The 60,948-nt window shown below is 43.2% G+C and overlaps 1 protein-coding gene across 1 annotated transcript; it reads left to right on the forward strand.

Annotated features, from left to right (window-relative positions):
• The first annotated feature begins 24,965 nt into the window (after positions 1-24,965).
• grp (gastrin-releasing peptide) lies at positions 24,966-42,768 on the forward strand. Its single transcript, XM_078224928.1, has 3 exons — positions 24,966-25,224; positions 32,971-33,212; positions 42,461-42,768. Exons 1-3 carry the CDS (start codon positions 25,068-25,070, stop codon positions 42,512-42,514), a joined length of 453 nt encoding a protein of 150 aa, XP_078081054.1. The 5' UTR covers positions 24,966-25,067; the 3' UTR covers positions 42,515-42,768.
• The last annotated feature ends 18,180 nt before the right edge of the window (positions 42,769-60,948 follow it).

Consider the following 60,948-nt stretch of genomic DNA (forward strand, 5'->3'; position numbering starts at 1 on the left):
TAACATGATACAGAATGTATTAAAATTGAAAATAATTACCCTCCCCCTCCAGGTGAATAATACTGTTTTAATAATCAACATTTAAGTTTGTAAAATAAAAATCTGTTTATTGTTAAATGGCATAATTAATGTAGCTGAGCACTCAATAACCCCAGGAAATGTAAGCATTGTGGATTGAATTATTTACAGGGACGAAATAATAATATAATTATTAAAAATTCTTAAGCCATGTTTTGCCCCTTTATGCTAGAATTCTGCTTCTGTGCAGTAATGTAACAATGATGGGGAGAAAAAAAATCACTGAGTAATCGTGTGCACACACCTGTCTACTCATCCATCCACTCACCCACCCACCCATCCTTTTACCTTGGTTAGTAATATGTCACATCCACACTGCAGTTAACATGCAGGCCCTTCAGGCTCACTTAATTTTCTTCTGTGTGGTAGAGGTCATGGATGGAAAGTTGCTATTGAAGCTATATTGCTTCACTCTGAAGCCAACACTAAATGATTTGATTTGGTTTATTATTGTCATATGTATTGGGATACATGATGTGTGGGTTAGGTTGAATGACCAGGCTAAAGTTTCATGGTTGTTTGCGAAAATTGCTTTGTTAGGGATACTTTAAAATGCACTACTCTCCTTTATTTCATTTGTTAAATCACCAGATGCCATATCCCACATCCTAACCAAGAGGTGGATAGCCTCAGTCAATATGGCTGCTCGACCAGCTGCTGAAAAGTGTATGAGGCCCATCTTGGCAAATCTTTTCTTCTGGTGGAGACAGTGAGTGTCCAGTGTGCTGGCCACCTGGAGGAGGACTACGTTGGGTCCAAGACAGATGCTGAGCCTCTAGGGTCATCAATCAGGCGGTAAATGCTGAGTGTCCAGCGGGATGCACTGAGAAATCTGGTGGAGATTCCTGAGGGCCTATTTGCCTTGGTCTCTGTCATGGAGGAATCCTTGTGGAGCATGAACACTGCATTGACCCTGAGCAATGCGCACACAGCTTTATCCATTGACAGAGTGGTGATTCTCATGAAGAGGCAGCTCCAGGGACAGAATGAAGGGTTTCTGAAGCTGTGATTGGACCTGCAAGACGTCACTCAGGCAATGATCTCAGGAAGTCACTGCCACTGTGGGCAGAGGATGCGGCACCAGTTCTCCCAGATGAGTGCCCATCCTTCAGTGGTCCAGATACACCTCACAACGGTGGTTGAGCTGCCAGTCCGATCTGTGGGTCCTCTCATGGTGCTCCAGATGAGGGCAGCAGCTTCTCCCCTTCTCTGCCAGTCACTGTGCCATCCTCAGAGTCTGTGATGACTGAGAAGTGTCTAGCTATGTTGCTGAGTGTATCCTCTCAGGCACACCCTACTCAGGCTCCGCCAGTCAGAGAACGACCACCAAGATCATCTCGGCCAACAGGGCACCACAGCCTCTAATGCTGCTGTCAGCGATGGGGGCAGGCACCAAGATGTGGCAACTTCAAACACAAATGTAAGACACAGTGAGACCAGTAATGGATTTGCACTGGTGGCTTCTGTGTTTTTGTAAAAATCACGTGTGTTTAAATCAGTTCTTTTTGGAAGTTCTTTATTATTTTCACTTCAATGTCATCAAGAGAATTGAGTTCATTGCTGACCAGCCCAGAGTGTCCTGTCTATTTGATGGGTGTTTGTCTCATCAGTGCCTGGTGAAAGACATTTGGAACAGCAGTCTGAGGCAGTGATGCAACATTGGGTTCATGGCCTGGCTATGTGTGAGATGTTTGGGAAGGAGGTGGTGCCCTCAGATGGAAGACAAGCCTTGACAGCATAGCAGAAGGAACGCTGAATCAAGGCATCCCTGGTATCCCTGCCCCCTTGAAGGTGCCTCACTTCAGCTTCTTTGTCCTCACTACCTGCCACCTGCATCTGAGCCTTCATTAGATTCTTCCTCCGAGGAGGAGGTACCTCCCTGCTGAATAGACTATACCCATCTGCAGAGATGCAAATGGGGTTGACCCATGTACTGAGGGGGCCAAAGGATCACAATTAAATGTCCTGTTAGCTTCAGACTGGATGCTCACACCTCCAAAGAAAGCAGTGAAAATGCTCACGATGCTCCAAACAAAACCCTCACCAAACTCCCAATAGCTCCCACCAGCTCAGCCTGCCTTTTCTCCAGCCCCCCGTTTATCCTACCCTTGGATGACAAAATGGCAAAAACAGAATTATACCAGGATGGTAAAAGACAGAAATGTGCCTTTTAATGTTTTCATTACAACAGGTTTGTTTTTCTCCCATTTTCTTTTCTTTTTCCATCCCATTCCCAAAAATGCTGATTCTTAATTGAGCCAGAATTTTGAGGGCAGAATTTTACTGGACCGCCCAGCCCCATTGATGGGTGGAGCAAGCAGGTAAAATCACGTGAGAGCTGAGAAAACAGGATCATGGAAGGGGAGGGGGGGGGGGAGTGGTGGCTGCGGGGGGCCGGTGCCTGTGGGGAGAGTGTCAGGGGTGGGGCCAATGGAGAGGGGCCAAGGGGGCTAGGGCCTGTGGAGTGGGGGGTCCAACTGCCACTCTACGTGCGATCGCTGGGGGAGGGAGGGGGTCCGCGATCAGTGGGGGAGGGAGGGGGTCTGCGATTGGTCTGAGCATTTGAGGGGGGGAGCAGGTGCTGCATCTTGGGCCACAGGCCCCCACGATTGCGGGGGAGGGAACTGGTTGAGGCTGCCTGCAGTAGCAGGGGCCTGACAGCTCTCTCTTTGTCAGACCCCTGCTACTGTTAATGCACATGTGCAACATCAGAGGGCTAAAAGAGGTATGAAAAGTCACTGTCCAGCAGGATTAAGGAAAATCCCAAGGCTTTTTATATATATATATGAAGAGCAAGAGGGTAGCCAGGGAGCAGGTTGGCCCACTCAAGGACAAGGGAGAGGATCTATGCGTGGAGCCAGAGATAAATGGGTGAGGTATTAAATAGTACTTTGTATCAGTATTCACCAAAGAGAAGGGCTTGGTGGATGATGAGTCTGAAAAAGGGTGTGTAGATAGTTTGAGTTATGTTGAGATCAAAAAGGAGGCTGTATTGGGATTCTTGAGAAACATTAAGGTAGACAAGTCCCCAGGGCCTGATGGGATCATTTCCAGAATACTGAGAGAGGCAAGGGAGGAGATTGCTGGGGCCTTGAGAGAAATCTTTGTATCCTCACTGGCTACAGGGAGGTCCCAGAGGATTGGAGAATAGCCAATGTTGTCCCTTTGTTTGAAAAGGGTAGCAAGAATAATCCAGGTAATTACAGGCCGGTGAGCCTTATGTCAGCGGTAGGGAAATTATTGGAGAGGATTCTTCGAGACAGGATTTACTCCCACTTGGAGTTTAATTCAGGATTTACTCCCATATTAATGAGAGGCAACATGGTTTTGTGAAGGGGAGGTCGTGACTCACTAACTTGATTGAGTTTTTCGAGGAAGTGACAAAGCTGATTGATGAGGATAAGGCAGTGAATGTTCTCTACATGGACTTCAGAAAGGCCTTTGACAAGACCCCTCATGGCATACTGGTGCAGAAGGTGGAGTCACATGGGATCAGAGGTGAGCTGGCAGGGTGGATACAGAACTGGCTCAATCATAGAAAGAAGTTTAACAACACCAGGTTAAAGTCCAACAGGTTTATTTGGTAGCAAAAGCCACACAAGCTTTCGGAGCTGCAAGCCCCTTCTTCAGGTGAGTGGGAATTCTGTTCACAAACAGAGCATATAAAGACACAAACTCAATTTACATGAATAATGGTTGGAATGCGAATACTTACAACTAATCAAGTCTTTAAGAAACAAAACAGCATGTTGTTTTGTTTCTTAAAGACTTGATTAGTTGTAAGTATTCGCATTCCAACCATTATTCATGTAAATTGAGTTTGTGTCTTTATATGCTCTGTTTGTGAACAGAATTCCCACTCACCTGAAGAAGGGGCTTGCAGCTCCGAAAGCTTGTGTGGCTTTTGCTACCAAATAAACCTGTTGGACTTTAACCTGGTGTTGTTAAACTTCTTACTGTGTTTACCCCAGTCCAACGCCGGCATCTCCACATCATGTCAATCATAGAAGACAGAGGGTAGCGATGGAAGGGTTTGTTTCTGAATGGAGGGCTGATACTCAGGGATCAGTGCTGGAACCTTTGCTGTTTGTAATATATATAAATAATTTGGAGGAAAATGTAACTGGTTTGATTAGTAAGTTTGCGGATGACACAAACGTTGGTGGATTTGTGGATAGCGATGAGGACCATCAGAGGATGCAGCAGGATATAGATTGGTTGGAGACTTGGGCGGAGAGATGGCAGATGGAGTTTAATCTGGACAAATGTGAGGTAATGCATTTTGGAAGGTCTAATACAGATAGGAAATATGCAGTAAATGGCAGAACCCTTAAGAGTATTGACAGGCAGAGAGACCTGGGTGTACAGGTACACAGGTCACTGAAAAGGTAGTCAAGAAGGCATACGGCATGCTAGCCTTCATCAGCCGGGGCATTTAGTTTAAAAATTGGCAAATCATGTTGCAGCTTTATGGAATCTTAGTTCGGCCGCACTTGAAATATAGTGTTCAATTCTGATCGCCACACTACCAGAAGGATGTGGAGGCTTTGGAGGGGGTACAGAAAAGATTCATGAGTATGTTGCCTGGTATGGAGGGCATTAGCTATGAGGAGAGGTTGGAGAAACTTGGTTTGTTCTCACTGGAATGATGGAGGTTGAGGGGCAACCTGACAGAAGTCTACAGGATTATGAGGGACATGGACAGAGTGGATAATCAGAAACTTTTTCCCAGGGTGGAAGAGTCAATTACTAGGGGGCATAGGTTTAAGCTGTGAGGGGCAAGGTTTAAAGGAGATGTACGAGGCAAATGTTTTACAGAGAGGGTGGTGGGTACCTGGAACTCGCTGCCGGGGGAGGTAGTGGAAACAGATAATATAAGGGCGTCTTGACAAATACATGAATAGGATGGGAATGGAGGGATACGGTCCCCGGAAGGGTAGGGGGTTTTAGTTCAGTCGGGCAGCATGGTCGGTGCAGGGCCTGTTCCTGTGCTGTATTTTCTTTGTTCTTTGTACATGCGCAATGCAGCACGATGGCACAGTGGTTAGCACTGCTGCCCCACAATGCCAGGAATCCGGGATCAATTCCCGGCTTGGGTTGCTGTCTATGTGGAGTTTGCACATTCTCCTTGTGTATGTGTAGATTTCCTCCAGGTGCTCCGGTTTCCTCTCACAGTCTAAAGATGTGCAGGTTAGGTGGATTGGCCATGCTAAAATTGTCCCTTAGTGTCAGGGGGACTAGCTAGGGTAAATGCATGGTGTTATGGGGATAGGGCCTGGGTGAAATTGTGGTCGGTGCAGACTCGATGGGCCAAACGGCCTCCTCCTGTAGGGATTCTATGATTTTATGACGTCTGTCCACAGGCTGTCAGGCACATTAAGCCATGCTAAATTCTCCCTCAGTGTACCCAAACAGGTGCCGGAGTCTGGCGATTTGGGGATTTTCACAGTAACTTCATTGCAGTGTTAATATAAGCCTACTTCTGACACCAATAAATTAAACCTTACTGGACAATAATCAGGAGTTAGCACAGGGATATTGAAGTCTATTTTCATGACTGGACATGCAATTTTTATTACACATTTTACTTATTAATATAGTGTGCTGGAGCGGTCTAAAAAAAAAAGGAATTCTTCTTAACAGAGAGTTCCACAGTCCCATTGGTACAACCCATCATGTTTTGCATAGATGGATTTTAAGTCACTTAAATTTAAAAGCACTGAAGAGAACAATTCAATAGTTATTGGACAGATACAAGATTGAAGATCATTTAGAATGATCACTGGGGACACCGGAGGTGAAAATAAAACTGTAGTGAAGGTAGAACAAATTGTTCTTTGCAGCAATTTAATGCCTTCACAATAAAAGGAACGAGTTCACTCTTCTTTTTTGCTGAATTTCAGTGTCAGTTTAGGGGGCCATTGTAGGCAAAATGGAGATGCCGTCTATTGAAAAGATGAAAAATTGTAATTCCTATGAAAATAGTATTTCAGGAGAAACTTTTTATCATGCAGTTGTTTCCCCCCCAGTATTAGTCTCTTCCCCCAAATGTTCTATTTAAGGTTCCTTGGATGGCGTCAATCCTCTGGTAGCTTACCCAAGTGTTATGTCAGTGACAGCAACCTATTTCATCTGTCTCTATTCACGCTCAGGCTCAATCCTTTTCCACCCAATGCCCACACATATACCTCTGGCTGGACACACTGATTGAAAGTGGGAAACATGATTTAGTTCCCTCCCTAGCTTGTGAACACCAATACCAGCACTGCAGTTTGAAAACTGGGTATATTTTGACATTTGCTTTGCTGGTGGAATGTATCTGAATTTCTTCTAGCAATAATTTAGAAATATGCATTTGGTTTTCTTACTTGCGTGAAATAGCGGTCAAAAGAATCTCCGAAAGCAGATGCTAGGAGCTCACAGGCATCATTGCCCTAAAGACTGGAAACATCTGATCAGCCGGCTCTGCCATTTCCTTCTATTACATTAATTCACCTTGCCAAACTTCTAAAGTTCCCCTGCCCCAGTCCTGAACTTCCATCTTTAGTTTCTCTACCTCCCGTCATGCTCTCTGTGAGCTCTTCCCATCCATGACACATTTTTCCTGCTCCCTCAACCCTATTCTTGTTAAATTGTTAATCATAGAATCCCTACAGTGCAGAAAGAGGCCATTCGGCCCAATTAGTCTGCATCAACAACAATTCCACCCAGGCCCTATCCTCAAATCCCCACGTATTTACTCTGCTAATTCCCCTGACACTAAGGGGCAATTTAGCGTGGCCAGTCAACCTAACCCGCATATCTTTGGACTGTGGGAAGAAACCAGGGCACCCGAAGGAAACCCATGCAGACACGGGGAGAATGTGCAAACTCCACACAGACAGCGACCCAAGCCCGGAATTGAACCCGAGTCACTGGTGCTCTGAGGCAGCAGTATTAACCACTGTGCCACCGTGCCGCCTCATAATCATCCAAACCCCTTCCTGGCCTACATGTTAGTTAATACGATTAATGCTTCTCACTCTGCAGGTACTGTCCCTTCCGCCTTCAAATCTGCTCCCTTGCCCCCTTTAAAAGAAAGTCCTTGATCCCTCCATTCTTGTGAACTGCCACCCCATCCTTAGTTTCCCTTTCCTCTCCCAAATTCTGTAATGTGCTGTCTGCTCCCAAATCTGTCTCTCTGACAAGTATCTGTGGCTGAGAAAGATTGTTCACAACTTTGGTATCATATTTGGTCCTGGGTTGAGTTTGTGGCCACTTATCAGCACCATGCCCATGACTGCCTATTTCCACTGCCACAGCATGGTGTGATTCAGCCACTGCCTCAGCTCATCTGCTGCTGAAACCCTCATCCATGCCTATAGTGCCTCTAGGCGTAACTCTTCCAACACACCCCTGGCTGGCCTCCCAGCTTCTACTCTTTGTAAATCTGAGTTTATCCAAAGTTCCACGACCTGTAGTCTAATTCACACCAGGTTCTGTTCACCAGTCACCCCTGTGACTGACATTGGCTCCTATTCCTGCAACCTCTCTACTTTAAAATTCTCACTCTTGTTTTCAAACCACCCTACACCTTACCCCGCACCCTACCCCGACCATGGTTCTGCGCCTGCCAACCTCTATACTTCTCTCCAGAACCTACAACCATCTGAAATACCTACTTTCCTCTAATTCACTTGAGCATCCCAGAATTTAAAAGCTTCATTCCTTCTATGTCTTCATCTCCAGTTCCTGGAGTTCTTCCTATAAACTTCTCCATCTCATCACTACCTCTCTTGCTTCTTTTAAGTTGCTCCTTAACAGCGACCTCTCTGAACATATATTTTGGCCTGATGTGGCTTTGTGCCAAATATTGTTTGATAACATAGGAACGTAGAAACATAGAAGGTAGGAGCAGGAGGAGGCCATTTGGCCCTTTGAGCCTGCTCCGCTCTTTATTACGGTCATGGCTGATCATCCAACTCAATAGCCTAACCCTGCTTTCTCCCCATAACCTTTGATCCCATTTGCCCCAAGTGCTATATCTAGCCACCTCTTGAATTCATTCATTATTTTGGCATCAACTACTCCCATCAACTACTGTGAATTCCACAGTCCCGCCACCCTTTGGGTGAAGAAATATCTCCTCATCTCTGTCCTAAATGGTCTACCCTGAATCCTCAGACTGTGACTCCTGGTTCTGGACACACCCACAATTGGAAACATCCTCCCTGCATCTACCCTGTCTAGTACTGTTTAGAATTTATAAGTCTGTATGAGATCCCCCCCTTCTGTGAAACACTTTGGGAAATTTGACTGCCTTAAAGGTGCTGTTTAAATACAAGTTGTTGTTGGTGTTGCAATGTAATTCCTTACATTGTCACCAGCTTAAGATGGAATTGTGAAGAAGTGACAAAAAGATGAATATTCCGGAGTTGGGCTTGGTGTTTGGTTTTCTTTGAAGAAATGCAGTGAATTTGATCTTAGGTTTCAGTCATAATCTATTTTAGAAGTAGTCTTGATCAGTCAAAAGGCAATCTCCTTGCATGGATAGGAAATTGGATGGCAGATAGGAGATGGATAGCTGGGATAGAAATATGTTTTCATTGTAGTAGGTAGCAACAAGTCATGACTTTCAGAAATAGATTCTGGCACCTCAATTTATTGCTTCACAGAGGTCATTTTATGATTTTGGTTTTCTGAAGGAGAGCCTTGTCACCCAGCTGTTTATATGACTATGCATATGATTTTTTAAGAGCTTTAGTTTTACAGTTGCAATGTCTTTAATATGTTAGCAGTGGCGAATGTCCCTGCTTGAAGTGCAAAACAATACCATTACCTCTTATATATAAATAACCTGAATTTGGGAATGATGGTAGGTATATGCAAGTTTTCAAGTGATGCTAAGAAAGAGGTCTGGTTGTAAAAATTCATGGGGTGCAATCTTAGCATCAGGCTTGAAAGTGACTACCTTGGACCATGATCGCTGACCCCACACAATTGTGAGATCAACGAGAGTGTCAGTGTGGGGTTTTATCTGCAGGAAAGAAGAGGAAGAGGGAACTGAATGTATTATTTCCAAATTTGCAGATGATACAATTTGGGTGGGAGGGTGAGCTGTGAGGAGGATGCAGAGATGCTTCAGTGTGATTGGGACAGGCTGAGTGTGTGGGCATATGCATGACAGATGCAGTATAATGTGGATAAATGTGAGGTTATCCACTTTGGTAGCAATAATAGGAAGGCAGATTATTACTTGAATGGGTGTAAATTGAGAGAGGTGGATACTCAGAAAGACCTTGGTGTCCTCGTGCATCAGTCACTGAAAGTAAGCGCGCAGGTACAGCAGGCAGTAAAGAAGGCAAATGGTCTGTTGGCCTTCTTTGCGGGAGGATTTTAGTATAGGGATAGGAATGTTTGCTGCAATTGTATAAGGTGTTGGTGAGGCCACACCTGCAGTATTTGGTGCAGTTTTGGTGTCCTTATCTGAGGAAGGATGTCCTTGCTATAGAGGGTTATACAGTGAAGGTTTACCAGGCTGATTCTTGGGATGACAGGACTGTCATATGAGGAGAGACAAAGTCAGTTTGGGTTATATTCACTGGTGTTTAGAAGAGTAAGACGGGATGTCATAGAAAGTTATAAAATTCTAACAGGGTTAGACAGGGTAGATTCAGAAAGAATGTTCCCAAATGGTGAGGGAGTCCAGAATTAGAGGATAAGAGTAACTGAACTGAGGAGAACTGAAGTGAGGAGAAATTTCTTCACCCAGAGGGGGTGAATGTGTGGAATTCACTACCACAGAATGTAGTTGAGACCAAACCGTTGTCTGATTTTAAGAAGAAATTAGATATAGCTCTAGAGGCTAAAGGGATCAAGGGAAATGGGGGAAGGGAGATCAGAATATTGAATTCGATGGTCAGCCATGATCAAAATGAATGGTGGAGCAGGCGCAAAGGGCCGAATGGCCTACTCCTGCTTCTAGTTTCTATGTTTCTAAGCCCATCTACTTAAAGCACAAGAAATGCAGGCTTAAGATATTGAGCGTGAGGGAAGGGATACTGAAGCATCCTATTCTCAGATGAGAAAGTCAGTTGTCCTGAGTTGTTCTGAGCAAGGGGGCTGCTTCAGAAATGTATTTACAATTTACTCCATTATCTTTAGGAGTGCAGGTCTCAAATTTGATCTGGGTACTCAATCCCCATGGCGTGAAAACACTTTAAAGGCCTACCTTTGGTCCCATCCCCTCTCCACCAGTAGTCTTCTTAAAAGGTTAGATTATAATGGGTGGGAAAACCTGGCTATGTGTTAATGCACTGCTGATTTACTATCACTTGACTTCTACTATTATTGCAACTCAGTTTGTGTCCTCCATGAGTTCAAACTACAGCAGGAAAAATGTATTCCAATAAAACTGGTTACCTGCGGATTGCTGTCAGAATAAAATGACCAGAAAGGCTGCCAAACTATCATAAAAACTGGCTCATGACCTTCTGGAAAGGGAACCAGCCACCCTTCTCAGGTCAGACCTGCACTATGTGGTTGAATTTTAGCTCCTTCAGGACTGCCAATAATGTGCAATAAATTTACCTTGCCCATATCTTGACAACAATGGAAAGGAAAGTAATGTCGGGATTCACGGGAACAGCAAGGCTGTTGTGAATTGTGAAGAACAAACAATTTTAACATCTGCAGATGAAGCAAATAGGTGGAATGTCATATCTTCATGTGACAAAGTGTGACGAAGAGCGCTTTGCATGACAAGTTCAATTCAACCTAAACGGAGAAGCACGGGGAGGTGTAGGCAGATAGAAGGATTTAGCAGTTGCTGTACATAAGTTATTAAAAATTAGTGCACAGATGCAAAAGAATGATCAAAAAGCCTAATTAGATGCTGGGCCTTGATGCAGAAGATACAGAATCTCAACAGTAAAGCACCATCGCAATTACACTGAATACTGGTCCAAACCCATTTCTGAAAGGTTATGTCCATCTCTAGACACCCCACTTTAAGGAAGGATACACTCACCGTGGAGAACACCTTACAATAAATCATTAGACAAATACCTATAAAGAACAGGTATAGATCTCCTAAAAGGCTGTAGAAACTAGGGTTGCATTATATAAAAATTAGGCTATTAAGGGGTAATAATGTGCAAAATACATAAACAGATTAACAAGAAAAAAAAATTATCTGTATGACAATAACCTCTTAAATAAGAATCCAGGAAAGAAAGAGCTTGAAGACAAGCCCACAGCAGCCAGTTGAAAGCTGTGGAAATTTAGAATAAATTTGGGGAATTTGTTAGTTATTAGCTGAACAGTAAAAGCAACAAATGTATTGTTGAAGGAAGTGTGCTAGATTGGGGTAAGTGAGATGTCACAGAGATTGACATTGTGATCACCACTGTTTCTGACATCAGAAACCTAATGCAAATGTTAACTTTGAAAATGACGACAAACTAGAAGGCTTAATGAATTTCAGAAGAGGCAATTCAGATATTCTGGAAGGAGTTGGACAAAATATACGAAATGGCAGAACAATGGCAGATTAAATTTCATGCAGTCAAGTGTGACTCACCGCATATAAGGAAAATGGGCAATACATACACTAAATGTCTTTTAACTGGAATAGCTAAGAACGAAGCTGAAAGAGATCAAGAAGTCTTAATCAGCTCAATGGGTTTGATTTTATGGTGCAACCCCCACCCCCAGTTTCCCACATGCCTCCCTAGCGAAAAAGGCCGGGGGCGAGACCATCTCCACTCTGGTAGTTCAAACCGCAGGCATTTAACAATTGGAGGGGCATTAATTGCTTGAAGATGAGGTGTCCGCCCCCATTTGGGTAGGAAATCCCACAGTGAGGGCTTTTAACCAATCAAGTAGTAGGCAGCTCTTCAGACCCAGCAGAACAACCAGGAGCAGTGGCCACTTCAACTGGCTGCTAAAAGGGCTTCAATTGGCCCACAATTGGACAGGCCATCTGACATCCCCTTCTGCTGGTAAATTGTGACAGGGGGTAAGGGAGGTAACGTAGTTGGTAGGCGCAATACCCATAGCATAATATGGGCTCCCTTGCAAACCCATCTCTGTGGGGTCAATATAATCCAACCCAACATACCTAACCAATTCAGTGCAGCAAATAGCACACAGCATTGTGACACAGTGAAAGCAGAAGATCACAAACCTAAGGAGGTTATACTTAAGCTTAGTGTTCTGATTAGGCCATTACTGTTCTGGTCACCAAGGCACCGGGGAGACATTCAAGTGCTAGATGTTGTATGGGAAGGAGACAAATGGCTAAGCTCTTGTGCTGGTGTCCGATTTATGAGGAAAGATTTGAGAATCTTGGCTTTTCCACCTTTGAAGGAGAGATAATCTCATCCAACCACATCAGATACAAATTGATACCAAAAAGGTAAATTTGGAAAATTACTTCAAACTAAAACTGTGAGAGCAACACAGGAGGTCAAAGTTCAAACTAATAAACTGCAGAATTTAAGACTGATATTTGGAAGTTTTTTTTCCTGTTTGGAATACACTCCTGGATGGAATAATGGAGGAAAATATCCTGTAATTGTTGAAGAAACAATTCAATTTAAATTGAGGGACCAGGGCTTTCTGGTGGCTGAAATGACTAATGATGGAATTTATCGCCTCGCTCAGCCGAAGCTTGTAAGATTCCACCCGAGGCCAATGGAGAATGCCGTTCTGTGAGCGTTGCCACCCTGATTTTGGGGTGGGCGAGACAGTAAAATTCCAGCCGAAATATATTTTCCTATCCATAGTTATGCTGTGATCTGATTGGTGAGCAAAATAATTAAGTAAATTAAATGGGCAAGTCAGGGACAATTCTTACCCATCAATAACTGTGGAAGATAGTGGCGTAATGGCATTGTCACTGAATGAGTAATCCAGGGGTTCAGGGCACAAGGCTCCAATCTCACACCAGCAGCTGGTAGAATTTAAATTCAATTAAGAATCTAGAATTGAAAAGTTAGTCTCAGTAATGATGACCATGAAACCATTGTCGATTGTCACAAAAACTCATCTGGTTCACTAACGTCCTTTACGGAAGGAAATCTGATATCCTTACTTGGTTTGGCCTACAAGCGACTCCAGATCCACAGCAATGTAGCTGCCCTCTGAGATGGTATGGCTAGCCACTCGATTCAAGGGCAACTAGGGATGGGCATTTGTTCATGTTTTTAATTATCTCTTGCATTATGCTCCAACCCGGATAAATGCGTAGTGGTCCATTTTGGCAGGTCGAATGGGATGAAGGAGTACAATATAAAGGGAAAGACTCTTAGTACGGTAGAGGATCTGAAGGACCTTGGGGTCCGGGTCCACAGGACTCTAAAATCGGCTCCGCAGGTGGAGGAGGTGGTTAAGAAGGCGTATGGTGTGCTGGCCTTTATCAATCGAGGGATTGAGTTTAGGAGTCCGGGGATAATGATGCAGCTATATAAGACCCTCGTCAGACCCCACTTGGAGTACTGTGCTCAGTTCTGGTCGCCTCATTACAGGAAGGATGTGGAAAAGATTGAAAGGGTGCAGAGGAGATTTACAAGGATGTTGCCTGGATTGAGTGGCATGCCTTATGAGGATAGGCTGAGGGAGCTCGGTCTTTTCTCCTTAGAGAGACGTAGGATGAGAGGAGACCTAATAGAGGTATACAAGATGTTTAGAGGCATAGATCGGGTGGATTTTCAGAGGCTTTTTCCCAGGGTGGAAATGGCTGCTACAAGAGGACACGGGTTTAAGGTGCTGGGGGGGTAGGTACAGGGGAAATGTTAGGGGGAAGTTTTTCACACAGAGGGTGGTGGGCGAGTGGAATCGGCTGCCGTTAGTGGTGGTGGAGGCAAACTCAGTAGGGTCTTTTAAGAAACTCCTGGATGAGTACATGGGGCTTAATAGGATGGAGGGTTATAGGTAGGCCTAAAAGGTAGGGATATGTTCGGCACAACTTGTGGGGCCGAAGGGCCTGTTTTGTGCTGTAGTTTTCTATGTTTCTATGTTTCTATTTGTCAGCATTTCTGGATGGACTTTCCTTATCAATCATTTTTTTAAAATTATTTTTAGTTGCTGATGACATTTGAAATACCATAAATGGAAGTGAGGATATACATTATTTGGAGATTCTTAACACATTGCAAAATTCACATGAGGAAGGGCAGTTCATGTGGGGCAGGAAACGTAAATGCAATGAACCCTAAAATGCTGGCCTTGCCACTGACACCCACATTCCAATAAAGAATAAATTAATTCGGAAAATGTAAAACTGCTTTTAAATTTCTGTTCAGAAAGAATTATAAAATGAGTTACATTTAAGTGGCTAGTGTAAGTGGACTGTGCAACAGTTTTAAATGTTTCATCTCACAAAAGCAGCAATGGCAACCTGGGAAAAGACACAGCGGAGGATTAAGTTCTGGAATGCGCAATGCCTAAGAATGTGTTGGAAGCAGCTTCAACCGAGGCATGCAGGGGGGAATTGGATTGTTATCTGAAAAGGAAGAATATGCAGGGCTATGGGGAGAAAGCAGCAGAATGACACCAGATAAATTGCTCTGACAGAGAGGCAGTGCAGACACGATGATCTGAATGGCCACCTTCTGCACTGTAACAATTCTATGATCCTGTGCTATGCTGAAACAAAAAGGAGCCTCTGCATTAATGAGCTAGACACTGATGATGTGTTCCAGAACAACCAAGAAAAGTACATAATTCTTCGAAATTCTAATTTCAGACTTCTTTCAAACACCCACACATTATATTATAAGGTATCTATCAGTTTTGCGTTTTTAATTTTCTCTTGTTGCATTTTGCTCCAAGCATTAGTTGGCTTTTCTGGATGGACATTCATTTTGAATGTTTTTCTTATCAACGGTTTTTTTATTATTTTAAGTTGCAATGACATTTGGAATATCATATTTGGAAGTGAGGATGTACATTGATTTGGAGATTCTCAACGCATTGCAAAGTTCACATGAGGAAGAGCAATTCATGTGAGCCAAGAAATGCAAATGCAGTGAGCCCTAAAACATTCTGGTCATCTTCACGCTATCATAGAGCATAGAAGCGTAGAATCCCTACAGTGCAGAAGTAGGCCATTTGACTCATTGAGTCGGCACCGACTCTCCAAAGAGCATCTTACCCAGGCCCATCCACCTGCCCCATTCCTGTAACCCTGCGCATTTACCATGGCTAATCCACCTAACCTACACATCTTTGGACACTAAGGGGCAATCTAGCACGGCCAATCCACCTAACCTGAAAATCTTTGAACTGTGGGAGGAAACCTGAGCATGCGGAGGAAATCCACGGCGACACGGGAAGAACCCCACAGACTCCACTCAAGGCCAGAATCAAATCCATCGGCTACACAATGATTTCAGACATTTAAATCAGGGATTTCTCTACTGTTGAAATGAAGGTTACCATATAACAAAACCTTAATTTCTATCAAATCTTTTCATGCCATCCGAAAATTGATCACACTTATAATCCAAATGACATATGGAATGATTACAATGAACAACACCTTTTCTATAGCAATGAGGTATCAATTGGATACAGGAAATATCTTTCATAGAGGAAGAAGGTTTCTTCAAGTGCAGAGCAATATATATGGTTCCCATGTGACCATCAGGGCTCTCCACAATAAACTCATTAGTCAGTGTTCAGGTAGTGTTTGACCACAGAAGTATCATCCTGCATGTCAATACCTGTTATTCAGGAACCGTAGAGTCATAGAATCATAGAAACCCTACAGTGTGAAGCAAGCTAGTGTTCATGTTATTCAAAAGAGAATCTGGATGAATAGTCCCGAGAGGAAAAGGCTGTCCTCTGCATCCTTGAGTACTAACCACAGTGAGAAACATCCCACTATCAGAAGACACCTTGAAGCCGGTACACCTCAGCATCTATTTTGCTCTTTCTCAGTTGCCACCTCCATATTCAAAAAATGTGTGCTCGAGACATTAGGCACATTGTAAATGTGTATGCAAAACAGAACTAGTTGTGCATAATGGGCCTTTGAAGAACATAAATTCCATGAATAACAGTTGGAGGGTAAGATGCACACTGCCACCAGAATTACATTGGACCACACTATCATGATGGTAAACCAAATGCTCAAAGGTTCAAATTCTTCAATAGATCAGCGAGCAAAGTTGCTGTAAGTTTATTAAGTTATCCAAATCATGGCACAGTCTTACTTTTTGTGCAATTTGGCAATCTGAAGAGATATTGTTATGCTGCACATGAAATGAGTGCCAATGACAACCACTGGCATAGGAGGCCACTGCCCCAGAACCTGAAGACATAAACTTAGAATCTAACTTTCAGAAAAAAAGAGTTTTAAGGCAGACTCCCATTAATTACATCTTAACTTAAATGTTTGTATCAAATAATAACCCAACAATGCAGAGCACTGTGTTATTTCCCCAATGTACTCAGCCTTATGTTCAGTTCGATGGAAAGCGAGCCTTTCCTTACTGATTATTTTTATCCCAGTTGAACAGTTAGATAACATTTCAATTACATCTGGCCAGTGTTTCTTGCCCTAATGCTTTCCATTTGTAAAAATATAAGGTGTAAATCTACTGCTAAATAACAGTGTGTTCCTTGTAGTAGCAAGGGAAAATATGTCAGTCTGTTGGGTATTGAATCATTTGTTAAAACCAATTTGACATTGTGAAAGTGCATCATCATATTTAAGTCTATAAGTCCAATGACTAATAATAATAATTTCAATCCACCTGCAGAGTTTCATTTTGCCCATTATGGCAGTATTGAATGAGCTTAAATTTCCTCCAATTAAACATTGGGAAGGCTAACGCAATTATTCACAACCTCGATTCAAACTCCATTCCCTAGCTATCATGGAAATATACAAACATAGGAACTAGAAGCAGGAGTAGGCCATTCGGCCCTTCGAGCCTGCTTTGCCATTCATTTTGATCATGCCTGATCATCAAATCAATACCCTGATCCCCCCCCCTTCTTGCCCCATATCCCTTGATCCCTTTAGCCCCAGGAGCTACATCTAATTTCTTCTTGAAATCAGACAATGTTTTGGCCTCAACTACATTCTGTGGTAGTGAATTCCACACATTCACCACTCTCTAGGTGAAAAAAATTCTCCTCACCTCATTTCTAAAAGGTTTACCCCTTATCCTTAAATTATGACCCCTATTTCTGGATTCCCCCACCATTGGGAGCATTCTTTCTGAATCTACCCTGTCTAACCATGTTAGAATTTTATAAGTTCCTATGAGATCTCCTCTCACTCTTCTAAACTCCAGTGAATGTAATCCTAACTGACTCAACTTTCCTCATATGACAGACATGCTGTTCCAGGAATCAACTTGATAAACCTTCACTGTACTCCCTCTATAGCAAGGACATCCTTCCTCAGATAAGGACACCAAAACTGCACACAATACCCCAGGTGTGGCCTTATCAACACCCTATAGAATTGCAGTAAAACATCCCTATTCCTATACTCAAATCCTGTCACTATGAAGTACAACATACCATTTGCCTTCTTTGCTGCCTGCTGTACCTGCGCATGTACTTTCAGCGACTGATGCACAATGACTCTAAGGGCTCGTTGAGTATCCACCTCTCTCAATTTACACTCCTTCAAGTAATAATCTGTCTTCCTGTTATTGCTACCAAAGTGGATAACCTCACATTTATTCACATTATACTGCCTCTGTCATGCAGATACCCACACACTCAGCCTGTCCAAATCCCGCTGAAGAATCTCTGCATCCTCCTCACAGCTCACCCTCCCACCCAACTTTGTATCATCTGCAAATTTGGAGATAATGCATTCAGTTCACTCTTCCAAATCAATAATATATAATGTGAACAGTTGGGGTCCTAGCACAGATCCCTGCGGAACCCCACTAGTCACTGACTGCCAATCAGAAAAAGACCCATTTATGCCAACTCTTTGCTCCCTATCTGCTAACTAGCTTTCCATCCATCTCAAGACATTACCTGCTCTCAGTTCCATCCCAATCCAAACTCCATTTCCTACCTAACAATTCCATCACAATCCAAACTCTATTTCCTACCTATCAACTTTATCCTGATCCAAACTCCATTCACTAGCTATCAACTCCATCCCAATCTAAACTCCATTCTTTAGCTATCAACTCCATCCTTCTCTGTGGCAACTATCTGAGATCAAGCTAGTGTGTTTGTAATCTGGGTGTTACACTATATTGGAGATGATCTTCTGATCTCATATTTGTGCCATCAGGACATCCTGATGATGTGCCAAAAGGACTGCCTATGTCCATCTCCCTAGCATCGCCCAACTCCACCCCTGTCTCAGTTCAGCTGCTGCTGAGTCTCTCATTCATGTCTTTCTTCATGTCTTACTTACAGTCTTGACTATTTCCAATGCACTTTTGACTGGTCTCCCACATTTTACTCTCCACAAACTTGAGGTCATCCAAAACTCTGTTGTTCATGTCTTTTAGGATAGACAGCATGGTTAAGACTGCAGGACAGGCATGTGCCTGTAAAGAGGAAGGATAGGAAAGGTAGGATTCAGGAACTGTGGATAACCAGTGAAATTGTGGGTCTAATCAAAAAGAAAAAAGAGGCATACATGAGGTCCAGGCAGCTAAAAACAGATGGAGCACTGGAGGAATACAGAGAAAGTAGAAAAGAACTCAAACAGGGAGTTAGAAGGGCAAAAAGGGGTCACGAAATGTCCTTGGCAGACAGGATCAAGGAGAATCCTAAGGCATTTTATACATACGTTAGGAACAAGAGGGTTTTAGCGATAGACTTTTAGCGATAAACAGCATGGTTTTGTATGAGGGAGGTCATACCTCACAAATTTGGTTGAGTTTTTTGAGGAGGTGACAAAAACGATTGATGAGGGAAGGGCCGTGGGTGTCATCTATATGGATTTTAGTAAAGCGTTTGATAAGGTCCCTCATGGCAGGCTGGTGCAAAAGGTTAAATCTCACGGGACAAAAGGTGAGCTAGCTAGATGGGTGGAGAACTGGCTTAGCCATAGAGGCTTAGAGCTCCGAAAGCTTGTGTGGCTTTTGCTACCAAATAAACCTGTTGGACTTTAACCTGGTGTTGTTAAACTTCTTACTGTGTTTAGCCATAGAAGACAGAGGGTAACAGTGGAGGTCTGTGACTGGTGTTCTGCAGGGCTCTGTACTGGGACCTCTGCTGTTTGTGACATATATAAATGATTTGGAGGAAGGTGTAGCTGGTGTGATCAGTAAGCTTGCGGACGACACAAAGATTGCTGGAGTTGCGGACGGTGATGAACATTGTCAGAGAATACAGCAGGATATAGATAGGCTGGAACATTGGGCGGAGAAATGGCAGATGGAATTTAATCCAGATAAATATGAAGTGATGCATTTCAGTAGATCTAATGTAAGGGGGAGCTATACAATAAATGGCAGAACCATCAGGAGTATAGACACACAGAGGGACCTGGGTGTACAAGTCCACAGATCCTTAAAGGTAGCAGCACAGGTGGAGAGGGTGGTCAAGAAGGCATATGGCATGCTTGCCTTTATTGGACGGGGCATAGAATATAAAAGTTGGCATATGATGTTGTGGCTGTATAGAACGTTGGTTAGGCCACATTTGGAATACTGCATCCAGTTCTGGTCGCCACACTACCAGAAGGATGTGGAGGCTTTGGAGAGAGTACAGAAAAGGTTTACCAGGATGTTGCCTGGTATGGAGGGTCTCAGCTATGAGGAGAGATTGGGTAAACTGGGGATGTTCTCCCTGGAAAGACGGAGGATGAGGGGCGACCTAATAGAGGTGTATAAAATTATGAAAGGCATAGATAGGGTGAACAGTGGGAAGCTTATTCCCAGGTCGGAGGTGACGAACACAAGGGGTCACGGGTTCAAGGTGAGGGGGGCAAGGTTCAACACAGATGTCAGGGGGACGTATTTTACACAGAGGGTGATGGGGGCCTGGAATGCACTCCCAAGCAAGGTGATTGAGGCGGACACGCTGGGATCGTTTAAGACTTATCTAGATAGCCACATGAACAGACTGGGAATAGAGGGATTCAAACGAATGGTCTAGTTGGGCACATGAGCGGTGCAGGCTTGGAGGGCCGAAGGGCCTGTTCCTGTGCTGTATTGTTCTTTGTTCTTTGTCTTAACTCTTACCAAGTGTTATTCAACTATCAACCCTGTGCTCGCTGACTCAGATTGGCTTCCCGTCAAGCAACATTTTGATTATAAAATGATCATCCTTATTTTTAAATCTTTCCATGGCATTGCCCCGTGTTAATACTGTAATCTCTTCCAGACCCACAGCCCTCCGATACTCCTACCACTTCAGGTGTGGCAGTAGCTGTGTTGCTGCAGCACATCTTTGGAGTTTCCCATGTGGTGATGCCCCCTCCCCCCCTTCCCTTGATGCGGGGTCTCATTTCAAGCCCAACATAGGAAAATGGCTTTATGGTGGGATGAAAATGATGGACAAAATTCCTTGCCCCCCATTACTCTATAATAAAATGAAAAACCAGTCCATGGTCTCCTTTATTTTGTGATCTTCTTGTTATAGCTCAACAAACATTATATTCATATGTTGTAATTGATTCTTTCCCTTTGCACAAGAACTTGTGATATTGGAGCTTGTACATTCTCCCCGTGACTGCGTGAGTTTCCTTTGGGTGCTCCGGTTTCCTCCCACAGTCCAAAAGACATGGTGATTATGTGCACTGGCCATGCCAAATTCTTCCTCAGTGTACCCAAACAGGTAGCAGAGTGTGGTGACTAGAGGATTTTCACAATAACTGCATTTGCAGTGTTAATGTAAGCCTACTTGTGACATTAATAAATCAATTTTAAAACTTTAAACAGTTGTGACATAGCTTACAAGTTTAGATGAACATTTCAACTTTGTTAAATGTCAGAATTTTCAACTTTAACCTTTCTCCACTTTGAAATTGCCAAAATGACACTATGTAGGCTGATTTTTTTATTCTTCTTCATTCATGGAATGTGGGCATCGCTGGTAAAGCCAATGTTTATTGCCTATCCATAACTACCCTTCAAAAGGTGCTGGGGAATCAACTGTGAGATTTCAGTCCATCCAAAGTGATGTCCAATAGTTCCAGGGTTTGGGCATTCCAGAATTTTAGATCATAAGAGACCATAAGACATAGGAGCGGAAGTAAGGCCATTCGGCCCATCGAGTCCACTCCACCATTCAATCATGGTTGATTTCAACTCCATTTACCCGCTCTCTCCCCATAGCCCTTAATTCCTCGAGAAATCAAGAATTTATCAATTTCTGTCTTGAAGACGCTCAACGTCTTGGCCTCCACAGCCCTCTGTGGCAATGAATTCCACAGACCTACCACTCTCTGGCTGAAGAAATTTCTCCTCATCTCTGTTCTAAAGTGACTCCCTTTTATTCTAAGGCTGTGCCCCCGCGTCCTAGTCTCCCCTGCTAATGGAAACAACTTCCCTACGTCCATCCTATCTAAGCCGTTCATTATCTTGTAAGTCTCTATCAGATCTCCCCTCAACCTCCTAAACTCCAATGAATATAATCCCACGATCCTCAGACGTTCATCGTATGTCAGGCCTACCATTCCTGGGATCATCCGTGTGAATCTCCGCTGGACCCGCTCCAGTGCCAGTATGTCCTTCCTGAGGTGTGGGGCCCAAAATTGCTCACACTACTCCAAATGGGGCCTAACCAGTGCTTTATAAAGCCTCAGAAGTACATCCCTGCTTTTGTATTCCAAGCCTCTTGAGATAAATGACATTACATTTGCTTTCTTAATTACGGACTCAACCTGCAAGTTTACCTTTAGAGAATCCTGGACTAGGACTCCCAAGTCCCTTTGCACTTTAGCATTATGAATTTTGTCACAGTTTAGAAAATAGTCCATGCCTCTATTCTTTTTTCCAAAGTGCACGACCTCGCATTTGCCCACGTTGAATTTCATCAGCCACTTCTTGGACCACTCTCCTAAACTGTCTAATTCTTTCTGCAGCCTCCCCACCTCCTCAATACTTACCAATGATGATGGAACAACCATATAGTTTCAGGCCGGTCCACAACATGGAGGGAAAGGTGGTGGTGTTCCCATGTCCCTGCTGCCTTGTTCTTCTAGGTGATTTGGAAGGTCCTAATGGTTCTTGTAGATGCTGCCACTGTGCCCCATTGGTGAAGGGAGTGGGTGCTAATCGAGTGGTGCTGTGCTTTGTCCTGAATGGATTTGGGCTTTTGGAGTGTTTTTGGAATTGCATCCACGCAGGCAAGTGGAGACTATCCCACTCCCCCAGTGGGAATTTCATCTCCCCCAGTATCCAACACCATCCCACCCATCCTGTCCCCTTACTTCTCCGGGTTCTTCTACCGAAACTACACCAGAGATCAAAGAAATTCTACCTCCAGCTTTTTCCGGAGAGGGGACGGTGCAACGTTTTGGAGGTTTACAAATATGAGGAGGGAAACTTTGCAACCAACAGAACAAGCGTCACTGTGTAGGCAGGTAATGAGTAATTGAGTTAATGGATAGACGCCACAAAATTGAACCGGATACTCAGAGTGAGCGGTATGTTTGCAAAATCCAGAACGTTTCTTCCGACTTTGAGCCCCCCTCCCAACGGATCACTGCATCATTGAGGTGTATGCTCTCACATCTCCGACAGCTTCTCTCTTTTGAAAGATGTTGCATGCCTCCGGGCTCTCACTATTCAGAACTGCAATTCAACAACACCCATACCCAGCGCAGGCACAATGGGCCGAATGGCTTTCCGTACTGTACCATTCTATGTCCGTCTTTTGAGGGCTGGCTGAATTTCATTGACTGATGCCAGCTTGATTTTAATGAAACGAATAATCCCGAATCTGAATTTGCGACCTTTTTTGTTTAGTGCAAACGGTTGCTGGAGTGAAAGAGCTACAAAAAAGGCTTTGGGCTTTGACAAAGGGTCATCTGGACTCGAAACATTAGCTGTTTTCTCTCCTTAACAGATGCTGCCAGACCTGCTGAGATTTTCCAGCATTTTCTCTTTTGGAGCTACAAAAAAAAAGCTGATTTGCTAACTTCACGAAGTTAAGCTGCTATTTTTGGCTCTCAGGTAGGTAAGAGAGATGGACAGAATGTTCCACTGAAGGGACGATTAGAATGAATTGAAGTGCTATCGAAGAAAGTTCCCCCTCTTGGTTGAGTCTTGTGTTGAGAGATTGACCAGAACCTGTCAATCACTCTCTGTCACTGCTCTTGTAACCGCATGAAGAACATGTGAGAACGTAAGGAATGTGTCAAAAAGAACTCAATAAATTGATCTTTAATTTCAAACTAATTGTTCACCGATCACTATATTAATAAACTCGAAGCCATCCCAAAGGGCACCTACCAATGGTGCTAGTTCGGCTTGCCAATATAAAACGGCTCAGTCGAGCTCTGCAGGGTTGTCCATTGAGTTGGGGGCCAGCTCTGCTGAACGGGTCCACCTTAAAACATTGACCCCGGCCCTTTTCTCCCCCCTCCCCGGGCTGCTGGCTGCGTTGTTGTGTGTTTTCTGTTTTAGCTGCAGAAAATCATTTAGTGTGATAGTTGATTCAGGCGTAAATGTATAACATCTGAATTGCCCAAGACAAGTAAATCTGGCAACCTGTTAAATCGGAATCTCCACCGAAAAACAAGTTGGGGAGGGGGGGGGGGGGGGGATGATAAAACACTAGAAAATGTTGAAATACAAATCAAGCCTGGGCATCTGAGAATGACCGGGGCTCAACTCAAACGATTAAAGTTCGTTCTTGAAATGATCTTGGACGGGAGGCAAAGGTCCTTCAGATTCATCCTGACTTATAAGCGCTCATTTCATTTGAAGTATGACTTCCGCAAATTATTACTATATTAAATAAGTATCCAGAATACCATTGTGCGATAAAAGTCACCACCAATTTAGGATTTCATACGATTATGTGTGCAAAAGGAACTTCCACCTTCTTATCTGCTCTGATTAAATGGGTCCTAATTTAAACATCAGCGCCAGGCGGCTGCGAGAATGCTGAGGATGGGGGGAACAGTGAACGAAACAAAGCGAAGTGAGTTAATGAGGAGGCAATCCAAAACACACAGTAGAGTGGGAGGGGAGGGGGGGGGGGCTTTAAGAAAGGGAGCAAGGCACGAGGGTGAAATGTGAGAAAACTGCTCTATTTATTAAAAAAAACAAAAGTTAAGGAAGGAATGAAGGGCTATTCATGGCCCAAGATATAGTCCAGGGAAATGAAATGAGGGAAGGGGATCAGGTGGAATGACCTTTCTCTGAACTCCCGCAGGGTTTGATTTATATTGGAATGGACGGGCTCCCAGCTTTGTTTGGGTTTCTCTGCGGGTGTTGGTAAATTATAAATTGCTGGCCAAAAGTTACTGGGGTAAATAAACCTCGAGTGAGCCAGAGGATGCCCTGTCAGCACTGTCTCTGGGATGTAGGTAGAGGGACTTGGCTTATCGTATCCCCAGCAGTGTTTAATAGACATGGGTTGATTTTTATTTGAACGTTATATGCAAGGCTCTTAGCGAAAGGAATGGGTATTTGCTGTAGACTTAGTAAAGGACATTAGATCAAAAATGTACAAAGCACTTGTGTTCCCCCACGCCCCCCATAAATTTACGAATTTCCTCCTCCCTGGAAGTTTGATGCCAACATATCCGGTGCTGGGAGATACAACTCAGAATGATTCACTCCAAAATAGAGATGGATGATAACGTGACCCTTGATTTATATATACTATTCAAAAATATTCACGTAAGCGATCGTCAGCTAAGTTAATTTTGTCAGCTACCCGCGATTTCGTCATAGTTTTATATAAATTGCACCCACACTTGAAGGGGAAGCAGAGACCAGCTATTCTAACTGAAGAGTGAGAGGGGGGGAAAAACAGCTTCTGAATCATTCCGGATAGTTTCAGTGCAGGAGGGTGAGAGGGAGGGAGGGAGATTCGTGTGCTACTAGTGTGAGATGGGGTCTGAATTTATTTTATGGAAACACCGTTTGCTGTTTTCTCTGATAGTTTTAAGTGTTGCAAGTTCCAAGGTCCACTATGGACTCGCGGCTCCTGTTGACAATCAAGGCAGTTTTCCCAAGATGTTCCCCAGAGGTAGTCACTGGGCGGTGGGTGAGTATTCACTTTTAATGGTGCGACTCTCTCTCTCTCTCTGCTGGTCATGAATGTGTGAACGTGTATTCGATTGTAGAAATGAACTGTTCAGTTAAGAGGCGGACTGGACATTGAATTCCGTGATTGTCTGGGCTGCAAGCCGCGCTGTTTTCCAGCTCAGCAGTCGTTAGCACTTAACAAGTCCGTTTCGCCCTTGAATGTGGGACTGGGTAAATGATTACAGGAGTGTCCCCCCACCCACCCCTTCTCCCCAGCTCCCACCGTCGCTGGATTGGGCTCGTCAACTGAATTTTATTTAAATATACAAAGAGGTACTTTATGAAAAGAAATATTTTTATTTAAATTTCTCTGCAGACGATTGGAACTTTATCCATTCGTGTGTTCATTTGTCTCTAATCTGGGACAACTTTGGTCCCTTTTTGTGCCCTTGTGAGCAATTTTGCCTACCCGGTGATGATTGGGGTGTCCGAATCGTACAGAACATTGCACGTACAGATAAAGGCAAAATACGGGTCTGTTTAACCCGTATGAAATACTTGTTAATATAGAACAGTCTTCTGCAACCCCCTGCCAAAAAAAAACAAATGCAGTGCAATGGATTCGGGTGAATGATGAAACTTGGAGATGTCTTTAGTAGAAGGCTTAATGGGGCCACAGGAAAGGTAACCCGCAAAAACGTCGCCTGAGGGATATGGAGATCCAAAAGGTTGATCAATGCTGCGATCCAACCTGTTACTCAGCGGACAATGCTATATGTCACCTATTCCCTTCTCTCGCGGCTGAGTCTAATTTGCTTGTCCTTCCTCCAGAGCAAGACAAAAAACAGTAATATATTCTAGAGTGAAATGGAAGCTATTGCTCTCGTGATACAGTCTTTGTTAATGGATGCAACCTTGCCAACAAACCCAGCTTTCTAATTATCCGTGTAAAATTAATTTGGAAGGCATTGCTTTATTCACCCCCTCCCCGCCTCAATTTCCTAATTAATGCCAAATTTCCGAACCCGCAAAGGTTGCCAGCAGAAGAGTTCACACTCTTAAACGTGCCATTCTGCTTTATCGGTTACAAGCGAAAGGCATATTTTACCTATTATCACATTTGATTTTGACCTGATCCTAAAGGACTTCATAATTACATCCCACTATGATAAATTTATTTTGTTGGTGATCGTCTTGCGCCATCTTTTGTTGATGTTTGTTATAACAGATCGATCTATTTCATTGCAGTGAGAGGTTTACAGGCTCGATCAGCCTGTTAGGCGCAATTTAGACGTCAGAAGAATAACTTCTTATTCCCCCATTTCTCAATCTAGCTAGTCCGGAGATTCTCTGGATGAAATTGTGCCTCATTAACAGCATTTCTATGTTGTCCATGTCCAATACGGACTGGATTAAAGCTACACAAATTTACTCTGCTTAAAATGTGGTTTTCCTACGTTCATTGCTGCATTTCTTAATATTGTTTTTTTGAAAAAATATACTTTATTCATAAAATATCTGAAAGAACATTACGATCTATTGTAGATCGTAGTGGCCATTACATAAAGTGCAATAATATTTAAGTTCTCTACATACATCATGCTGCACTCCCCAGGTGCCTCAATACAGTCACAGAGACATTACAGACATTTCAAAATGGTCATTGCAAATGGTGCAAAGGTATCTAAGTTGTCTACATAAATAGAACAAATTGCACTCTGAGGTGCTTCCATACAATTGTGATACATGCAATATTCGCATGCACTCAGTATGAGTCATAGGGCCTGAGGGGGTTCTATACAATTCCCCTCCCCTCTGTTCACTCTGGCTGAAAGGTCTTAGACAGCAATCTTCCCCCACTGCACCTCTGCGACAGCTGGCCCAACCTTTAGAGCGTCCCTCAACATATAGTCCTGAACTTTGGAATGTGCCAACCTGCAACACTCAGTTGGGGACAGTTCTCCACGCTGGGAGACTAACAACTTTTGGGCAGACCAAAGAGACCAATTTTAAAAAAAAATTTACTCCGTTCTTAAAGTTACTAAGCCAATGCTCAGAGTGGACCGGGCAAACCCAAATCCATTCCTTCCTTGCTCCAAAAAAACAAATTCAAAATCCAATTGAATCCAATTCAAGGTCCCCACAAGGGAGACAAACAAGATCCAAGCTGACAAGGTGAAGCATTACACCCCATCTTGGGCTTGATCTGACAGTTGATCTTAGTCAAAAGGCACCAAGGAGACCAAATATTGTATCATTTATACCCACAATCAATACCAGCAACATAGATTGGCTGGTTATTTATCTTGCTACTGTACTCAGCATGTCTGCCATCCAGTGATGGCATTTCACAAGTAATTGATCATCTGTGGAGCACTTTGGGACCTCCTGAAGGTCTGAGAAGGTGCTTTGCAAATGCAAATCCTTCCTTAAAACCAATTGAGGAACCTATACTAGCCTGCTACAGACACTCAGTGCAGATAAACACACCACTCCATTGTCATCTCTCCTCAATAGTGTGATATCTTGGTTAAATGATGGAAAATTTACAATTTCAGAAGTCCTTTTATTTGGATTGTATTTGCTTAACTCCAGCACTGAATTAGAATGCTAGGCCAAATAAATGCCATTCTAGAGCCAAATAGATGCAGCCCTGTGAAACTGCTGGTCTGTCTTGTGTTTTGGAAAATAGATGTTATTCCTTTCTCAGAGTCTGCCAATGTGCAGAGTGGATGGGGCAAGTCCTTAATCCATGTCCTTACTTGATCCAAAAACATTCAAATTCAAATTGAATCCAATTCATGCTCCCCAAAACAGGGACAAACTAGAGCAGCAGCTTGCAACCATTTCTTTTAAGCAGACCACTAGATCATCGTCAAAAGCTTTTGCAGACCACAATGTACACAAGCCATTTTAAACATTGTTTTTTTACATAGCCTTTGGCTAACGGAGGTCAAGCTTATAAATTACTGAGTATGAAAAATGTAGCTATTTCTAATAGTTTATGATGAACACTCACAAATACATTGCACTCATCTCAGTACAAGTGGAAACAGGTAACGCTTACCTAATAAGAAGTCTGATTTTCTTTTGCGACATCAAATGCTGGATGTCAGGCTCCGGGGATGACAGTCTCAATCAGAGATCTGGTTCAACATTAAGTTTATTCTGAGATTTGGTCTTCAATGTGACAAGCCCTGAAAACCCAGTTTCACGAAAGTATGCTGCAGGAAAAGGCATCAGAAACCTTACTGTCTTGTCAGACAGTTCTGGGTATTCTGAAGAAACTTTAAATCAAAGCTCAGTCAGGTAGTTCTTAGACAAAATTTAGCTTTAAAGCCCTGTCACAAGACAGTTGCTGAGATCAGGCTTGCAAAGATATCATCATCAAGGGATTTTGTCTCCAGTTGAACTTTGTGTCAGAAACAGGGAAGTATTCAGGTAGCCATGTTTTCAAACTTTGCGGGTCCTCTCTGACATCATATTTCACCCTGTTTGGAAGCTGCATATCTGCTGTGACCAAAAAATCTGACAGATTCGCAAACAAGTCGTAATTTGATTGCTCAAGTCATTTGGCTAACATCTTTATTTTCTTGATCATTGCTTCCATTTTGTCCTGCACATGAGAAACTGTCACTGATTTTCCCTGAAGACTCAGGTTGAGACCATTAAAGTGATCGAAAATATCTGCCGTGTGTGCCAATTTGGCAAGCCACTGAAAATCACTGTAGCATTCTGAGAGTTCAAACTTTGAGTCAAGTAAAAAATTCTCACTTCACCATGCAACTTGAGTACATGTGCGTGTACTATTCCTTGGGAGAGCTGGCGGACCTGGGTGTGCAGAAGTAGTTGATGGTGATCATTGCCCATCTCATCACATAGAGCTACAAATATTTGTGAATTCAGTGGTTGGACCTTGATAAAATTAACTGTTTTGACTACTTCCTTCAAAACGGTCTTGGGATCAGCAGGCATTTTCTTTGCAGCTAACACCCCCCTATGAATGCTGCAGTGAGTGGATGTTGCTAGCAGATCCATTGCTCTTACACACTTAACAACTCCATTGTGTTGGCTGAGCATCGTACAGGCCCCACCTGTGCTAACTCCTACACAATTTTGACTAATCAATCCCATTGTGAATAATACGGTATATATAATATATATGAAGTACATGCATTTGTATTTTTTTTCCACGGACTACCTGTAGTACCCTTGCGGACCAACCATAGGAACCACTGTACTAGACCCAAGAACAAGACAATACTCCTGATCTCACAATTGACCTCGTGCATGATATTAATCAAAAAGCCTGTCTTTGAACCCGAGGTACACTGAAAAATGGTAGCTCCCACTTTACTGTAAAGGACCACCTACCAACACAACAGCCACAGACTTCAAGGTATAGGTTCCCCTTTTGTTGGGAAACCTAATATGAGTGTTTTAGCTGACTGTACCTAGAAAATAATGCAATTTTACCTCACATGTAGAAGGAAGAGTGAGGTTAAAAATTGAATGCTGAAAATTAAAAATGAAAGGAGGAAAAGTTGGAAATCTGCAGCAGGCAATTTTGATGAAGGGTCACAGCTAAAACATTAACTTTTCTCTCAATGCTGATTGACTGCTATGCATTCTGGGAAGCAAGAGCTGCTTTATATAGTTTGTTATATTCTATATTAGCAATGTGTTTTACATTGTTCATCTTTAATAAGTTGTTGCCAAAGCCTTTGCATAATGCAGTACCTTCTGGCATTTCTTGATAGCATGAGTTGGCTTAAAACTGATATCCATGATGCTGGGGAACATAGGAGAAGGCCAAGATGGATCATCTACTTGGAAATTCTGGCTGATGATGGTTGAAAATGCTTCAGCCTTGCGTTTTGGACTGATTTGATTTTTTGATTTTTATAAATTTGATTTATTATTGTAACATGTATTAACATACAGTGAAAAGTATTGTTTCTTGCGTGCTATACAGACAAAGCATACCATTCATAGAGAAGGAAATGAGAGCATGCAGAATGTAGTGTTATAGTCATAGCTAGGGTATAGAGAAAGATCAACTTAGTGCGAGGTAGGTCCACTCAAAAGTCTGATGGAAAATGCTGTTCTTGAGTCAGTTGGTACATGACCTCAGACTTTTGCATATTTTTCCAGATGTGCCAGGCTCTCCCATCATTGACCATGGGGATATTTGTCGAGCTTGCTCTTCTGGTTATTGTTTAATTATCTACCATTATTCATGACTGGATGTAATAGGACTGCAGAGCTTTGATATGACCTGAGGCAACCCAGTACAGTTACAATTCTGGCATCTAGCCACTAATATGCAAATTTGCCCAGCTATGTTCTGTCCAAAAAAAAGTGAGGACAAATCTAAATGGTCAATTGCTGCTCCAACAATCTACCTACAATGATCAGCAAGATGTTGGAATGTGCCATTGACAGTGTTATCCAGCACCACTTATGCAGCAATAAACTGCTACTGATGGCTAGTTTGGGTTCCACCAGGGCCACTCAGCTCCAGACCTCTTTTCAGTCTGGGCCAAACATGAATAAAAGACTCAATCCAGAAGTGAGTTGAGAGTCATAGCCCTTGACATTGAAGCAGCATTTGACCAAATGTGGCATCAAGGAACCTCAGCAAAATTGAAGTCTTTGGAAATTGGGAGAAAATTCTACAATGTTCGGAGTCATACCTAGTGTAAAGGAAAATCGTTGTGATGTTGAAAACCAATCATCTCAGTTCCAAGGCATTGCCACAGGAGTTCTTCAGGAACTCGGCCCAACCATCCACTGCTGCATCATCAATTATATTCCCTCCAACATAAGTTTAGAAGTGGGGTCATTTGATGATGATTGGACAATGTTCAGCACCGTTCACCGCTCCTCAGAAGCTGAAGCAGTCTGTGTCCATATGCAGTAAGGTTTGTACAACACTCAGGCCTGTGATGGTACATGACAAGTAACAGAACTGCCAGGCATGACCATCTCCAACAAGAGAAAATCTAACCTCCTCCACATGACATTCAACTGCATTACCATCACCTTCAACATCCTGAGGGTCACCATTGGCTAGAACTATAATCGGTTCAGCCACCTATGTACAGTGACGATAACAGCGGATCAGAGGCTGGGAATTCTGCACAGAATAACTTCCTTCTGACTTCCTAAATTTTATCCACCATTTACAAGCCACATTAACTTACCTGGAGTGCAACTCCAGCAATGACTCAGGAAGCTTGATACCACCCAGTACAGTGCAGCCTGCTTGATAGACAAACCATCCACCATATTAAATGTTACTTTCCGTCACCACCAGTGCACAGTGACCGCAGTATCTACCATCTATCTACAGGACACTAGCAACCCACCAAAGCTCTTTCAAAGGCTCCATCCAAATTTGCAAACTCAACAGCCAAGGGTGACAGATACATGGGAACATCACCACCTGCAGGTTCTCCACCAAGACATGCACCATCCTGACCTGGAACTATATTGCTGTTCCTTTACTGTTACTGGGACAAAATCCTCGAACCCCCTTCCTAACAGAGCTGTGTGTGTACCTACACCACATGGATTGGCAGCGGTTCAAAAAGGCGGCTCACCACTATCTTCTCAAAGACAATTAGAGATGAACAATAATGTTGGCTCTGCCAGTGATATTCACATACTATGAATGATTTTTAAAAAAGTATATTTTTAATGTTTTGTAGAAAGCAACGCAAGTGATGACTTTCTGTCTTGGCTGCAAAATTCTCCACTAATGATTCAAAAGTACTAATAGGGTTGTGCCTAGGATGTTTGGGATTCTTTCAGCAGACCTTTTATTGAATCGTTGGCAGGAATTGGGTTATTAAGATTCAAGAACTGTAAAACTGTCACAATTAGGTCTGTCCACTGTCCACTGCAGCCTCACAGCACCAGGGACCCAGGTTTAATTCCAGCCTCGGGTGATTGTGTGGAGTTTGCACATTTTCACTGTGCCTGCGTGGGTTTCCTCCAGGTACTTCAGTTTCCTCCCCCTCTCCAAAAATGTGTGGGCTAGGTTGATTGACTATGTTAAATTGCCCCTACGTGTCAGGGGGACTAGCAGGGTAAATACATAGGGTTACGGGGATAGGGTGGGATTGTTGTCAGTGCCGACTCGATGGGCTGAATGGCCTCTTTCTGCACAGTAGCAATTCTATGGATTCTATGTTCATTTGTTTATACTGGAGTGACGCATTCCATTATTACTTTCGTAGCAAGTAGTGTTTAACTCTTTTAAAAGAATTGAAACCATGGAGTTTTAGGATTCCCTTACCAATATTGTCAACTGTTAATGGATATCCATTTTGACAATAAAGACATTATGCTATCAGTAAAGGCACTGTTACGCTTATCACAACAGCTTGATTTTGATCTCCTTATTGTGCGGCAGGGAAATGACTGCAAGATGCCTCAGTAGCCCAGTGATCAACTGCAAAGGCTAATATGGTACTTTAAGATTTTAAATACCCATTATAAGTGTAGCATTTTTGGCAATAAGCATGGCTTGAATGAAAATAAAGTGAAATACATTATGTAATGTATTCACATTATTTCGTACTAATTTTAATGTGCCATCCATATTAATGTCGATATAGTCCCATGCTTCTGGTGAAAGATCCTGGAAGAGGATGCAGAGATCCACTGAAGCCAGAGTAACTCTAGTTTAAAAAGAAAGTTCTTCTTATGATGGTTATATGAACCTTCAAGTTAAAGTGCAAATCTTTTTTTTTAAAAGGGCATTTGATGGGGAAAAAAAGCGTTGACGAAGGCCTTTATGCCAACAGCAACAACATGGTGCATCCAGTTTTGTCAGAAAATGCTAAGCAGCCAGAAGGTAATCTGCAATGGGCTGAGATGGCTAAGAATTTGTTAAGTGTGTGGGGAAGAACACCAACCAGAAAGGTTCAGCAAACAAAGGAACACTTTCCAGTATTCAACAAGAAGCCTTGGCAGACAACTGATGATGACTTCAAAGAGGCAAGTATACAAACCAACTTCAAAAATAATGGTGAATTCTCCTGAAGGATTAATTAGAGAACATTTAATTCATCGTAAAGTTTGGAATGTCACAAGTTCAGTCCCTGATAATCATGAATTGGGTAACCACTGCAATAGATAGCAGGATGCAAAAGTTGCACTCAGCATTCACTAAGTAGGATAAGGAAATTCAACTAGAATTTTTTTTCCTTATTACTATGTATTGATCCCTGATAGAAAGCCCATGTCAGTAGGAGACCTGCTAGGCTATAATGCTCCTTCTGTGGGAATAGCAAATCAAAATAAAAGTTTATTTATTAGTCACAAGTAAGGCTTACATTAACACTGCAATGAAGTTACTGTGAAATTCCCTAGTCACCACATTCTTGTGCCTGTCCAGGTCAATGCACCTAACCAGTGTCTTTCAGACTGTGGGTAGAAACCGGAGCACCCGGCGGAAACCCACACAGACACGGGGAGAACATGCAAACTCCACACAGACAGTGACCCAAGCCGGGAATCGAACCTAGGTCCCTGGCGCTGTGAGGCAGCAGTGCTCACCACTGTTGCCGTGCTGCCCCAAAAATCAACAGGCAATATATAATTTAAACCATTATTTTGCTAGGTAGTAGAGAGTAGATAATATCTATAGAAATATATACTTCCAATTGGAAGGAAATGGAGAACACTGAAGGAAATAAAACCATTTTGGATTTAATGTTGTCAGATATAAGTTCCTATGACGTATTCTATAAGAATTATATTGATACAATGCAAAACAACAAAAGACAACAGCCACTTGCATTTATACATAATTCCTTTAACATGGTAAAACATCTCAAGATGTTTCACAGGAACAGTAGCAAACAAAATTCGACACCAAGCCAAGTAAACAAATATTTAGCTCTGTGATGAAAAAGGTTGGTCAAAGGGCTATATTTCAGAAAGTATTTGAGGAGAGAGGATTAGCAGGGTAAATGAGGGTTGCAGCAATAGGGCCTGGGTGGAATTGTGGTTGGTACAGGCTCAATGGACCAAATAGCCTCCTTCTGTATTGTAGGGATTCTATGATTCATGAGGCAGAAAGGGTTTAGGGAGGGACTCCTAGAATTCGACAGCTGAATGCATGGCCGCCAGTGGTGGAGCGATTAAAATCAGGGACGTGCAAAAGAGCGGAATTGGAGGACTACCGATCACACGCAAATCACAAAGGTGTGTAGAGCTGCAGGAAGTTACAGGGATAGCGTGGGTCAAGGTCATTTCTGTTGAAAGAAAGGGAGAATAATCAAGCCTCAATCATACTAAATACTGTTACCCTGCTAGCTCAAGAAAATACTTGAATCTTTTTTGTAAACCACAAAGGGTGTAGTAAATGCCAGGAGCTTGTGATACAATAAGAGAGGAAGAGTCCTAATAAAAATTAAAAATAAAAACATTTTTTGTACCTCCCAGTGCAATTTCAGTGGAAGATTGATTTGATTTGATCTGATTTGTTATTGTCACGTATTGGTATGCAGTGAAAAGTATTGTTTCTTGCGCACTATACAGACAAAGCATACCGTACATAGAGAAGGAAAAGAAAGAGTGCGGAATGCAGTGTTACAGTCATAGCTAGGGTGTAGAGAAAGATCAACTTAATGCAGGGTAGGTCCATTCAAAAGTCTGATGGCAGCAGGGAAGAAGCTGTTCTTGAGCCGGTTGGTATGTGTCCTCAGAATTTTGTATATTTTTCCCGACCGAAGAAGGTTGCAGAGAGAATGTCCGGGGTGTGTGGGGTCCTTAATTATGCTGGCTGCTTTTCTGAGGGAGCGGGAAGTGTAGATAGAGTCAATGGATGGTTTGAGTGATGGATTGGGCTTCGTTTACGATCCTTTGTAGTTTCTTGCGGCCTTCGACAGAGCAGGAGCCATACCAAGCTGTGATACAACCAGAAAGAATGCTTTCTATGATACATCTGTAAAAGTTGGTGAGAGTCATAGTGGACATGCCAAATTTCCTTAGTCTTCTGAGAAAGTAGGGTCATTGGTGCGCTTTCTTAACTATAGTGTCGGCATGGAGGGACCAAGACAGGTTGTTGGTGATCTGAACACCTAAAAACCTGAAGCTCTCGACCATGTCTACTTCGTCCCCATTGATGTAGATAGGGGCATGTCCTCCATTACACTTCCTTTGGTCAGTGATTATCTCCTTTGTGTTGTTGACATGGAGGGAGAGATTATTATCCTTGCACCAGTTCGCCAGATTCTCTATCCTTTTCCTGTACTCCGTCTCTTCATTGTTTGAGATCCAACCCACTACGGTGGTGTGATCAGCAAACTTGAAAATCAAGCTGGGGGGGAATTTAATTGGTGGAACTACTTACACCATTTTACTGGGGTTTCTGCTAATCTTGTCAAAGTTATGGTGGAACAGCAGGGAACCCCTGCAGAAATCGGGCGGAATTTGAAGTGTTGAATTTGCGGGAAAACTGGAGCAATTCACGGTGGGTTTTTTTCAGTGGGAGTTCACACTAGAATCTTCCACATTCTGTGCACTGCAGAGGCCACCAGCATGAATATCATTAGATTTCAGGGAGCGGGGCCTATTCCCGCCTGGGAGGCTGAAACCAGTGGACCTCTCTGCATGCGCACTGACCCCGAACTGTCTGCATTCCGCTTGCTGGCTAGCTCGATCTTTGATCAGCCCAGGACCCCTGCAGTGCTGCCCCCCAATCCCTCCCACAGCCTTACCGCGGCCCCCCCCCAACCATTCCCAGCCACCCCCCAGTCCCAGACCGTCCCAATCTCTGGCCGGCACCCCACCCTCCCAGCAGACTCCCACCCGGCAGATCCCCATCCCCCAGCAGACCGCCCACACCCACAGTAGACTCCCCACCCACCAGCAGACCCCTCCCACCCCCGACCAGAGAAGTCACCCTCCAGCCTGCCCCGATCGCTGTCCTCCCTCCCGCCCCATCGATCCCAATGCAGAGTGGCAGTGTGAACCCCCATCCTTCCCAGTTGCCCCTAGTTCCTGCCCTGCTCCCATTTGCCCCACCCCCTTGGCACTCCCCCATGCCTGGTGGGCAGTGCCAAGGTGCCCTCTGGGAATTGACACTTTGTCCCTTGGGCAGTGCCAGGGGGCATGGGCTGGCAGTGCCAGGGTGTCCATGCCCCGGGGACCTCCCGGTGGGGAGCTACTAGTAACCCACTGGAGTGAAACACTCTGGCAGGGTGGGAGAGGTTAGCAGGCCTGGAGAATTCAGTCACTGGCCTGCTAATAACATTTAAATAATTGTTTAACTACAAGAGCTTGTAAAGAACCTTGGGAGGTATTACTAATGTTAAAGTAGCTATTTATGTACAAGTTGTGATAGAATGGTCATAGAAACATGGAAACATAGGAACTAGAAGCAGGAGTAAGACATTTGGCCCTTTGAGCCTGCTCTGCCATTCATCTTGATCATGGCTGATCATCGAATTCAATATCCTGATCCTCCTTTCTTGAAATCAGACAACGTTTTGGCCTCAAAGACATTCTGTGATAATGAATTCCACACATTCACTACCCTCTGGTGAAAGAAATTCTCCCCACCTCAGTTCTAAAAGGTTTACCCCTTATCCTCAAACTATGACCCCTAGTTCTGGACTCCCCCACCATTGGGAACATTCTTTCTGAATCTACCCTGTCTAACACTGTTAGAATTTTGTAAGTTTCTATGAGATCCCTCTCACTCTTTTGAATTCCAGTGAATATAATCCTAACCGACTTAGTCTCTTCTCAAAGGACAGACCTGCCATCCCAGGAATCAGCCTGGTAAACCTTCGCTGTACTGCCTCGATAGCAAGGACATCTTTCCTCAGATAAGAACATCAAAACTGCACACAATACTCCAGGTGTGGCCTCACCAACACCCTATACAATTGCAGGAAAACATCTCTATCATTTAAGGAGTAATTTATTTTGGAATTGGTAATGATGAGGATCTGGAGTTAACTGGGGGTGGCACGGTGGCACAGTGGTTAGCACTGCTGCCTCACGGCGTCAGAGACCTGGGTTTAATTCCGGTCTCGGGTCACTGTCTGTGTGGAGTTTGCACATTCTCCCTGTGTCTGCGTGGGTTTCCTCCGGGTGTTCCGGTTCCTCCCACAGTCCAAAGGTGTGCAAGTTAGGTTGATTGGCCATGCTAAATAAGCCTAGTGTCAGAGAGACCAGCAGGGTAAATATGTGGGGCTACAGGAATAGGGCCTGAGTGGGATTGTCATTGGTGCAGACCCGTTGGGCCGAATGGCCTCCTTCTGCACTTTAGGGATTCTATGATTCTATGATTTACCAGGTGTTGGTTTCCAATTTTAGTGTAGGAATGGGAGATGGCTCCAAATCTGCAGTGTTGTTTGAGTAAGAATCTGGCTTCAACATAATTGGTGATATCTGTCGACAAACTGGCAATCAATTATGCTTAAGAATAACAGGTTGATGGGACATTTCATAGACATTTATCGTCTTTATAGTAACCTTTCATCTCCACAGATGTTGCCCTTTCTGACAATTTCTGAGTTGTTTAGTATCGGTTACTGTGGGGTGGATTTCCCACTTCTGTTTTTTGGACAGAATTGGGAGCAGGAAATCACATGGGAGTCCCAAAACATGGTTTATGCCAACAGGATTTGTCCTGTTCCGATTGTCCCCACCAGTGATGTAACGGGAATCATGACGTTGAACATCGGGATCCCAATTTGAAACCCTTAAACAAACCTCCGCACTGGTCTTCTCCCTAATCCATCAAAATACTCCAGGCCCAAGACCCTGGACTTAATTGTTCTGTGGATCCAAGGCCTCGGGGTCGTCTCTTGACTAGCAATCCCATCAGTAGCCACTGATACCTTCCTGTTGCTCATAGGTCTAATGGAGCTGCCAGAGAATTTGATTGACCAGCTGTTCCATAGGGCAAGACTTCCGCACAAAATAAAGGGCACAGGTTCCATGGTGCTTTATGGCTGTGGAGTGGATCAGAGCCCCACAGCAACATGTGTTCTTAGGAGAGAGAAGAGGGTACATGCTGTCTGCCCCCTCCCACTCCCACTCCTGTATTCTTCATCCAGAATCCCCTTCATTCCTCCAACTTACTTCAGATTAAAAACACAGTCCCAAACACGATAATCTTATAAGACCTTGCACATTTGTAACAGATTCACTCCCTAAAAGTGGGTGCATCCTGCTTATAATCAACAACCTCACTCCTATGACTGGCATTCCACACAATAGCCAAAGTGATTTAGCCATTGGTCAGGTCAAACATATGTCATGTAATGCTGCAGTGTGCAACATTTAAACTAAGCACCTATGAATTGGCAATGGTTTAGTCAAAACTCTGCTGCAGCCTTGCCTAAATAAGTTGGACTGCACAGATACTCTAAGAAATTCAGGCCAAAGGGGGAAGGAAGCATCTCACCAGATTAATTTCCAGATCTGTTGTCATCTCTCTCAAGATGCAGACCTCATATCGTTTTAGATAACCATCGTTATAAGCCAGAACCTAAAGAGTGTTGGAAGGTAATAAAATCTCATGGGATAACTTCAGAACAATGGACTGATATTACATATACTTGTGGTGAATTGGAGTAACTAACAGTATATTTAATGAAAAGTAAAAGATGGCTCCCATTACCAAAATCTCAATCAGAATGCACAAGTAGTCTCAAAATCCTGACTTAAAAAATTAATTCCTTGTTTTGGGGGTGTCACTAGCAAGGCCGGCATTCATTACCCATCCCTCAAACTCCGAGTTGCTATTACAATTTAACTGTTTTCTAGGCAACTTGGGGGCCAGTTAATAGCCAGCTACATTGATATAGAACTGGAGTCACATATAGACCAGGCCAGCTACGCAAATTAATCTGATGACATGCTCCCTTCCCTTTATACCTGAAACTCTCAAAGGATCTATTCAATGCAACTTCTTCATCTCCTTCAATGCCTGGCTCAAAGTCTGATCAGAACCTTTGAAAATCTGATCTCATTGGTAACCTGAGTTCTTGAAATATATTATTTTGGGTATTGAACCGAATGCGGACTTCTTTAATGAGTCATGACAAACAAATGTCTATCTTTTTGCAGCATCTAAGCAGCATGTTCCACAAATGGGCAGGATTTTCCGGCCATTCCTGCTGGCGGGATCTTCCAGTCCTGCCGACGGTGATGCCACTCCATGGGTTCTCCAAAGACGGAGGGCGTGAACAACTGAAAAGCCATTGACAGGGGTGGGATTGGAAGATCCTGCCATCAGTCAATGTCAGGCCATCTCTGCCGCTGCAAAACATGCCGTGGGTGGGGGTGGAGGGGGGTTGGGGAAGGGGGGGTTGTAAAATCCTGCCCAACGTCTTTAGAATAAATTTTGCTCATTTTGCTTCCAATATGTGCCAGCAAAAATGACTTCCCATGAATGAATAAAAAGATTTCCATTTTTAGTACAAAGAAGAACTAGTCAGTAACTCCGATGGGAAGATTGATCATGATCTTAATCATCCACATCTACTCGAGTACCGAGTTGTCTTTAGTTAGAAACATTTAATTCTTTAACTTGACATGTAAGCTACACTGATGAAAAAGGTGGGACAGGTAGAATGGCTGGTTGAGTGTGAATCATAGAATCCTACAGTGCAGAAGGAGGCCATTTGACCCATTGAGTCTGCATCGACCACAATCCCACCCAGGCCCTATCCCTATAACCCCATGCATTTACCCTTGCTAGTCCCCTTGACACAGGGTCAATTTAGCATAGCCAATCCACCTAACTTGCACATCTTTGGACTGTGGGAGAAAACCGGAGCACCCGGAGGAAACTCACACAGACACGGGGAGAATGTACAAACTCCACACAGACAGACACCCAAGTCAGGAATCAAACCCGGGTCGCTGGCTCTGTGAGGCAGCAGTGCTAACCACTGTGCCATCATGCCACTCCTTCAGTCTTCAAGAAACTTTAGCTTGTTTGTCACAATGACTTATTTTGATTTTTTGCAAATGTGTATCCAACTAGTTGATTCGCTTCAACAGAAACCTGCCACTCATTTATGAACTCAATCCAATCCAAAGCCAAAAGACAAGTAGATTGCATAAGGTTGATTTATTGAACCACCTCTGACTTTAAGGAGATGTGACTGATCATACTAAAGATACTGGGAATAAGGCAGAAATACAGAAACAATGGTCACTACTGTACAAAATTAAATCTTTCCCTTAAAATATTATCCTGGAATTAAAAGTCAAGTTTTATTCACTTCTTATTCCTCTTCCAGACAGTTGTAGACAACTCAATTGTTGTTCAAATGCAGAGCTAATGCTTTCTTGAACTCGGTTTGCAGAATTATATTAGCAATGAGAAATATTTGACTTCACAAGGAGCAATCAGTATCATTTGTCAGTATTTTAGTAAGCAGCAGAGTCAAATTTGAGAGATCTTCCCTTTAAAAGGGCTGTCTTCAGTGTTACGACAATGTTATGCTGCCTAAACTGCTTTGCATTTTAAAATGTACATCACGTCTGAAAAAGAACAAAAAGTGAAAATAGATGGCCCATTGAGCCTGCCATATCCCAGCATCATACAAGTTGCATCTCTACCAATATGTCCACCTTCAATTACTTCCCTTCTATTCCCCCACCCGGGCATGCAATATCCCGACAAGAGGTGAAAAATCGTTGAAATTATTTGTGGTGCTCTAATTAATTAACTGTTCTAATTAATTGTTAGCTTCACGTGTTAACATTACAAGCCAAGATAAATCTATATTTTATTGATGATGAAAGTATATATAAGATAAAATGCCTGCAGCCTGTCTGTAGTCGCAGGCTTTGACCATTGGTTGGTGCTATGGAATGAATTGTGATCTCTTCCTTTGTGCTGGAATGTTTTTCTACTTTAAGGTAAGTAAGTTATTTTTCTGTACTTCTTTTACATTTTTTTCTCTCTTCCCTGTCCAGACAGCTTCTCCCACCTTCCACCCACTTGCCCCCACTACATTCTTAATGGCCCCTGTACCATTCCAGATCTTTTCCACTGACATATCTGTAGAACTAGTTTCAGATTTGACCATGCACATTCACAGACTTCTCGCAAACTATTTCCAGCTACAAATGTGTTGTCACGGTGTGAAAACCATTTATCTAATGGTAATAGTGAGCTGCTAACAACAACAATCTATATTTATGTAGCACCCATATTGTAATAAAGGTCCCAAGGCAGTTAATGGGAGATTTACGTGACAAAATGTGACAGCAAGTCACATGAGCAGATATCAGATCAGATACCCGAAAGCTTGGTCGAAGAGGCAGGTTTTAAGGAGTGCCTTAAAAGAGGAAAGTGAGGTGAAGAAGTGAAGGGAGGGAATTCCAGAGCGTAAAGCCTAGGCAACAAAGGTGCAGTCACCAATGTTTGAGCGATTAAAACCGGGGATGCACAAGTGGCTGGAACAAGATGAAGGTTAAATGAAGCAAAATATGACAACTGCAGGAAACCTTTTAATTAAATTGTTGGCCAGAATCTTACCACCATTCACGCCGGCAGGATTTTCACATCGTGCCACAGTGAGCAGAGATTTGGCTGGCCGCCAAATTCTCCGATTTCACTGTAGCGGGAGTGTGGTGTGAACAGCAGGTAAGATCGCGCCTGTTATACTTAATACATATTTTGTGAATCCATTGTACAATTATGCTTCTCTGTGGTTGTGGGAAATGTAGCTCAGCACAATAGGCTTCTTGGCATCCTTCCATGTTTGAGAAATGCAACAATTTATTTGGGCTCTCTGAATGCTACTAATTTCAAGCTATCTACCGGTTTGAGAGCTGTTTCATTTTTGGCAATTTAAAAAAAAATTCTCATCTTCCATCAACTTTTCTATTCCTGTCATTTGATCATTTAATAGGTCGGGGATTCAGGTTACAAGATTACTTCTCTGCTGTATTGGGTGTCCTGTGTAAATTTTCTGTTTGGCCAAGAGGTGGCATGGTTCGCTATGGGGTAATATGGACTGAGCTGCTCTCTGTCGGTGTCTTGCTCGAGATCTTAAAGAGCTGATGTGTGACTGGAAAATACAGAAAAGTCAAAGTGCGCTCTTTCGTGTCTTCTTTTTGATAGATTTGGTAACTGAATAATTCGGGTTAGAAGGACAAAATAATAAGATATGCACCTTGTTGCTTTTAAACAGTCCTCGGTTAATTAACTGATTAAAATAACAAGTCTTTTGCTCATGGATCATGTTTTATTTTGACAGATGGTGGATTATCTTCTGCAATTGATGAACCTGAAGGATGAAACCCCAAGTTGAATACATAGTATCAACCCTACAAGAAATAAATCTAAAGAGACTATTATGTTTTTTTTCTCCAAAAGTGTTTAGCTGTACCAAATACCAGACAAAATTGATTTTGTTTTAAAATAACTGAATGTTCTTGTACCTCTGAACATTTAACTAAATGATTTTCACACAGCAGATTATGTTTTGATGTTTTTAATGTAAATAAGCATTGTTAGGGAAGGTCTTCCAATATAATGATCATAATTTTACTATTTCGGTGTTTTATAATCATTCACCTCTTGGGTTTCCGCTACATTATGAATTCCAAAAATAAAATCTTAACCCATATCACATTAGTTTCTAGAGTTACAATAATTAAAGCCATTTAGAAATGGATGATAAGCAACAATATCTGTTACAATCAGATGTATTTATGTGTACACTTTGCAAAAGTGCATCATTTGTAAGGTGCTATCATAGCTTTTCCGAGGAGCATTGTTGATGATGATAGGAATTTAATTTTATGCAAAAGGAGGAATAATGGACTGCTTGTTTCTCTGGAAGGGATTATCATCTCTCCCGCTGGATCCAGAGCTCTTACTATTACCTGACATTTAACTGTGAGAATTTCACTCGCAAAACAGCATACTTGAGACATTGACAACTGTCAATGTGCATACACATGGTTAAAAGGGATAGAAAGTGGCTCACATAATGCCATCTTAACTCAGTGTCACCATACTTATCTGATAGTAAGGAAGTAATGGAATCAAGTTCCCCTCGAAGACTTGTGTACATGACTGAAATGTCAGTGCAGTACTGAAGCAATGCAGCATTGTTGGAGATGCTGATAACTGACGTCTTGTCTCCAGGATTAAGTAGATGATAAATAAGGGCATGCTTTGAAGAAGAGCAGAAAATTCTCCGAGTGTCCTGGTCAACATTTATTCCTTAGCAAACAAATCACCAATAGATTGAACAGTCATTCATCTCATTTCTGTTGGTGGGATATTGGGCCCTATTTTACCATTTTGATTCCAAGTGCTGGACGGACCTGAAACTGGAAGTGTTTCAGATCCAGCTTTTAGACCAATTCCTATGCACTCTGCCTGCAAAAATATCAGCGAGTCTGAATCACGCTGCACAAGCCTGTGGGTGGGGCTTAACGCGCCCAAAACCCTGCAGCTCCGATCGGCGCCTCCAACTGCACATGCGCAGAAAAAAAGATGATAGAATACTGCTCCCCTGCCACATCCCTCCCGGGCTGGATAATGCCTCCCTCTGGCCCCCACAGACATTGCCCAATCCCCACAACATTACTGACCCCCTTATCCCCTTACCCCACCACCACTCTGACTGATCATGTGCCCCTCCCCCCCCTTGCGCCCCACCGATCTCAGGCAGAGTGGCAGCGGACCCCCCTTTCACACCCCCTCACCGATCTCAAGCAGAGTGGCAGTGGACCCCCCCCCCCCCCCCCCCCCCCCACAACCGATCTCAAGCAGAGAGCCGTCAAACGCTATCTAACTGGAGCGCCTGACTCGGACCTCTAAGAAGCATGTCTGTTTTGAGCCGATTCTGGATGGGCGAACGCAGTGGTAAAGGGGGAAGTGCCGGTAAAGTTGAACATTTAAATGCAAATGCATTTAAATGGCCGTCGCGCCCATTTCAGACGCGGTCCCGATTGCAGCCACTTTCAGGCCTTGGTAAAGGGGGAACCGGCGCAGATTGCGCTACTCACCTCACACCCGACTTTACCAAGTTTTCACACCCGAAAACACGCGCAATGCGATGGTAAAATAGGTCCCATTGTGTTTGAATGGCTGCTGTGTTTAACAATATAATAATAGTGAATAGTTTCATTGCCTGTAAAGTACCTTGTTCTGTTTCTGAGAGACATTAAGATCTAGGGTGGATGGGGTGGTTCGTGACCACCTGCAGACGAAAGGGTAAACTCCCATTGAAATTCAACGCCATGCAAAACTTCAAAATTTGACTGGGCCACTAATGCCAGTGATGTTTCCTACAGCTAGCTTTGAACCATCAATCCTCTTTAGTATTGATTTTGCCTTCACAAGTGGGATCTGTTTGGGTTAAGTATTGGTGTTTCAGTGGTACAACTGCACAGTAAAACAGGAATAGTATTCTGGAATAGCTTTGAAATTAATTAAGAATGAAGAAAAAAACAAATAAATTAAAAAGCCAAGGATGGCTGAAGATTGCAGCAACAAGCTAAAGGAGCAGGAAGTAAGTTGGACAATGTTTGGAACAGTGAGTTGACTGTCAGGTGGATGTAACAATTATCTCGTGTGATTTTTTTAAAGCATGCTTTAAGGGAAGGACTATAAAGACTAACCTAAATAAGGTATCAGGTTATTGCATGGAGGTGGAAAGTAGAACGTAAGAACAATTTACAAACAACCCTTTTCACCATTTTAACAAGGGAATATATCTCTTATGTCACTTGGGAAACTCCCCTCAATTGCCCAACCCAATCTCAGCACCACCTCTCTCAACCCCTCCATTGTTTCTAAATTATCAGACTGTTTGTTGGAAATTCACTGGATGAGCAGAATTGTCATGCAATTATATCATGGGAAGACCAAAACCTTTGGAGCCTGCCATGGACTCTGATCCCCAGTTGCCAACTCCATCCCTCTCCTTGACAACTGTTTGAAGTTGAACCAGATTGGGTTTTTTTCTCTTTCAGGGGATGTGGGCATCACTGGCAGGCCAGCATTATTATTGTCCATCTCTAGTTGCCCTTGAGAGAGTGGTAGTGAATTGCCATCTTGAGCCATGGTGGCAGGGTGGCACAGTGGTTAGCACTGCTGCTTCACAGCACCAGGGACCCGGGTTCAATTCTGGCCTTGGGTCACTGTCTGTGTGGAGTTTGCACATTCTCCCCAAGTCTGCGTGGGTTTCCTCCGGGTTCTCCAGTTTCCTCCCACAGTCTGAAAGATGTTCTGGTTTGGTGTATTGACCTGAACAGGTGCCGGAGTGTGGTGACGAGGGGAACTTCACAGTAACTTCATTGCAGTGTTAATGTAAGCCTTACTTGTGACTAATAAATAAACTTTACTTTATTTTGTCCATGTGATTTGGAACCTTGGTGTCATATTTGCCCCTCTGGTGAGCTGTTAACCACATACAACAACAAGCTCAACTCCACCATGCCTCAGCTTATTTGCTGCTGAAACCTTCAGCCTATTTGTTACCCCTGGACTTTATTATTCCAATGCCCTTGGCCGACCTTCACTGCTTTGCCCTCCATAAACTTGAGGTCAATTAAAATTCATTACCTGTGAGCTCACCCAGCTACGTCGGCTCTGGTTAAGCAATACTTTGAACCCGAGAGCCCTTTGAGACATGTAGACTCAGTTTCAGCTTCTTTAGCATCCTTAATTTTAATTGCCCTATCAATGGTGGCCATACCTCCAATTCCCTCCTATCTCTAAACATCACTTTCCCCTTTCAAGAAGCTCCTTAGAACCTACATTTTCAATCAAACATTTGGTTGTTTACCCCGTATCCCTTTGTATGGCCCAGTGTCAAATTTTCATTGATAACGTACTTGTGAAGTGCCTTGGACATTTTGTTATATTAGGGATAGTAATAGTTGTCTTTGTTGTGGCTAGCTTTCATATAATTCACTCATCTGTTTCAGAAGGAACTTGTGCATAGTGCCTGTGAAAGGCAGGGGACCTGAGGGGGCATTCCGAACATCAGAGCTCACCTCATAAAAGGAGCATGCAATGAAGCTAAAGGGTGAAGAAGGTTGCGGGGTCCTTTGTCCTAGTAGACTAATTGACTCCAGTTGGCCAATCTAGGTTATAAATTGCAGATGGTCTTTGTATTCTTTTTGAATTTCATCTCTGCAGCCCACAGGCTGGTTGGTGTCTCTTCCACGATAATGAAGTGCAAGTTTCTGTGATACTGCCAGATATAGTTGTAGAGTTTATAGTAAGTCTTTCTACTTCTACATTCAAGTCTAAGTAGCAAGCCCACATTCCTATTTGCTTTTCCCGTCACGAACATTAAAATGCAATGGTTTCACCTTGGGACATGTTGGTGTGTCTCAATTCTCTAAGGTCTCGGTTGTGGAGCTTTTTTCAATAATTGTAATTTTCCTCTGTTGGTCTTGGACTCAGACTTTGTTCCTGGGTTTCAGCACTGGTAACTCATGTGCTCTATCCCTGTGATTAAAGTTCCTAGCCTGGTGTTTCTCTGTTCTTCCTCGGGCTGTTTTACCCACTCCTGACCATTTGTGGTGAGAATGGGAGGGATTTTCCATACAATCCACCGCGTGTTTCATGGAGGCAACCCGCCATTGTCCAGTGGTGGGATTTTCTGGTCCCACCACTGTCAATGTGTTCCCTGTTGAACACACCCCTCACTGTCAGGAACCCGTGGTGGAATGTACTGTTAGCGGGACTGGAAGATCCCACCAGCATGAATACCCGGAAAATTCCAAATAGTGGGTTTGCGTTTTTGTTCTAGAGATGGAAACTGTGTGTTCCAAATCTCCTTCCCATTAGAGACTAAGAAACATAGATATAGAAAAAAAGTCACGGGACTAGGCCATTCAGTCCATCAAGTCTGCTCCATCATTTAATGTGATCCTGGCTGATCCACTATCTCAACATCATACACCCACTCTCATCCGATACCTTTGATGCCTTTAGTGTCTAGAAATCTATTTATTCCTTCTTAAATGGATTCAGTGACTTGGCTTCCACAGCCTTACATGGTAGAAAATTCCATAGTTTCACCACCCTCAAAGTGAAGAAATTTCTCCTCATCAAATTGCCTACCCCATATCCTGAAACCATGACCTCTTGTTCTAGACTTTCCCAGCCAGGGGAGACATCATCCCTGCATCCAGTCTTTCCAGCCATGGTGGAACTTTATATGTTTCATGAGAACCCCTCTCATTCTTCCAAGTCCAGTGAATACAGGTGCAGTTGACCCACTCTCTCCTCATACATCAATCCTGCCATCCCAGCAATCAGTCTGGTGAATATTTGCTGCACCTCCTCTGTGGCAAGCACATCTTTTCTTAGATACAGGGCATTCCATGTGGCTGAGCTGCCCTGCCATGATTTACCCTTAAATTATTTCCTTTACATTTACATTTAAAGTATAGTACGTATACTAGGGATTTACTTCTTATACTTTAAACACTACTTAATCTAAAGTAAAGACTAATTTTTATTTTAATGGCTGGATAGTAGAGATACTCACTTGGTCCTACTTACCAAGGTTACTGCTCCTCTTGCACTGGCTCCATTCAATTATCTTTCTTCAATGATGCTACTGTTGGATGTTTTCAAAAATCACCCCTCTCGTACAGCTTTTATTGTTTTTGTCCACCTGCTCCTTTAGGTTCTTCTGTCTGCCTGCCTGAGGGTTCTGCTCTCACCATCTGGGTGCAGCTGACTGTCCGCCCCAGGGTCCTCCACTCGCACTCATCTCTGGGTGCTGCTGACTGCCTGGCTTGGTGTCCTCCTCTCGCACTCATCTCTAGGTGCAGCTGACTGCCTGCCCCAGGGTCCTCCTCTTGCACTCGCCTCACAATGACTCTGATAGTAAGAAATTATTGTGTAGTGGTGAGGGTTGATAACTCGGAAGAGCTTGATTAAGGTCTTCATTTTTTTCAATAAATCTTTGATGGTCTTTACCTCCTATTCACCTTCTCCATTTGTCTGAGGATAATGAGGTGAACTGTTCACATGAACAAATCCATATTTGTTTGCAAAATTGTGGAATAGCTCATTCATAAATTACAGCACATGATCGGACACTACAATGTCTGGATGTAATGTGTTGCATTATTTTTCTTGAGGGATTGGACAGCTGCATCTGCTGTGATACTATGCAATCTATCTACTTCAATCCATTGAGAGAGTAATCAATGAAAATAAGGAAGATTTTCTCCCTAAATTCAAAAAAGTCCACGCCCAAATGTTGCCACAGCCTTGATTGAAAAATAGAAGGAAATAGCAGTTCTTTTTGCTCTTGGCTGTTTACGGCACAAGTAAGACAGATAGAAATAAAAACAGGAAGTGCTGGAAAAGCTGAGATGGTCTGGCAGCTTCTGTGGAAAGCGAAACAGAGTTAACATTTCAAGTCCAATATGACTTATTCGGAACTCAGTGCCTGAACCCGGGATATCAGACTGATTGCTGTGCTCTCTAATGACATTTTGCTATTCCTGGAGGGCCCTGGGGAAGTATTTGAAGAATATCAAGCCCAAGTGTTCGATTTCTGTTAGTGACCTAGAGGAATAGTATCCTGGTCTACAATTGCCATCTCTCTCTGCTCTTGAAATAAAATTGCCACCAGACCTCCAGCAGATGCACCTGCTGCCTCTGTGGTCAGTAATTCTGTGTTGTATCTTTGCACGATTTCAGAAGAGATTAAAAGTTGTTTAATCCTTTTGAAAGCATTGTGCTGGTCCACATTCCTGCACCACTTTGACCTCTGTTAAATTTGGTAAGATGGGCATTCTTAGGTGACCACCCTAAGGCATCTGAAGCTCAGTTATGTTCCTGTGTTGTGGAAATTCTCTGATTATTTTAATCTTTTGTGGATCAGTTGTGATTCCAGTGGACTATAGTCTGTCACGTAGAAATTTGATCATAGGTTTGGTGGACACACATTTTTCATTCAGTCTTAGGCTTACATCCTGTAAGACTTTCAGGACTATTCTGTGATCTGTGATCATACTCTTCTATCATAGATAGAACAGTACAGCACAGAACAGGCCCTTCGGCCCACAATGTTGTGCCGAGCTTTATCTGAAACCAAGATCAAGCTATCCCACTCTCTATCATCCTGGTGTGCTCCATGTGCCTATCCAATAACCGCTTAAATGTTCCTAAAGTGTCTGACTCCACTATCTCTCCACGCTGTCCATTCCACACCCAACCACTCTCTGAGTAAAGAACCTACCTCGGACATCCTTCCTATATCTCCCACCATGAACCCTACACATATATTGTCCATGTTTAGGGCAGCATGGTGGCACAGTGGTGAGCACTGCTGCCTCACAGCACCAGAGACCCGGGTTCAATTCCCAGCTTGGGTCACTCTGTGTGGAGTTTGGGCATTCTCCCCGTGTCTGCGTGGGTTTCCTCTGGGTGCTCCGGTTTCCTCCCACAGTCCAAAGATGTGCAGGTTAGGTGGATTTGCCATGATAAGTTGCTCCTTAGTGTCAGGCGGGTCTAGCTAGGGTAAATGCATGGGGTTACAGTGATAGGACCTGGGTGGGATTGTGGTCGGTGCAGACTTGATGGGCATTGCATTGTAGGATTCTGTGATTCTATGAATCTCATTCCTTCCAGGTCCCCTAGAGTGTGAGACATTGCTCTCAGGAAAATTTCTTGAATGTGCTGAATGCCAAAGGACAATCTATTAAACCAATAATGACTGAATGGCATTATAAATGTGGTCAATAATGCAGATTCTTTGTCTGGAGGCAACTGCCAAAATCCACTGTTTGCATCCAATTCAGCAAATATAGCACACTTAACTAGATTGGCAAGACTCTCATCTACTGAGACTATCGGTTGGATCTCATTTTCCAATGAGTTATTTAGCTGAGTGAAAATCCAACCGGATTCTTATAGAGCTCTTTGGCTTGAGAACCCTAACCATTGCCGAACACCATTTTAGTGACTAAAAGCAAATTACTGCGGATGCTGGAATCTGAAACCAAAAGAGAAAATGCTGGAAAATCTCAGCAGGTCTGGCAGCATCAATCAGTAAGGAGAGGAAAGGGCTAACGTTTCGAGTCCAGATCATCCTTTGTCATCAGTGCCTGGTGACAGTGACTGGTGACATAACCCTTTGCTGCTGCATCTTTTCAATGTTAACCTTGACTTTGTCCAAGAGTGAATGAGAGACTTTCTAGGGGTAATAAGGTAATTTAGTTTAGCAACAGCCCATAGAGTGACGTGGTACTCTGTCTTTAATTTTCCTCGGACCGTAAAGAAATTTGGAAATGCATTTCGAAAGGTACCTCTGCAGTTCTCATCAGTAACTTATCCATTTTATTTTTAGGCATGCCTTTCTACATGGTAAAGAGCACTGTTAATTTTGGGTGACACAGAAAGATTCAAAGATTTCTCAGTCTTTGAGCGGGATTTTCCGGCTGCGCTCACCCCAAAACCAGAAAATCCTGCCTGAGGTCAACGGCCCCAAATTGGGACAACAGGACAACTTTGTATGGTCTTGTCCTGCCTGCTACAATTCCCGTGGCAGGTGGGAAGGGAAAGTTCTGCCATTTATATTTCAGCTTTGCCATGAGTTGACCTTTCACTTATAAAGTTGTCCCACCATGACTTTGTCATTTGATAGATGCATTTGACTTAATCTGACAAAACAGAAACCCCTGCCCTTGTGTCTAATTTAAACTGTCTCACGCATTTTGAATTTAATACTTCAATAGTTGTTTTCAGTATCATTTACTTCCCCCAGGAAGATTAATTCCTTTACCCGCGGTGCTTCCACTTCTTGTTTGTGGTTCTGTTCTATAATTTTCTCCCTATTTTTACTTCTCAGCATTTTCAAGCAAGAAAATATATATTTGATATGGTCTATTTTTCGACGGTTGTGGCATTCTTCCCTGCTTGTACAGTCTGTTTCTTCCACCCTGAAAACATTTTTAAATGGCTATCGGTGCATTTTTCCCCCATTTTGGTGGACTTTGGCACACTTTATCTTTGATGGCCTACAAACTGAATGGTCTCACTCGATCTTCTCCACGGGAACTCTTATGCCACAGGAACAAAGGCCAAAGGTTCTGTTTGGCTTGTAATCTGCACTATTAAAGCTAGTTTAAATTATTTCTTGTCTATAAGAAATCTGATATTGCTTCAGCTAGGAACCTGACAATAATCCTGTTGTGAACCAGCTCATCCTTTAAGGTTCCATAATCATAGCTCCCTGCCAGCCTAGAGAGATCACTGATAAATTAACCCATGCTTTGGCCTGCTCTTTGCTTCCTTTAATTCTCTATTGTAAAATTCTGATGGATGCTGAAATAAGAATCAAAAACATGCAGGGTTTCTTCTTAAGAAGTTGAAATCTTAACCCTCTGCCTTGCTATCATGTCATCATCAATAGATCCTACTGTATAAGGTAGTGTTCTGACCTGGGTTTTTTGACCTGTTTTGCGTAACCCTGAAACAGTTCTCCCTTGTGAACATTTCTCTCCAATTGTCCCAATTTGGGGCTTGTTGCAAGCCTTCTGCACTCTGAAATGATTCTGGGAGTTGTCGAATGGACTCCATGCTTCTGCTGTACCCTGGAATTATTCCTGCTTCTGTGCTGCTGTTTTCTGCTTCAGGTCTGTGCTCGCTGCTGTCTGGTCTCCAGGTGATTCCCTCAGCTTGCATCTGTTGCTGTCACAATGTCCTGATGCCTTGGTGAATCTTAAAGTTTTTTTTTATTGAAAACTTTAAATCTAAAGCATTTAGATAGTTACATGGGTAAGATGGGTATAGAGGGATATGGGCAAAATGCGGGCAATTGGGACTAGCTTGGGGGTTTTAAAAAAAAGGGCGGCATGGACAAGTTGGGCCAAAGGGCCTGTTTCCATGCTGTAAACCTCTATGACTCTATGAAGTTTATTTATTAGTCACAAGTAAGGCTTACATTAACACTGCAAAGAAGTTACTGTGAAATTCCCCTAGTCGCCACACTCTGGCGCCTGTTTGGGTCAATGCACCTAACCAGCACGTCTTTCAGACTGTGGGAAGAAATCGGAGCACCTGGAGGAAACCCACGCAGACACGGGGAGAACGTGCAAACTCCACACAGTGACCCAAGCCAGGAATCGAACCCGAGTCCCTGGTGCTGTGAGGCAGCAATGCTAACCACTGTGCCACCGTGCTGCCCAATTTTGTCCCTATTTCAAGGATTTCATTCCTTTCCAGCCCTGTATCTTCAGTTTTAAGTTTTGCTGGTTCTTCCACTTTCTGCCACCTTGCTTTGTTGTGTTGTTGGAGTCTAGATGGGGTTTTGGGATTATCTAATCTCTCAAAGTATGCTGCTCAAGTTCTGTAGTTTCTCAAAACCATTCCTTTTTATTTACAGCAAATATTTACACATTTGGACATCTACATGAGTTGAGGGGAAATTTTCCTGTCCCGTTCACCACGGGAATCATAGTGGGCGGGGGGTGGACCATGCAAAGGTCTGTTGACCTTGGGCGGGATTTTCCAGTTTTGGGGAGAGCGCAGCTGGAAAATCCTGTCCATTGAGTCTCTCTCTCTTCCAGATTTTACTTACTTCTCAATCATGTGATCTGACACCATTATTCTATCAACATCATGCATTCTTCTGATGTTAACACTTCACAGTTTCCAGAGATCAGGTTTGTTCAATTGAATATTGAGCATGTGAATGAAACCTGCAAATTGCCCAGACCAATGTATTATAAATGACTAATCATGCCTCAGTTATTATCTATCAGATTTTTTAATCCAATTTGCTCCCTTTTTCTGCTGAAGGGATTGACTTTTTTCCAAAGGCATTGTCAAACATAAAGTAACTCATTCAAGTGATCTTCTTCGTGTGTGCGTTTAGATAGTGAGCGTTGGTAGACAAGTCAACTGTGCAAAGCATTACAGATTCCCAATAACATTGGTGCATGTTTTCTTTGCAATAAGTTACTTTGACTAATGGGCATTTATTTCCATAGTTTTGCTGCACCGAGACCAACTTTAGCATCCTCACTGTCTCCTGGTTGAGGTAACCTAACAAAGCTCAGATTAGGGATCAAAACATCTGCACAACCAAACAGTGCATTCACTCACGGAGCCACCAGAGAGTTCGAAAAGAACTTTTATCCTTTCAAGACACAAACACTCAAGTATTTAACTATCAAGGATTTCTTTAGAATTTTAAGGCCTTTGTTTCCTGTCACTCTGATCGACAGCTATGCCACTCCTCACACCATTTCAAAACAAACAAGAGTATTGAGGACAAATATGTTTCGCTCACTTTATAAATGCAAGTGTAATATAAATTAGTGTGGATTTAAATGCAAAACGGTTGCATGCAGAACAGAACACAATGGTTTCTCTTGGACTGCCTGAATAGATGCTGTAGTGACTAACCCATTTAAAGTTTGAGCCACTTATAGCAAAACATAGATAATACAGAGTGAATTCAAAGCAGATCTCACTGAATGCTGTTTTTTTCTGAATGGTGGGCCTCAATTGCAACAAAGAATATTTCATAGTGGATATCACATTGAGAAGGTCATTTTATATATTCCTACTGATGTTGTTGTTTCTTTGCCTGCATAGTAATCATTTTAATTTTTTTAGATGTTAAACCAAGACTTCTGGCTGCTATTTTATTCAGTTCTGCTTAACGTACTGCTTTGCAACCTAAACATGGGTTTCTCAATGGAAAAAACCTAAATTTTGATTTAAATGATAAGGAGGAAGATGAAAACATTAAAGGGAGGAGGCGATGGCCTAGTGGCATTATCGCCAGATTATTAATCCAGAAACTCAGCTAATGTCCTGGGGAACCAAGTTCGAATCCCACCACGGCAGATGGTGGAATTTGAAATATTTGGAATTAAGAATCTACTGATGACCATGAAACTATTGTCGATTGTTGTAAAAACTCATCTCGTTCACTAATGTCCTTTAGGGAAGAAATTTGGTGTCCTTACCTGGTCTGGCCTACATGTGATTCCAGGGCTACAGCAACGTGGTTAACTCTCAACTGCCCTGGGGCAACTAGGGGTTAACAATAAATGCTGGCCAGCCAGAGACGCACATATCCGCGAATGAATATAAAAAAGAGATTAAGTTGGAGTCATGCATCATCAATTGTATATCTTCCTTAGATTAAGACATTAGTTCACCAGGTTCTACAGACCAAGAAAATCTTAGTTAGGGTCACACCAAAGCATTAGAGGGACACACAAGAATAAGAAGTGGAACATGTGAGCCAGCAGCCCTTTGCTAGTACCGAGGTGGAATCTCCCCAGTCCTGCTGAGGCTGGCTTGAAGATGGGACAAGGGGCAAACTTGGACATACGGGAGTTGTGTTGGCTGGCCAATGTGTTCCTGCATCCGGCAATTTTGTCATCAACAGCTGCAGCTACCTGCCTGGCAACAGTGGCAAAAAATATAATTAGCGATTAGAAAGCTAATGAGGTGTGAGGGAGAACTCTGCTGGGATCTTCCTAGTACTGGAGCACTCTGCTGCTGAGTGTCGACTCCAGCTGCTCCTTGGAGGCAGCCATTCAACAACAAATCAAGGGGGCAGAGAGGCCAGAGGCTCCATACCCTAATCTCTGGGACACGAACAAGAAAGGCCGCGCCCATGTCCAAATGATTTCTCTGGCCCTTGGTTTAGGATTTAATGGATGCTTCCAAGGGTGTTTCCACTGTGACTTGTTCTTAATCTTGGCATCCTATCCAACCCTGAGTCACCTCATTGCTACTTCTTCTGTCATTTTGAAATGACATGATGATGCCTTTAACTGGTTGAAACCAAAACTCTATTTCCCTCCATTCCAAGAGCAATAAACCAATTGAGTGTACCTTTCTGAACTCCAGACCATCTTTCATAGCTAATAAAGATTTTGGAAGAAATTGGTGGTGGGTCTGTGGTCAATAGGAAAAGAACCCAGGGCACTACTCTGTTTGGGAGGGAACAGAGTAAATATTTCTATCTATGGGATTTGTCATTAACGAATGACGAGAAGAAGTGTTTCAAACTGAATTGGCCTCAACACATTAAATGTTTGTTATATTATTGAGTCTATGGGAAAAGACAGATTAGAATTCTAAACCCACGGCCACTTCCATCGAGAAGGACAAGGGCAGCAGATACATGGGAACACCACCACTTGCAAGTTCCACTCCAAGCTACTCACTGTCCTGACTTGGAAATATATCGCTGTTCCTTCGCAGTCACTGGATCAAAATCCTGGAATTCCCTCCCGAATGCCACTGTGGGTCAACCCACAGCACATGGACTGCAGCGATTCAAGAAGGCAACTCACCATTGCCTTCTCAAGGGCAACTAGGGATGGGCAATAAATGCTGGCTAGCCAGTGACAGCCATGTCCCATTAATAAATAGAAAAAAAATGGAAGGCAGTGTAATATGTTGGGAAGCAGGGAAGAGGAGGAACATGTAATATGGCACAATTGAAGGTATAGAAGAGAAAGAGAGGAAGATTTAGAAGAGGAATAACAAGTACTATCAATAAAATCTGTGACACAAGAAAGGTTCGGACAAACTGGTAGTGAGCTTGAGAGAGGATTGGATTTGACATCTTGACATATTCGAATCATGATGTGTAAACATGAAACACAGTAGAATGTATGGACTTTATTAAATTCTATTGTGTAGTCAAAAAAAGGAAAGCTTTCAACAATGCATAAATCCATAGAGTCACTGGGTACACAGGTGCATGTAGATTTTGCAGTCAGTGGTACAATGGCAATGCTTGCCACTATATCTCCACATGAGCCTACCACAAGGAGACAGCTTATGCCTGGAGATACAGGTGTAAGATTTTAAATTGTAATTAATTAAGAATCAATAGGCAATTTCCTTCCTAACAGCACTGTGGGTGCACCTACACCACATGGACAGGAACGGTTCAAGTCGGGAGCTCACCTTCACCTTTTCAAGGGAAATTAGGGATGGGCAATGAATGCTGACCCGGCCAGTGACACCCATATCCTATGAAAGAATAAATAAAAAATAACAAATTTGCATTGGTTCCATACTTGTCATTTAAAATAGCAAACACTTGTGAATAGTGTTAATTGTGTGACAATCCGATAGGGACCAGTAGATATATCCTTAAAGTGGACAACATTTTAAATCACTGTTACTTGCTAAAAGAATAAAGTCACAGGAATGTACAGTTTCAAACAGACAGAGGAAACTTTACTATACAAGGGGTGACAAAGCAAACAGTCACTTCGATCTATTTTATATTTTAACATCCAGAATGAACATAAGATAAACAAAAACTAACAGCAAACTGTGGTAAAACACTAACAACAAACTGCCCAGCAAATGGTAATCACAACCAAGGCAGGTCTTACAAATCTCTCAGTAACTCATTCAGATGTCAGTGATCACGGTGAGTCATGAAGATCTTCAACTCTATCTTTTTCATGAGTGATTTCAGTTTCATTCTTCCAACAATATTGCCTCTGATTTCTCTCAACAGCAGCTTCAACTCAGCCTGGAAGCCCTCTTCTTCTTCTACTTGCAATGAGTTGTCAGGCAACTGGACTCCAGCTGAGGCTACTCCAATGTCTGCTCACCTCCCAGCTGCTCAATCACTTTGCCCAAGACTGCAGCCCTTGGTATTTGCCAGGCCGCACTGCAGGATCTATGCACTCAGACATAGTTCCAGCTCCCCAACTGCAGTGCTGCCAACTACCAGCTACCCCGAGTAACTATTGCTCCTGCGCTTCTCTGATCCTCAACTCCAAACCGCATTGAGCCACTACCCCTCCCTGGTTTAGAAACATAGAAATAAAGAAAATAGAAGCAGGAGTAGGCCATTCAGCCTGCATTTGAGCCTGCACTGCCATTCATTTTGGTATGGCTAATCATGAAATTCAATACTCTGATCCTGCCTTCCCCCCATATCACTTGATCCCTTCAGCCCCAAGAGTTTTCTCTAATTTCTTCTTGAAATCATGCAATGTTTTGGCTTCAACTACTTTCTGTGGTAGTGAATTCCATACATTCCCCACCCTCTGGGTGAAGAAATTCTCTTCATCTCAGTCATAAAAGGTTCACCCCTTATCCTCAAACTATGAGTCTAGTCTGGACTCCCCCACCATTTGGAACATTCTTTCTGAATCTATCTGTCTAACCCTGTTAGAATTTTAAAAGTTTCTATGAGGTCCCCTCTCACTCTTCTAAACTCTAATGAATATAATCCTAACCGACTTAGTCTCTCCTCATATGACAGTCCTGTCATTCTAGGAATTAGCCTGGTAAACATTTGCCGCACTCCCCCCATAGAAAGAACATCCTTCCTCAGATAAGGACACCAAAACTGCCGACAATATTCCAGGTGTAACCTCATCAACACCCTGTACAATTGCAGTAAAACATCCATATTCCTATACTCAAATCCTTTTGCTATGAAGGCCAACATACCATTTGCCTTCTTTACTGCCTGCTCTACCTGCATGCTTACTTTCAGCGACTGATGCACAAGGACACCAAGGTCTCGCTGAGTATCCATCTCTCTCAATTTACACCCATTCAAATAATAATCTGCCTTCCTATTTTTGCTACCGAACGAACTGAATAACCTCACATTTATCCACATTATATTGCATTTGCCACGCAAATGTCCACTAACTCAGCCTATCCAAATCACACTGAATTATCTCTGCATTCTCCTCACAGCTCACCCTCTCATCCAACTTTGTATCATCTGCAAATTTGGAGATAATTCCCTCTTCCAATTCATTAATATATGATGCACTCCTGTAACTTCTCGGGCCCGATTTTATCATTGCGTCACGCCCGCTTTTGGGCACGAAAACTTGGTAAAGTTGGGCGTGAGGCCATTAACATGATCCGCACCCATGTCCGCGCAGATGCCCACTTTACCAAGGCCCGAAAATGGCCACGATCCGAAACGCACCCTAAACAGGTGCAACGGCGATTTAAATGCATTTGCATGCTTTTAAATTGAATTAATGGGCTGCCCGCCCAACTTTACCAGCATTTCCCCCTTTACCATCGCGTTTGCGCGTCCAGATTCAGCGCGAAACAGACATGCTCGGCAAAGGTCTGTTTCTGGCGCTCCAGCATCTGAAGAAGTAAGTTCAGCGCTTCCAACTCAGATCAGTGGTGCAGGGGGGGAGGGAGGCGGGCCAGATCATTCTCTGATGGGGGGGAGGGAGGAGGAGGAAGGTCAGATATATCTCTGGTGGGGGGGGCAAGGAGGGAGGCCAAATCGTTGTCTGGTGGGGGGGGGCCTGATCATTGTCTGGTAGGGGTGGGGGGGGGGGGGGGAGGAGGGGGGAGGGAGGCCAGATCGTTCTGTTGTGCGGGAAGGGGGGAGGGAGGCCAGATTGTTGTCTGGTGGGGGGTGGGGGGAGGAAGGCCAGATCATTGTCTGGTGGTGGTGGTGGGGGGGGACGTGGTGGAGGGAGGTGGGTCAGATGTATCTCTGGTGGGGGTGGGGTGGGGGGGCAGGGGGGGGTCCGCTGCCCCTCTGTGGGAAATTGGTGGGGAGGCAGGGGGGCAGAGGGTCGCGATCGGTCTGGGAGTGGGGGGGGGGTGGGTGGATAAGGGGGACAGTTATGTTGTGGGGGTGGGGCAATGTCTGTGGGGGCCATCGCTCCCGCTTTTCGCTCCCCGGCTGCTTTATCCGCTTTTTGTGGCCTGGGAGCAATCTGATAGCCGCACGTTTTTCAAATTTTTTCCTCACTGCGCATGCGCAGTTGAAGGCTCCGGTCGGAGCTGCAGCATTTCAGGTGCGATAAGCCCCGCCCATAGCGCAATTCAGACCCGCGAATTTTTTTTCAGGCTAAGTGCATGTGGGGGCACCTGAGAGCAGATTTCCAAGTCGGATCTGAATTGCGCCCAGATTCAGCACTTAGAATGAAAATGGTAAAATCAGGCCCCTCCAGCCAGAATTCTCTCATAGGCTCTTTCTTCATCCTGTGCACACCCCGGTTACCTCATCATTCTTTTCACACCATCGCCCCAGGTCCTCTCACAAGTGACCCCTAACTGAGCATTTACAACAATCCCCCTCAAAGAGTCTGTAACCCTGTGCCTGCTGAGAAGCGTACTCCTCAGCTTCAACCCCCAAAACATGCAGACCCAACTGAAAAATACAGATTTTCTTGCAATAGGCCCAGTGCAAATTTTGGCTGAGAACATTGGGCTAGAATTCCCCTGTCTTGCATGCCCTGCCATTGCTGCTCGCAAGAATGGAAAATTGAGCGGTCAACCAAATCTCTACTCATAGCAGTGGAACCGGAAAATCCCAGCTACTGAGGAGCTCAGAGAATCTCGGCCTAAAGTGTGCACTCCAGAAAGATGACAAATAGTAATGATGATTGCTGAATGCATTGCTATTTCTGATTAAAAAAAGGACTCCCTGTCGGTTTACACACTGCCACGATAAAAGACCGAAGTCATTTAAGCAATTCACATGCAGCAAATTACAGTTATGATTTGTGGAGACATAGCTTCATGCACATTTTCCATCCTTTTTGCAAGTTTATTCAATATTGTGGACTATTGATAATGACCAAAGAGTGAGCTCAGTCCACCAGACAGTCCTTTCACTCATTGGCACTCTTGTAAACATCACCAAGGTAACATCACAGCTTCTAATTTTACTGCAAAATATCGAGATTTCAGAAATCGTTTTTTCAATATGAGATTGGGGATTTTGTCAAGAAAGTTTTATATTTCAAATTTTATTGCTGGATTTTATAAAAGATACAAGAAGGCACTTAGTAAAATTCAGGCAAAGAAAAAGTTAGAGGAAAAGGGGATGAAAAATGAAAAGAAAGGAAAAAAGAAGTGGAAAGGACAGAATGATTCAACTCGTAGAGGAGAAAGGAAGGTTGTCAAAATAATGAATAAAAGGTCGTCGGACTGAAAATGTTTTTTTCATTGATCCATTTACGGTATAGTTAATCTTTTCAAGTGTAAGAAACGTGATCGTCTCAGTTACCCATTGCAAGTGGAAGGGTGGAGTCGCAGACGCCAAAGTAAATAAGATAAGTGGGCGTGCAAGCAATGAGGCAAAGGCCAAGGCAGCTGGCTGGTGGTGATCTACAACTATCTCATCAGGGATTACCCCAAATATACTAATAACAGGGTTATTATCAATAGCTTTGCTACACATGTAGGAAAACATTGAGAACACAGATGACCAGAAATTAGCCAGCCTTGGACATGACCAAAACATCTGAAACTGTTTTGCAGGATCAGGTCTTAATGCAGTCAAAATGATGACGTAACCTAAATTTTTACGTTTATTTCAGGCTACATCAAGTCAGGTTTTATCTAAATTAGATTAATTAGCCACAGAGTGGATATTGCTAGAAATTTCTAGATCTCCCAAGTACAGATTGTCAATACTTTATTCTGCTTCCCCCACCCCCCATGGTGCTCATGAATGATTGTGACATGTTTGCACTTGACAGCAACTCCAAGATACAGGCAAATTATAAAAATATAATTAAGCATCCTTCTTTGTCTCCACATAATCAATGGAAACTGCTGAAAGCGGAGAATTCTGTTCACTGAACTGCCTGTGACAGACAATGAGTTGCTTACAAGTCCCACTTGCTTCCCACAATAATGAATCACTGCCCTTGCAGATTGTTAAGAGCATCCAGTTCACATAAATAGGTCATTTTCCAAAGTTGTCACCTCCACGCAAATTGATAATAGAGTTGATTTACAAAA

Source organism: Mustelus asterias, chromosome 1 (genome assembly GCF_964213995.1).
Source record: "Mustelus asterias chromosome 1, sMusAst1.hap1.1, whole genome shotgun sequence".
In the NCBI taxonomy this organism is placed as follows: Eukaryota; Metazoa; Chordata; class Chondrichthyes; order Carcharhiniformes; family Triakidae; genus Mustelus; species Mustelus asterias.

Bases quoted from the DNA above. Each gene is read 5' to 3' on its own strand.
- grp (XM_078224928.1), top strand. From the start codon at position 25,068: ATGGGGTCTGAATTTATTTTATGGAAACACCGTTTGCTGTTTTCTCTG. The intron at 25,225-32,970 runs GTGAGTATTCAC...TTTTTTTAAAAG, and splicing joins AGGTAGTCACTGGGCGGTGG to GGCATTTGATGGGGAAAAAA. The intron at 33,213-42,460 runs GCAAGTATACAA...TTATTTTGACAG, and splicing joins CTGATGATGACTTCAAAGAG to ATGGTGGATTATCTTCTGCA.